Source organism: Zea mays, chromosome 8, assembly GCF_902167145.1.
Source record: "Zea mays cultivar B73 chromosome 8, Zm-B73-REFERENCE-NAM-5.0, whole genome shotgun sequence".
Lineage (NCBI taxonomy): Eukaryota > Viridiplantae > Streptophyta > Magnoliopsida > Poales > Poaceae > Zea > Zea mays.
Genome location: NC_050103.1, coordinates 14,161,970 through 14,233,466, shown reverse-complemented (window position 1 = coordinate 14,233,466; position 71,497 = coordinate 14,161,970). Strand labels below are relative to the sequence as shown.

General features: G+C 45.5%; 3 protein-coding genes and 1 pseudogene across 6 annotated transcripts; 3 read left to right on the top strand and 1 right to left on the bottom strand.

Moving 5' to 3' along the window:
• Positions 1 to 27,399: 27,399 nt before the first annotated feature.
• On the top strand, positions 27,400 to 30,188 carry LOC100191782 (uncharacterized). Of its 4 annotated transcripts, none has more exons than XM_008656037.3 (3): positions 27,400 to 27,900; positions 28,391 to 28,890; positions 29,197 to 30,188. In XM_008656037.3, exons 2-3 carry the CDS (start codon positions 28,451 to 28,453, stop codon positions 29,654 to 29,656), a joined length of 900 nt encoding a protein of 299 aa, XP_008654259.1. In that variant the 5' UTR covers positions 27,400 to 27,900; positions 28,391 to 28,450; the 3' UTR covers positions 29,657 to 30,188. The 4 variants fall into 4 exon arrangements, with proteins under 4 accessions (XP_008654259.1, XP_035817156.1, XP_008654260.1 ...); XM_035961263.1 differs by having other exon boundaries at positions 27,581 to 27,900; positions 28,172 to 28,890; XM_008656038.4 differs by having other exon boundaries at positions 27,591 to 27,900; positions 28,408 to 28,890.
• An 8,577-nt stretch (positions 30,189 to 38,765) lies between these two features.
• Positions 38,766 to 39,625, top strand: LOC103634816 (transcription factor DIVARICATA). The gene is made up of 2 exons (XM_008657406.3): positions 38,766 to 38,920; positions 39,052 to 39,625. Exons 1-2 carry the CDS (start codon positions 38,811 to 38,813, stop codon positions 39,344 to 39,346), a joined length of 405 nt encoding a protein of 134 aa, XP_008655628.1. The 5' UTR covers positions 38,766 to 38,810; the 3' UTR covers positions 39,347 to 39,625.
• A 1,749-nt stretch (positions 39,626 to 41,374) lies between these two features.
• LOC103636765 (ATP-dependent DNA helicase DDX11-like) lies at positions 41,375 to 43,100 on the top strand (annotated as a pseudogene).
• Positions 43,101 to 45,133: 2,033 nt separating this feature from the next.
• LOC100277683 (uncharacterized) lies at positions 45,134 to 51,077 on the bottom strand. Its single transcript, NM_001151186.2, has 11 exons — positions 50,689 to 51,077; positions 50,175 to 50,241; positions 50,013 to 50,083; positions 47,310 to 47,427; positions 47,149 to 47,222; positions 46,995 to 47,050; positions 46,802 to 46,885; positions 46,625 to 46,712; positions 46,455 to 46,532; positions 46,200 to 46,256; positions 45,134 to 45,936 (listed from the first exon to the last, which is right to left on the bottom strand). The coding sequence occupies exons 1-11, from the start codon at positions 50,802 to 50,804 to the stop codon at positions 45,432 to 45,434; spliced, it is 1,314 nt and encodes a 437-aa protein (NP_001144658.2). The 5' UTR covers positions 50,805 to 51,077; the 3' UTR covers positions 45,134 to 45,431.
• Positions 51,078 to 71,497: the final 20,420 nt, after the last annotated feature.

Sequence of the window (71,497 nt, the reverse complement as noted above, 5' to 3'; positions counted from 1 at the left end):
GCTGTTGCAGACGACCGTTGGCGCTGTAGTATCCGTTACTCCGCGGGCACACCGGATAGTCCGGTGAATTATAGCAGAGCGGCTCCCAGAATTCCCGAAGGTGAGTAGTTCGGAGTTGGGATCCCTTGTGCACCGGACAGTCCGGTGCGCCAGACCAGGGCACACTTCGGTTGTCTTTTGCTCTCTTTGTTTGAACCCTTTCTTGGTCTTTTTATTGGTTTATTGTGAACCTTTGGCACCTGTAAAACTTATAGACTAGAGCAAACTAGTTAGTTCAATTATTTGTGTTGGGCAATTCAACCACCAAAATCAATTAGGAAAAGGTGTAAGCCTATTTCCCTTTCAATCTCCTCCTTTTTGGTGATTGATGCCAACACAAACCAAAGCAAATATAAGGGTGTAGAATTGAACTAGTTTGCATAATGTAAGTGCAAAAGGTTGCTTCAAATGAAACCAATAATTATTTCTACTGGATATGCATGGAATGATTTTCTTCTTATTTAAAATTTTGGACCACGCTTGCACCACTTGTTTTGTTTTGCAAATGTTTTGGAAATTCTTTTCAAAAAATCTTTTACAAATAGTCAAAGGTATATGAATAAGATTTTGAGAAGCATTTTCAAGATTTGGAATTTTCTCCCCCTGTTTCAAATGCTTTTCCTTTGACTAAACAAAACTCCCCCTTAATGAAATCCTCCTCTTAGTGTTCAAGAGGGTTTTAGATATTAATTTTGAAGAGGGTATACCAAATTGAAATTATATCACAAATAAGATACCAATTTGAAACTCTCTTTTGAGGAACTTCTTTAAATACAAATTGAAAGACTAAATTTTTGAAATTGGTGGTGGTGCGGTCCTTTTGCTTTGGGCTAATACATTCTCCCCCTTTGGCATGAATTGCCAAAAACGGATACTTGTGAGTGAAATATAAGCCCTTTTAACTACTTTTCTCCCCTTATGGTAAATAATATATGAGTGAAGATTATACCAAATTGGAGAGTGTGTTGCCGGCGAAAGATGAATAATTCGATGGAGTCGAGTGGAAGCCTTGTCTTCGCCGAAAACTCCATTTCCCTTTCAATCTATGACTTAGCTTGAAATGCACTTGAAAACCACATTAGTCATAGCAAAGAAAGAGATACGATCAAAGGTATAGAAATGAGCTATGTGTGCAAAACATCAATCAAAATTCCTAGAATCAAGAATATTTAGCTCATGCCTAAGTTTGGTAAAAGTTTGCTCATCTAATGGCTTGGTAAAGATATCGACTAGTTGTTCTTTGGTGTTAACATATGCAATCTCGATATCCCCCTTTTGTTGGTGATCTCTTAAAAAATGATACCGAATGGCTATGTGTTTAGTGCGGCTATGCTCAACGGGATTATCCGCCATGCGGATTGCACTCTCATTATCACATAGAAGAGGAACTTTGGTTAATTTGTAACCATAGTCCCTGAGGGTTTGCCTCATCCAAAGCACTTGCGCGCAACAATGGCCTGCAGCAATATACTCGGCTTCGGCGGTAGAAAGAGCCACAGAGTTTTGCTTCTTTGAAGCCCAAGAGACCAGAGATCTTCCCAAGAACTGGCAAGTCCCTGATGTGCTCTTTCTATTAATTTTACACCCTGCCCAATCAGCATCGGAATAACCAATTAAATCAAATGTGGATCCCCTGGGGTGCCAAAGGCCAAACTTAGGAGTATAAACTAAATATCTCAAGATTCGTTTTACGGCCCTAAGGTGAACTTCCTTAGGATCGGCTTGGAATCTTGCACACAAGCATACGGAAAGCATAATATCCGGTAAAGATGCACATAAGTAGAGTAAAGAACCTATCATCGACCGGTATACCTTTTGATCTATGGATTTACCTCCCGTGTCGAGGTCGAGATGCCCATTGGTTCCCATGGGTGTCTTGATGGGCTTGGCATCCTTCATCCCAAACTTTGCAAGAATGTCTTGAATATACTTTGTTTGGCTAATGAAGGTGCCCTCTTGGAGTTGCTTCACTTGAAATCCTAAGAAATACTTCAACTGCCCCATCATAGACATCTCGAATTTTTGAGTCATGATCCTACTAAACTCTTCACATGTAGATTCGTTAGTAGACCCAAATATGATATCATCAACATAAATTTGGCATACAAACAAATCATTTGCAAGTGTTTTAGTAAAGAGAGTAGGATCGGCTTTTCCGACTTTGAAGCCATTAGCTATAAGAAAATCTCTTAGGCATTCATACCATGCTCTTGGGGCTTGCTTGAGCCCATAAAGCGCCTTAGAGAGTTTATATACATGGTTAGGGTACTCACTATCTTCAAAGCCGGGAAGTCGCTCAACATAGACCTCTTCCTTGATTGGTCCATTGAGGAAGGCACTGTTGGGGGCCTTCGGCTTCCGAAGGTCCTCAAAAACATGATTTGACAATGTTTTCCAAGTGAAATATGTGAACAGGTATCTTCAGAATCGGGTTATGAGTATACAAGAGTACAGTCGGGACGAAGCTTGAGTGAGACGGAAGGCGATTATGACGAAGGATAAGATGATCACGAAGCTATGCGCAGAAAAGCTTCGGCATGACAGCAGAAAAGGGGAACCGACTTAAAGATGAAAAGGCAAATTAGACCCCGAAGAACTACTATAGAGTTATTGATAAATGTAAAGGGCATTAATGTAATTCTACACGGGTTGCGTGCCTTGCCTATAAATAGATGAACAGTACTCGCTGACTTGGCATTCGCTTTTCGCATCACGCCTGTACCTTTACTTTCCGTCAATTCGAAGGTACATTTATAATTTGTTATTTTGAACATGATAATGCAAATAAAAAATAAGTTGATAATAATATTTAAATTATTCTTCGTATTTCGTATGTGAATTCTTCTTTATTATCTATCGAGCTAACGAAGGTTTTTTCCTTCATAACCTTCGTCCGGAACTCATTATATCCGAAGGGGCATAATGTCTTGAAGGACGAAGGACTTTAATATTTAACACTTTTTATGTTGCCTTGTTCTTAACTCTTAGCATTTGAGAACAAGTCACCAACATTGGCGCCCACCTCCGGTGAACTCACTTCCATTTTTTGAGTTTTGAACACCTTCGGCAAGCATCACCTTCGTCATGCTGCCGAAGAAAGCTCCAGCAACAGGGGCTGCCACTCTGCAGCCGCTGGACCCCAATCAGGATGTCCTTTCTCTTAGGGAGGCCCGAAGCCAGAAGAGGAAGGCCACCAGTCCAACGCCTCCGGAAGACGACTTGGATCAAGAAATCCAAAACTTGGAGATGCTCCATCAACAGGTCCAACGGAAGAAGGAAAAGATGGCTCGTCTAGCTGACCTGCAAAGGCAGATAGACGAGGCCTCTGAAGAAGTTCGTCATCTCGCTCAAGATGACCAAAAACCGAAGGCCTCCGCATAGAGAGCTTCATCAGGAGGGCTTCTACAACGAGGAAGACTGGTATGAAGATTTCCATCATGGAAATTTTGCTTTTCATGATACTTCTCCTCTGTCAACAGAACTACAGGCTACACCTTGGCCCGAGTCTTACAAGCCACCTCAGCTCCCCATGTACGATGATCATTCAGACCCGAAGCAATTCTTGATGAGTTATGAAGCAACCATATCTTCGTATGGTGGCAATACTGCAGTCATGGCAAAGTCTTTCGTCATGGCTGTCAAGAGTGTTGCGCAAACCTGGTACTCCTCTCTTCGGCCAGGAACAATCACTTCATGGCAAAAGCTGAAGGATATGCTGATAACCAGCTTCCAAGGGTTTCAAACGAAGTCGGTCACTGCTCAAGCTTTATTTCAGTGCACCCAGGACCACGAAGAATACCTTCAGGCGTATGTCCGAAGGTTCCTACGTCTGAGGGCACAGGCACCAACAGTGCCCAATGAAATTGTCATTGAGGCCATGATTAAGGGGCTTCGGTCGGGACCTTCAGCTCAATACTTTGCCAGGAAACCTCCTCAAACTTTGGAGAAGCTGCTCCAGAAGATGGACGAGTATATTAGAGCTGACAATGACTTCCGCCAAAGAAGGGAGGAAGCATACAGGTTCTCTAAAATGACCAGGGGCTTCGGAGGAAGATTCCATCCGAGGCACGTCAGGTCAATTCACAACTCTACTCAGAGTGATGATAGAGGGAGTCAACAGCAAAGGCCACAATACTCCTCGCAAGCTTCGGGGCAGCAACAAAGCTCTTTCCGGCCGCCAGCTCCAAGGGGCAGAGGCTAGGCCTGGGCATTCGGTTTTAACCGAGAAATCGGTTCGGTCTTTTCGGTTTTAAAAAAGTTCGGTTTTTGCAAATTCAAAACCGAATTAGTATACCAGCGTACAAGAACCGAGAGTTCGGTTTCCTGATATTTCGGTTCGGTTTTTTAATGATCGAACAGAACCGAAAATCACAATCAGGCACTGCTGCATACAACACAATCAGGCACAGAAACGTTGGAGAGGCCGAGTGCCCGAACAGCCGAGCAAGAGCGTTGAAGCGTTGGGAGCAGGAGCAGAGCAGCTGTCGTCATCGACTCGTCGTCGGGGGGTCGGGGCTCGGGGTCGGGGGCCACCGGGGCAGAACCGTAGAAGCTCCAGTCTCCAGCAACCAGCAGCCGAGCACGGGAGTTCGCGCCGCCTCACCGGCGCGAGTGCGCCGCGCCGCCGCCTGCCGCCGTGCCGTGAGCCCGCGCCACCGTCTGTTGTGCCGTGAGCCCGTGCCGCCGTCTGTTGCCTGGCTGGAATGCTGGTTGCTGCCGCTGGATAGATTTGTTCGGTGCCTTGGTGGTGAACTGGAGCCGTGGCCCGTGGGGTGGGTGACTAGATGCATGTTGATGCCTGATGGGCCGCAGAGCCAATATGGTCTATGGGGCTATGGGCTGAAATGCTGAATGGCTAAATCAGTTAATCAGATGTAGATGTTCGGTCTGATCGGGTAACCGAGGTAAGAAACCGAAGAACCGGACTAAATATCGGTTTATACCAACTGGGAACCGAATATACAACCGAGAACCGATATTTCGGTCTAATCGGTTTCGGTTTCGGTTTAATCGGGTTCGGTTTTCGGTCTCGGTTTTTTTTGCCCAGGCCTAGCAGAGGCGCCAGGGGCTTCGGAGGAAGATTTGGGGATCAACCAAGGAAAATTTATTGTCTATTCTGTGGTGAGGACAAGGGCCATACCACCAGGATGTGCCATGTTACCATCCAGAAGCAAAAGGAGATAGCAGAAGCTGCAGCACAACAGAGTCAGCCGAAGCAAGTCATGCATACTGCTTCGTACCATTCGCCTTACATTCCAGAATATATAGGCAACCACTCTGCAGCTTCTGTTGCTTCGGCAAGCCAACCCCAAGAATCTTGGCAACAGCCTCCACCTCCACCACCAACGCAACGCGGCCAGCAGCCAGAAGGGAGTCAGCACACTCACCTCCAACGGGACTTCAGAGAAGAGTCCAAAGCTCGCACAGTAAATAGCACTGTGCCAGAGTCGAAGCATATTTACTGACAAATATCCTACCCCGACAGCAGTTTTTCGCATTCAGTATTATTTTCTTTTTAATAAGGAACACTTATGGGAGGCTTAAGTGCTTTTTTGTCGTTTTTAATCTCTTGTAACAGTTTCGCTTTTTACCATAATGAAAATATATCTTCTCCATAGGCTTAAGTTGCCGAAGCATAAGAATTTATGGTGGCAAGGAGGACCTTCGAATTATCGAAAATTTTGTTCTAAGGAACGCAGCGTAATTTCGTCGAAGCAGCAAAAAGTCGTTCCTAAGGGAGCGCAGTGTAAGTTTTTTGCTCAAAAGTCGTTCCGAAGGGAATGCAGAGCTTACAGCGAAAAATAAACGCTGATTCCGCTGAAAGTAAAAGGCGAAGAAGCTCCTAAGGGAGGCTTACAGCGAAAAATAAACGCTGATTCTGCTGAAAGTAAAAGGCGAAGAAGCTCCTAAGGGAGGCTTACAGCGAAAAATAAACGCTGATTCCGCTGAAGTAAAAGGCGAAGAAGCTCCTAAGGGAGGCTTGCAGTGAAAAAATGTCGACCTTCGGCAAATATCATATTGCATAACATCACATCATTACATCATTTGCATAGCATAACATCATACAACATATTGCATCAACAACGCAAGAAGGGGGTTTCAGTATTGATATTCGAAGATTGTTTCGAAGAAATAGTGACAAGGCACAAAAAATGGCTACTAAAGGTTATACCTTCGTTAAATTCTGAAATGGAAAGATCTATTGGTTATTGATTTTACGAGGATTGGTTACTGATCTTATGAGAACACGGATATTGTTTACGAAGCATGAAAAGAAGGGAAGGTGTTTTTTCGCCGAAGGCTCACAAATAGTATGTATAAGAAGTTTCATGCATCATAAAAAATAAAACCATAAACAACTAATATATTACATTCAAAGTTACAAAATATTACACATGTTTCTCAACAAATGTCACATTCTAAATGTTTTTACAATAACATTTAATCTTCCCTTAGAACTATTTCCGCAGCTTCGTTTAGTAGCTGATCAACAACTTTATTCATGATGGCTTCGACCATTTTTCTAATTTCGCCGTCCCTCTTCGCGGGGGGGGGGGGGGTCCGCCGATGGCTCGGTAGGCTCTGAGGGAGGAGAAAGTATGGTTTTATTACAAAACATAAGCAAGTCTGAAATTAAGAATTACAACAAAGAGCCGAAAAGCACTAGTCAGTACCTAATTGCCCTTTGGGATCCGCACTTTTTTCAGTAGCCTCTGCTACTTTCCTAGCGTCATGAATGCCTTTCTCGCTTTTTCTAATAATTTCTTGGGCCATTTCCCGACCACCATTGTCCCAGATGTCGGTGAAAAATTTTCCATCGACCAGGCTTGCTTCGGCCGAGGGGTCTTTTATATCTTCGGAGGATAAGGCGGCTTCGGATTGTTCCAAGAATTTCACATGCTCACAGCCTTTCCTCTCCAAAATGGTAGCAATCCCCCTGGCACCCGAAAAGGCACATATGTCTCCGCGGCTATTCAAAATTTCTTCAAAGGCCTCAGCTTCGTGGCTGATCCATTCGATTGGGCCTTCGGGGTCACCCCTTGTGAAGTTCTCTTCACTTGAAAAAGCGCCAACGCTGGCGAAGCTGGTTTTTACTTTTTTAACACATTCTTTAGATTTTTCATAGCATCTTTTCTTAGATGCACGAAGCTCTTCAACGCTTTTTTCCAAATGGTTGGCCCATTGTTCACTGATTTCTCGTTTTGTTTCTTCAAGTGTGCGTTCCTCTTTAACTCTGGCTAGTTGTTTTCGGAGATCTTCAATTTCACGCCTCTGAGCCTCAGCTTGAACTTTAAAAGTAGCTTCGTCTTCTTTTATCCTATTTATCAATGAATGCAATATTTTATCTTTTTTGAGACATTCGTTCCTTAGTTCAATTACTTCGGAACGAAGGTTGCTCAAGGCCATAACACACCCTTCGTCTTCGGCATCTTTTTGGGCCCTGAAGGCATTGCTAAATATAAGACCCTGCAAAAAAGTTTGGTTTCAATAAGTTTAAACAAATGAAAATTTTTGATTCCAAGAAATAATAACAAAAAACCTTATTTTCGCACCTTTAAGCTATTGTACGCCAAGCTGTCGGCTAGATCGTCTTTTGATAACACCGAGAGCCCGTTTTCTAGTATTGGGAATCCAAAGCTCTTGCTCATCTCCCAGCAGACAGAAATCTCCTTGCTGTCAGGGAGATAATACAAAAAGTCTTCTTCTCCGCTGCCGTTGAATATCAACGCCCCCTTTGGATATTTCAGCTTTTTAGCGTAAAACTGGGCCTCTTGCTTTTCTTTTTCAGTCAAATTTTTCCCCGAAGCATGACGTAAAATATAATCGAAGGCTTCAGAAGATGCTTTGGGGGCGGCAGTACCAGTTTCTTCAGTCGAAATTTGTTCTGTTGTTTCTGTTTCTTTGGCTTCCAAGGATTTCACCTTGGTGGGCTCTGAAGGCCCAGCTTCAGTCTCAGATTGATGTTTTGAGACTTCGGCATCAAGTGCTTCAATATGCACTTCAGAAGATTCAACAATTTTCTTCGGAGTTGTGCTTGAAGACTTTATTGTCTCCAAAACATCCAGCACATTAACCATCCTTTTTCTTTTGGGGGTCACTGCTGGACCCTTTTGGCTTGTAGCTGCCTCAATTTTTGCTGAAGGACTTAGAACTTCCAATGTCTTTGGTTCTTCAGCCCTCGTTTCTTCTATTTTTTCCGTCGCCGGCACTTCGGCTGGCCCTTCAATATTCGGCAGGGAAGTTGGTTCTTTAGCTTCGGTGGCCGAAGAGGTCTCACCGGCAAACTCAGGCACTGTGGCCGGTTCAATATAACGTGGCCGGTGTGTGAGAACCTTTACCCTTTTCCTCTTCGACGTCGGCTCGCTAGGAGCGGCTGAAGCAACTTCCTTCGCAGAAGATGTATTCTTTCTTTTTTGACCCCGCGTTGGATAACGGTAGTCGGGGTAGACAAACCCAATTGCATCAAATACTCGGTTGAGTCTCTTTTTCTTTCGGCCTCCGAAGGCCGCTGATAATGCAGTTTCTTCGGCCTTCGAGTATAATCCAAGCAATTCATCACTTATGCCCTCAATGCTTTTTAGCCAGTCGTCATCTGGCTCGACGAATCTATCTCCATATTGGAATGTGTATTTTAGCCTAACTAATCCACCTTCGTCAGTTTCTCTAACGGTCTCCTTCGGCATTTCCCACTTTTCTACAAGTGGCCATACTCTGAAGGCAATGTGTTCTTGGACCAAATCCCTTGTCCCAATAAAAGAGCAAACCACGCCGAAGGCTCTCTGGCATTCTTCGGCTGCTTCATTCATTTCCACCTTCGGCCTCCGAAGGTCGAAGCGTTGCCAGATAGGGCGCATAATGATATCTTTAATATCTTTCCGTGTTTTCAGGTCATTCTTCACATAAAACCATTCCGTCATCCAGTCGCCGGGCCATCTCTTCTGAAAGGTTGGCACGGGACAGCTCGACCCAGATCGGGCGCCGAAGCTGTAGCAGCCAAAGTTGTTGTGATACTGCTCTTTACCCCAGGGTTTTGTCTCATACAATAGCTCATGTATGTTGCAGAAACTTTTTGCATTTGGTTCTAAACCTTGGCTCCTCACGGCCCAGACAAAGATGCCCATTCTTATGATTGCTTCGGGAGTAAGTTGATGAAGGTAGATTTCAAATATCTTCAATACTTCCACGACAAAACTGCTCAAGGGAAACCGCAGTCCAGCCTTTAAGAAGCTTCGGAAGATTACGACTTCATTCTCTTCGGGAGTAGGCACATTCTTCTCCCCGTCATCTGCCCTCACAGTAGACATGTCTCGAAAATATCTTCCCCTCATGTTATCAACATGACTCTGTTTAATGCTCGACTTTCCGAAGACTGTGTGACTTGGTCGCCACGGTCGATCTTCGGAGTCTTCACCCCCACTTTCTACATCATAGCTGTCACTGTCACCAGTGTCTTCAGATAAACCCTCCAAAATCTCCCTAGTGATCTTCTCTGTATTGGTCTTTGATATTGATTGAAGAAACCCGAGATGCATCTCCTCAGAAAGGCTCAGCTTCGATTCAGCAACAGCTTTCTTATCTTCAGACATCTACGCAAACGTTGAGAAAGTGCTCTCAAATCCGAAGCTTAAAAATTTAAAAAGCCAAGCAAGTGTTGTTGCGCACAGGCTAAAAGTCGAGTGAGCAAGAGCAGTTGGCAAGAAAGCGTGCCAAATAAACTCGTGGTAAGCTCTTATTTATACACCTAGTGCGTTGAAAACTGGAGGGTCCCGCTTGTCAATGACTGTTGCTGTTCTAGCAAAGGGAAGGTGTTTTTTCGGACCTTCGGCTTAAGGCCTTCGTCCATGTCGCAATATGAGTTTATCATTCTAGCAAATTAATATTGCGAGGGGCTACTGTTGGGGGCCTTCGGCTTCCGAAGGTCCTCAAAAACATGATTTGATAATGTTTTCCAAGTGAAATATGTGAACAGGTATCTTCAGAATCGGGTTATGAGTATACAAGAGTACAGTCAGGACGAAGCTTGAGTGAGACGGAAGGCGATTATGACGAAGGATAAGATGATCACGAAGCTATGCGCAGAAAAGCTTCGACATGACAGCAGAAAAGGGGAACCGACTTAAAGATGAAAAGGCAAATTAGACCCCGAAGAATTACTATAGAGTTATTAATAAATGTAAAGGGCATTAATGTAATTCTACACGGGCTGTGTCCCTTGCCTATAAATAGATGAACAGTACTCCCGTACTGTTCACGCTGACTTGGCATTCACTTTTCGCATCACGCCTGTACCTTTACTTTCCGTCAATTCGAAGGTACATTTATAATTTGTTATTTTGAACATGATAATGCAAATAAAAAATAAGTTGATAATAATATTTAAATTATTCTTCGTATTTCGTATGTGAATTCTTCTTTATTATCTATCGAGCTAACGAAGGTTTTTTCCTTCATAACCTTCGTCCGGAACTCATTATATCCGAAGGGGCATAATGTCTTGAAGGATGAAGGACTTTAATATTTAACACTTTTTATGTTGCCTTGTTCTTAACTCTTAGCATTTGAGAACAAGTCACCAACAGGCACTTTTCACGTCCATTTGATAAAGCTTAAAGTCATGGTAAGTAGCATAGGCAAGTAATATACGAATTGATTCAAGCCTAGCTACGGGTGCATAGGTTTCACCGAAATCCAAACCTTCGACTTGTGAATACCCCTTGGCCACAAGTTGGGCTTTGTTCCTTGTCACCACACCATGCTCATCTTGTTTGTTGCGGAAGACCCACTTGGTTCCTACAACATTTTGATTAGGACGTGGAACTAAATGCCATACCTCATTCCTCGTGAAGTTGTTGAGCTCCTCTTGCATTGCCATCACCCAATCTGAATCTTGAAGTGCTTCCTCTATCCTGTGTGGCTCAATGGAGGAAACAAAAGAGTAATGTTCACAAAAATGAGCAACACGAGATCGAGTCGTTACCCCCTTATGAATATCGCCGAGGATGGTGTTCACGGGGTGATCTCGTTGGATTGCTTGGTGGACTCTTGGGTGTGGCGGTCTTGGACCCTCATCATCTTCCTTGTCTTGATTATGGACATCTCCCCCTTGATCATTGTCCTCCTCTTGAGGTGGCTCCTCTTTGTCTTCATCGTCATCATCTTGAGCTTGATCCTCATCTTGGGTTGGTGAAGATGCTTGTATGGAAGAAGATGGTCGATCTTGTGCATGTGGAGGCTCTTCGGATTCCTTAGGACACACATCCCCAATGGACATGTTCCTTAGTGCGACGCATGGAGCCTCTTCATCATCTAGCTCATCAAGATCAACTTGCTCTACTTGAGAGCCATTAGTCTCATCAAACACAACGTCACAAGAAACTTCAACTTGTCCAGTGGACTTGTTAAAGACTCTATATGCCCTTGTGTTTGAATCATATCCTAGTAAAAAGCCTTCTACAGTCTTAGGAGCAAATTTAGATTTTCTACCTCTTTTAACAAGAATAAAGCATTTGCTACCAAAGACTCTAAAATATGAAATGTTGGGCTTTTTACCGGTTAGGAGTTCATAGGATGTCTTCTTGAGGATTCGGTGTAGATATAACCGGTTGATGGCGTAGCAGGCGGTGTTGACCGCCTCGGCCCAAAATCGATCAGAAGTCTTGTACTCATCAAGCATGGTTCTTGCCATGTCCAATAGAGTTCTATTCTTCCTCTCCACTACACCATTTTGTTGCGGGGTGTAGGGAGAAGAGAACTCATGCTTGATGCCCTCTTCCTCAAGGAAGCCTTCGATTTGAGAGTTCTTGAACTTCGTCCCGTTGTCGCTTCTTATTTTCTTGATCCTTAAGCCGAACTCATTTTGAGCCCATCTCAAGAATCCCTTTAAGGTTTCTTGGGTTTGAGATTTTTCCTGCAAAAAGAACACCCAGTGAAGCGAGAATAGTCATCCACTATTACAAGACAATACTTACTCCCGCCGATGCTTATGTAAGCAATCGGGCCGAATAGATCCATGTGGAGTAGCTCAAGCGGCCTGTCGGTCGTCATGATGTTCTTGTGTGGATGATGGGCACCAACTTGCTTTCTTGCTTGGCATGCGCTACAAATCATGTCTTTCTCAAAATGAACATTGGTTAGTCCTAAAATGTGCTCTCCCTTTAGAAGCTTGTGAAGATTCTTCATCCCAACATGGGCTAGTCGGCGGTGCCAGAGCCAACCCATGTTAGTCTTAGCAATTAAGCATGTGTCGAGTTCAGCTCTATCAAAATCTACTAAGTATAGCTGACCCTCTAACGCACCCTTAAATGCTATTGAATCATCACTTCTTCTTAAGACAGTGACACCTATATCAGTAAAGAGACAGTTGTAGCCCATTTTGCATAATTGAGATACAGAAAGCAAATTGTAATCTAATGAATCAACAAGAAAAACATTGGAAATGGAATGGTCAGGGGATATAGGTATTTTACCCAAACCTTTGACCAAACCTTGATTTCCATCCCCGAATGTGATAGCTCGTTGGGGATCCTTGTTTTTCTCGTAGGAGGAGAACATCTTCTTCTCCCCTGTCATATGGTTTGTACACCCGCTGTCGAGTATCCAACTTGAGCCCCCGGATGCATAAACCTACAAAACAATTTTAGTTCTTGACTTTAGGTACCCAAACGGTTTTGGGTCCTTTGGCATTAGAAACAAGAACTTTGGGAACCCAAACACAAGTTTTGGAGCTCTTGTGTTTGCCCCCAACATACTTGGCAACTACCTTGCCGGATTTGTTAGTTAAAACATATGATGCATCAAAAGTTTTGAATGAAATGTCATGATCATTTGATACATTAGGAGTTCTCTTCTTAGGCAACTTAGCACAGGTTGGTTGCCTAGAGCTAGATGTCTCACCCTTATACATAAAAGCATGATTTGGGCCAGAGTGAGACTTCCTAGAGTGAATTCTCCTAATTTTGCTCTCGGGATAACCGGCAGGGTACAAAATGTAATCCTCGTTATCCTGAGGCATGGGAGCCCTGCCCTTAACAAAGTTGGACAATTTCTTAGGAGGGGCATTAAGTTTGACATTGTCTCCCCTTTGGAAGCCAATGCCATCCTTGATGCCAGGGCGTCTCCCATTATAAAGCATGCTACGAGCAAATTTAAATTTTTCATTCTCTAAGTTATGCTCGGCAATTTTAGCATCTAATTTTGCTATGTGATCATTTTGTTGTTTAATTAAAGACATGTGATCATGAATAGCATTAATATCAACATCTCTACATCTAGTACAAATAGAAGTGTGCTCAATAGTAGATGTAGAGGGTTTGCAAGATTTTAATTCTACAACCTTAGCATGTAGCATATCATTCTTAGTTCTAAGGTCGGAAATAGTAGCATTGCAAACATCAAAATCTTTAGCCTTAGCAAGCAATTTTGCATTTTCATTTCTAAGGCTAGCAAGAGAAATGTTCAATTCATCAATCCTAGCAAGTAAATCATCATTATTATTTCTAGAATTGGTAATTGAAACATTACAAACATGAGAATCAACCTTAGCTAATAAATTAGCATTTTCATTTCTAAGGTTGTCTATTGTCTCATGGCAAGTGCTTAGCTCACTAGATAATTTTTCACATTTCTCAATTTCTAGAGCATAAGCATTTTTAACCTTAACATGTTTCTTATTTTCCTTAATTAGGAAGTCCTCTTGGGAATCCAAAAGGTCATCCTTTTCATGGATAGCACTAATTAATTCATTTAATTTTTCTTTTTGTTCCATGTTAAGGTTGGCAAAAAGGGTACGCAAATTATCTTCCTCATCACTAGCATTATCATCACTAGAGGACTCATATCTAGTGGAGGATTTAGATTTAACCTTCTTCTTTTTGCCGTCCTTTGCCATGAGGCACTTGTGGCCGACGTTGGGGAAGAGGAGTCCTTTGGTGACGGCGATGTTGGCGGCGTCCTCGTCGTTGGAGGAGTCGCTAGAGCTTTCGTCGGAGTCCCACTCCCGACAAACATGGGCATCGCCGCCCTTCTTCTTGTAGTACCTCTTCTTCTCCTTTCTTCTCCCTTTCTTGCCGTCGCCCCTGTCACTATCACTTGATAATGGACATTTAGCTATAAAGTGACCGGGCTTACCACATTTGTAGCAAACCTTCTTGGAGCGAGGCTTGTAGTCTTTCCCCCTCCTTTGTTTGAGGATTTGGCGGAAGCTTTTGATGACGAGCGCCATTTCCTCATTGTCGAGCTTGGAGGCGTCGATTGGTTGTCTACTTGGTGTAGACTCCTCCTTCTTTTCCTCCGTCGCCTTGAATGTGACGGGTTGAGCTTCGGATGTGGAGGTATCATCAAGCTCGTTGATCTTCCTCGAGCCTTCGATCATGCACTCAAAACTTACAAAATTCCCGATTACTTCCTCGGGGGTCATTAGTGTATATCTTGGGTTGCCACGGATTAATTGAACTTGAGTAGGGTTAAGGAAAATAAGAGATCTTAGAATAACCTTAACCACCTCGTGGTCATCCCACTTTTTGCTCCCGAGGTTGCGCACTTGATTCACCAAGGTCTTGAGCCGGTTGTACATGTTTTGTGGCTCCTCCCCTTTGCGAAGCCGGAATCGACTGAGCTCCCCCTCGATCGTCTCCCGCTTGGTGATCTTTGTGAGCTCATCTCCTTCGTGTGCGGTTTTGAGCACATCCCAAACCTCATTGGCGCTCTTCAACCCTTGCACTTTGTTATACTCCTCTCTACTTAGAGAGGCGAGGAGTATTGTTGTTGCTTGAGAGTTGAAGTGCTCGATTTGGGCCACCTCATCATCATCATAGTCTTCATCCCCTACGGATGGTACCTGTGCACCAAACTCAACAACATCCTATATACTTTTGTGGAGTGAGGTTAGATGAAATCGCATTAAATCACTCCACCTAGCATAATCTTCACCATCAAAAGTTGGTGGTTTGCCTAATGGGACGGAAAGTAAAGGTGTATGTTTAGAAATGCGAGGGTAACGTAGGGGGATCTTACTATACTTCTTACGCTCTTGGCGTTTAGAAGTGACGGACGCCGCGTTGGAGCCGGAGGTGGATGTCGATGAAGAATCGGTCTCGTAGTAGACCACTTTCCTCATCCTCTTTTTCTTGTCCCCACTCCGTTGCGGCTTGTGGGAGGAAGATTTCTCCTTCTTCTCTTTGTGTGAAGAAGATTTCTTCTCCTTCCCTTTGGAGGAGTCCTTCTTCTTCTCCTTCCCTTTGGAGGAGTCTTTCTTCTCCTTCCTCTTGGTGCGGGACTCTTCCGATGAAGTGCTCCCGTGGCTTGTAGTGGGCTTTTCGCCGGTCTCCATCTCCTTCTTGGTGTGATCTCCCGACATCAGTTCGAGCGGTTAGGCTCTTAATGAAGCACCGGGCTCCGATACCAATTGATAGTCGCCTAGAGGGGGGGTGAATAGGGCGAAACTGAAATTTACAAATATAAACACAACTACAAGCCGGGTTAGCGTTAGAAATAAAAACGAGTCCGCGAGAGAGGGTGGAAAACAAATCGTAAGCAAATGAAGAGTGTGACACGCGGATTTGTTTTACCGAGGTTCGGTTCTCGCAAACCTACTCCCCGTTGAGGAGGCCACAAAGGCCGGGTCTCTTTCAACCCTTCCCTCTCTCAAACGATCCCTCGGACCGAGTGAGCTTCTCTTCTCAAATCACTTTGGGAATCAAACTTCCCGCAAGGACCACCACACAATTGGTGTCTCTTGCCTCAATTACAAGTGAGTGTTTGATCACAAGAAAGAATGCCAAAGAAAAGAAGCGATCCAAGTGCAAGAGCTTAAATGAACACCACAAATCACTCTCTCTAGTCACTAAGGCTTTGTGTGGAGTTGGGAGAGGATTTGATCTCTTTTGGTGTGCTTTGCAATGAATGCTAGCTCTTGTATAGTGGTTGGAAGCTGGAAAACTTGGATGCAATGAATGGTGGGGTGGTTGGGGTATTTATAGCCCCAACCACCAAACATGGTCGTTGGTGGAGGATGTCTGTCGTATGGTGCACCGGACAGTCCGGTGCACACCGGACATGTCCGGTGCACCAGCCACGTCACCAAAGCCGTTGGATTCCGACCGTTGGAGCTTCTGTCTTCTGGGCCCGCCTGGATGTCCGGTGCACACCAGACATGTACTGTTCAATGTCCGGTGCGCCAGTATGGGCGTGCCTGACTTCTGCGCGCTTCTGGCGCACATTGAATGCGCCTGCAGGTGACCGTTGGCGCGAAGTAGTCGTTGCTCTGCTGGTTCACCGGACAGTCCGGTGTACACCGGACATGTCCGGTGAATTATAGCGGAGCAGCCGCTGCGTTTTCCCGAGGCTGGCGAGTTCCGGAGGCCGCTCTTCCTTGGAGCACCGGACACTGTCCGGTGTACACCGGACAGTCCGGTGAATTATAGCGGAGTGCCTCTGGAAATTCCCGAAGGTGGCAAGTTTGAGTTGGAGTCCTCTGGTGCACCGGACACTGTCTGGTGGTGCACCGGACACTGTCCGGTGTACACCGGACAGTCCGGTGCCCCAGACCAGAGGTGCCTTCGGTTGTCCCTTTGCTCCTTTGTTGAATCCAATATTTGATCTTTTTATTGGCTAAGTGTGAACCTTTTACACCTGTATAACTTATACACTAGAGCAAACTAGTTAGTCCAATTATTTGTGTTGGGTAATTCAACCACCAAAATTATTTAGGAACTAGGTGTAAGCCTAATTCCCTTTCAGCGTTCCTCGCCGGCACCACCTGCCGCGACCTGGTGAGCAAGCTGGTCGCAAGACCCCCACCAGGGCGAGCGAGCTGATGGACATCGCCACCAAGTTCGCCTCTGGCCAGGAGGCGGCTGAGGCCATCTTCCTGAAGGACAAGCAGCCCCAGGGCCGCCCACTGAAAGATGTCCCCGAGGCGTCAACTCAGCGCGTCAACTCGATCTACCCGTCTGCTTTGGGACGCCCTCCAACTTCCGAAGGGAGACCCTCACGTTCGAGGTGGTCGGGTTTCGAGGAACCTACCACGCAGTGCTGGGGAGACCATGCTACGCCAAGTTCATGGTCGTCCCCAACTACACCTACCTCAAGCTCAAGATGTCGGGCCCCAACGGGGTCATCACCGTCGGCCCCACGTACCGACACGCGTACGAATGCGACGTGGAGTGCGTGGAGTACGCCGAGGCCCTCGCCGAATCCGAGGCCCTCATCGTCGACATGGAGAGCCTCTCCAAGGAGGCGCCAGACGTGAAGCGCCACGCTGGCAACTTCGAGCCAGCGGAGACGGTTAAATCCGTCCCTCTCGACCCCAGCAACGACGCCTCCAAGCAGATCCGGATCGGCTCTGAGCTCGATCCCAAATAGGAAGCAGTGCTCGTCGACTTTCTTCGCGCAAACGCCGACGTCTTCGCGTGGAGTCCCTCGGACATGCCTGGCATACCGAGGGATGTCGCCGAGCACTCGCTGGATATCCGAGCTGGAGCCCGACCCGTGAAGCAGCCTCTGCATCGATTCAACAAAGAAAAGCGCAGATTCATAGGCGAGGAGATCCACAAGCTAATGGCGGCAGGGTTCATCAAAGAGGTATTCCATCCCGAATAGCTTGCCAACCCTGTGCTTGTGAGAAAGAAAGGAGGGAAATGGCGGATGTGTGTAGACTACACTGGTCTAAACAAAGCATGTCCGAAAGTTCCCTACCCTCTGCCTCGCATCGATCAAATCATGGATTTCACTGCTGGGTGTGAAACCCTATCTTTCCTTGATGCCTACTCAGGGTATCACCAAATCAGGATGAAGGATTCCGACCAGCTCGCGACTTCTTTCATCACACCCTTCGGCATGTACTGCTATGTTACCATGCCGTTCGGTTTGAGGAATGCAGGTGCGACATACCAAAGGTGCATGAACCACGTGTTCGGCGAACACATTGGTCGAACGGTCGAGGCCTACGTCGATGACATCGTAGTCAAGACGAGGAAAGCCTCTGACCTCCTTTCTAACCTTGAAACGACATTCCGGTGTCTCAAGGCGAAAGGCGTAAAGCTCAATCCCGAGAAGTGTGTCTTCGGGGTCCCCCGAGGCATGCTCTTGGGGTTCATCGTCTCTGAGCAGGGCATCGAGGCCAACCTAGAGAAGATCGCGGCCATCACCAGCATGGGGCCCATCAAGGACTTGAAAGGCGTACAGAGGGTCACGGGATGCCTTGCGACTCTGAGCCGTTTCATCTCGCGCCTCGGCGAAAGAGGCCTGCCTCTGTACTGCCTCTTAAGAAAGGCCGAGTGCTTCACTTGGACCCCTGAGGCCGAGGAAGCCCTCGGGAACCTGAAAGCGCTCCTCACGAACGCGCCCATCTTGGTGCCCCCGCTGCAGGAGAAGCCCTCTCGATCTACGTCGCCGCTACCACTCAGGTGGTTAGCGCCACGATCGTGGTTGAGAGACGAGAAGAGGGGCATGCATTGCCCGTCCAGAGGCCAGTCTACTTCATCAGTGAGGTACTGTCCGAGACCAAGATCCGCTACCCACAAATTCAGAAGCTGCTGTACGCGGTGATCCTGACGCGACGGAAGTTGCGACACTACTTCGCGTCTCATCCGGTGACTGTGGTGTCATCCTTCCCCCTGGGGGAGATCATCCAGTGCCAAGAGGCCTCGGGTAGGATTGCAAAGTGGGCGGTGGAAATCATGGGCGAGACAATCTCGTTCGCCCCTCGGAAGGCCATCAAGTCCCAAGTCTTGGCAGACTTTGTGGCTGAATGGATCGATACCCAACTCCCAACAGTTCCGATCCAACCGGAACTCTAGACCATGTTTTTCGACGGGTCGCTGATGAAGACAGGGGCAGGCGCGGGCCTGCTCTTCATCTTGCCCCTCGGGAAGCACCTACGCTACGTGCTACGCCTCCACTTCCCGGCGTCCAACAATGTGGCCGAGTACGAGGCTCTGGTCAACGGGTTGTGCATCGCCATCGAGCTGGGGGTCCGACGCCTCGACGCTCGCGGTGACTCGCAGCTCGTCATCGACCAAGTCATGAAGAACTCCCACTGCCGCGACCCGAAGATGGAAGGCTACTGCGATGAGGTTCGGTGCCTGGAAGACAAGTTCTACGGGCTCGAGCTCAACCACATCGCCCGACGTTACAACGAGACTGCGGACGAGCAAGCTAAGATAGCTTCGGGGCGAACAACGGTTCCCCCGGACGTCTTCTCCCGAGACCTGCATCAACCCTCTGTCAAGACCGACGACGCGCCCGAGCCCGAGGCACCCTCGGCCCGGCCCGAGGCACCCTCGGCCCGGCCCGAGGCACCCTCGGCTCGGCCCGAGGCATCCTCGGCTCAGCCCGAGGCACCCTCGGCCCCCGAGGGTGAGGCACTGCGCGTCGAGGAGGAGCGGAGCGGGGTCACGCCTAATCAAAACTGGCAGACCCCGTACCTGCAATATCTCCACCGAGGAGAGCTACCCCTCGACCGAGCCGAAGCTTGGCGGTTGGCGCGGCGCGCCAAGTCGTTCGTCTTGCTGGGGGACGGGAAGGAGCTCTACCACCGCAGCCCCTCAGGCATCCTCCAGCGGTGCATATCCATCGTTGAAGGCCAGGAGCTCTTGCAAGAAATACACTCGGGGGCTTGCGGTCATCACGCAGCGCCTCGAGCCCCTGTTGGAAACGCTTTCCGACAAGGTTTCTACTGGCCGACAGCGGTGGCCGACGCCACTAGAATTGTCCGCACCTGCGAAGGGTGTCAGTTCTATGCGAGGCAGACACACTTGCCCGCTCAGGCTCTACAGACCATACCCCGTGCGAGCAACTGCACCGCCACTCGTGCCACTACCGCGCCTCCTCGACTGCAGAACCAGTACCGCGACTCGAGGCAACCCTGCGTATGACCCAACAGTGCCAGCCAGCCGCATCGGTCACGGGTCAGTCAGCTGCGGGAGAAGGCGCGATGGTCAATACGGCCAAAAATGGGCCGGCGGCAATGGCGGTGGCAGGCGGGCGGAAGCAGCGGTCACGTCGTCAGCCAAGCTCACGTCCCATCCAGGGACAGCAAGGGAACCCTCTCTCGCGGCGTGAAGACGGCGCGCCCGTGTTCCGTTCCTCGAACGGCTCGCACGCGCGCAACGGCTGCCCCGTGAACCACTCGTCCCGTCGCATTAACTCTGCGGCAGGACAGGCGGCACCTTTGGCAGGAGAAGCGGGCGACGCTTCGCCTTCACCATAATGACCGCGTCAAAAAAGGTGTGCCACGTCATTCGATTTCGTATCATTTTCCTTTTCCTCTTTCTCTCTCTTACAACAGGGACCAGGAAAGGGGGATACCCCGAAAGGGATCCTTCTCCGCGAAGGAAACAGGCCCCGAGCCCCCCTACTGATCAGAGGTTCGAAGGCTATCCCCTCGGAGGGATTCAACAGCCGCCTCAGAGCGCTCGGGCTCCACGCCCACTACTGGTCAGAGGTTCAAAGGTCGGCCCCTCGGAAGGGTTCAACGGCTGCCTCAGGCCACTCGGGCTCCGCGCCCACTACTGATCAGGGGTTCGTAGGCTGGCCCTCGAAGGGTTCACAGCCGCCTCAGACGAAGAGCGAGGGAAGACCCTGGGTATGTTTGATACATAACCAAGGCTCAGGCTATGCTCCCGAGGTACCCTAGGACATTTCTGAGACCAGTGGGAACGATCTTGTAACAGAATCCCATCAGAGGGAGGCATCGAGCCCTCGGACCCCGTCAAAAGGGGACCGGGTCCGGCAGATCACCCGCAGGTACTTTTGGATCGCGCCTCCGGGCCTCTAGCCGACCCCTAACAAATGGGGCACGGGCGTCCACTCGGATTACCCGTCAGCAGCTCACTGGAGACACCATGTTCGGCGCCCTCCAAGGGCAACATGGCGCTTCTTCCCCCCTCCTCCTTGCGGAAAGGCAACACAGGGGCGTATGTAAAAAAGTCGAGTCTGTCCTTGACCGTCCTCTCGCTCTGTGCAGGGGCTCGGGGGCTGCTCTCGCAAACCCGGCTCCGGCCAAACCATTGACAGCGTCAACATACCAGCCCGAGAACTTGGGACCCGACCGTGCACCCGGGCTACGGCCAGCTCGCATGAGGGAACAACCAGACCGGCCGAAGCATCGCAAAACGCATTAAGACCTCGAAGGAGTCAATCCACTCCTCTGAGGCCTCGGGGGCTACACCCGGCGGGTGCGCTCGCGCGCACCCACTAGAACAAAACGCAACCGAGAAAGGCCGGTCCCCTTGCAAAAAAGTGCGACAAAAAGCCTCCAAGCGAGTATTAACACTCCCTTCGAGGCTCGGGGGCTACTGTCAGGGACCATAATTAGGGGTACCCCCAAGACTCCTAATCTCAGCTGGTAACCCCCATCAGCACGAAGCTGCAAAGGCCTGATGGGGTGCGATTAAGCCAAGGTTCGGTCCACTCAAGGGACACGATCTCGCCTCGCCCGAGCCCAGCCTCGGGCAAGGGCAGCCGACCCTGGAGGATTCACGTCTCGCCCGAGGGCCCCCTCAAGCAACGGACACACCTTCGGCTCGCCCCAGGCCCAGTCTTCGCCAAGAAGCAACCTTGGCCCGATCGCCACGCCGACCGACCATATCACAGGAACATTTAATCCAAAGGTGGCCTGACACCTTTATCCTGACGCGCGCCCTTCAGTCAACAGAGCCGAAGTGACCGCAGTCACTTCGCCGCTCCACTGACCGGCTTGATAAAAGGACAGCGCCGCCTGCTCCGCTCCGACTGCTGCGCCACTCAATAGAGTGAGGCTGACAGCAGCCAAGTCCGGCCTCGAGCGCCATAGGAAGCTCCGCCTCGCCCGACCTAGGGCTCGGACTCGAGCTCAGCCTCGGAAGACGACGGACTCCGCCTCGCCCGACCCAGGGCTCGGACTCGGGCTCAGCCCCGGAAGACGACAGACTCCGCCTTGCCCGACCCAGGGCTCGGACTCGGGCTCAGCCCCGGAAGACGACGAACTCCGCCTCGCCCGACCCAGGGCTCGGACTCGGGCTCAGCCCCGGAAGATGACGAACTCCGCCTCGCCCGACCCAGGGCTCGGACTCGGGCTCAGCCCCGGAAGACGACGAACTCTGCCTCGCCCGACCCGGGGCTCGGACTCGACCTCGGAAGACAGACTCAACCTCGACCTCGGAGGAGCCTCCGCCTCGCCCTACCCAGGGCTCGGACCGACCACGTCATAGGAGGGGCCATCATTACCCTACCCCTAGCTAACTCTGGCTATGGGGAACAAGATCGGCGTCCCATCTGGCTCGCCCCCGGTAAACAAGTAATGATGGCGCCCCGCATGCTCCATGACAACGGCGGCTCTCAACCCCCTTACGGAAGCAAGGAGACGTCAGCAAGGACTCGACAACCCCGACAGCTGTCCTTCCGCCAGGCACCAGCGCTCCTCCGACGGCCACGACACCACACGAACAGGGTGCCAAAACCTCTCCGGCTGCCACGACGGCATGTACTTAGGGCACTAGCTCTTCTCCGCTAGACACGTTAGCACACTGCTACACCTCCCATTGTACACCTGAATCCTCTTCTTACGCCTATAAAAGGAAGGTCCAGGGCCCTCTTACAGAGGGTTGGCCGCGCGGAGAAGGACGGGACGGCGCTCGCGTAAGCCTCTCGCTCCCTCCCGCGTGGACGCTTGTAACCCCCTACTGCAAGCGCACCCGACCTGGGCGCGGGACAAACACGAAGGCCGCGGGTTTCCCCTTTTACGCCTGTCTCCCTCCGGCTTCTTCCCCCCTTCGCGCTCCGTCTCGTGTCGACCCATATGGGCTGGGGCACGCGACGACAATTTACTCGTCGGTCCAGGGACCCCCGGGTTCGAAACGTCGACAAGAACGTTCCACCTTCACCCATACCCGTTAACCCGTGGGTATAAAATACCCAATATAAACTTAGCCCAAGCATGAACTTAGACTTTAGTCATCCATCTTTTTTACTATTTAACAACCTTTTAGGCCATAATGTCATAGAAGGCTTAACGACAATTTAACGACCATGTAATGGAATATGTAATGTGCTATGTAGTACTATCCTAGTGTTACTACTTTATCCAATTATCTTTGGTGTGTTGAATGGATGGTTAAATGATGCTATAAATTTTGTAATGGTATTTATATGGATATACTTGACATTTGTATAATATAATATTTTGATAGTTACCTGTAATTGTAAAGAAGATAACTCATATTTTTATTTCCCTTTTTGGCACACTGCACACGAGGAACCCTGGCCCTGGACCCGGACTCCGGACACGGCCCACGGGTGCAGCGTGCTCCTGGGCCTTGGCCATGGCAACACGTTGGCCCACGCACGAGCAGACACGCCTCGCCAGTCGCCGCCACCCTCTCTCGTACTGTATAGATCGTAGTCTTGTCCGTGGTCCGTCACAGATGCTCAGGCTCAGCCGCTGAGCTGCCTGCCAGGGCCCAGGCCTACATGCGTCACGTGTCCAGGTTCTCTCCTCAGTCCTGTCCCGTGACCGTCGTGTCTAATTTGATCAGTAAATCTAAAATCCAAGTACGAGTATGCATGAAGATTTTGATCAATGACAATGAGTGTATCCGTATCTAACACACGGTTTTGCCAAAGCAACCGCATGTTTGTATTTAATCCGCATGACTCGCATTGGACATAAAATTTAGTTTATTCTTTATTTTATACAAAAACAATTAAAATACAATATTAATTATTTTGAATAAGTAACTTGACCAATGGTTTATAAAATGCCAGACATGAGAAGGTTTAAAATTCGTAGAAATAACGTAACTATTGTGGTACATAATTGCTTACAACTTAATTATTGTATAAAAGTGTACACTGAATAAAAACTTAGGGGAGTCGGAACCCTCCCAAACCCCGACGGGTTCGAGTGTGGGTTCAAAATTGCACCCGTGGATACGATCGTGAGCGGACTTAGGTAGACTTCACGAATACGATCGTGGGAGGGTTTTTGCTCCACCTAGTCCAAACCTGGCTCGTTGACATCCCTATCAAACGACATGTGATTGGCGCGTGACCTCGGAAGCCGTGACCGTGATCTAACGCCTCCATGGATTCAACCTTCCTGGCTAGGAATCGTCCAACCATGACCCATCGGCTACCCAATGACCTCACATGAGACTAGGCCTAGCCGTAGGCGCCGCGCGTTGGAGTGGCCCACTAACCGCTGTCCTAACATCGTAACCTTTTTTATACTAAAAAATAAATGGAATTTCAATCTATCCATTAACTTGATAGTTGTCGCCTATTACCAAAACACCAAGGACATATATGTAAGCTTTTTTACAAATTAGTCCTTGTCACTCGTCGGACGGGCGTCAGGGGACCTACCGCTCATTGGCCGAACCATATGTCCCTGTCACTCATGGTATCCCTAGCTACCACAATACTTGTGAACCGATCCTCCTCAACGCACCTAGCGACTGGAAGAGCCACTAACCATGACGTCGACGAACTCTGGTGTGCCCACGCTGCCTGCCTCCTCCACTGCAGGACGACGATGGCGGTGACCATACACCTCCTCGACGCATGGACGCCCATCGTCTAGGACGTCGCCTAGCTCGCCAACCTTGCCCTTGATCAAGGGCAAGAAGGTATGTCTGTCCCCTTCTGATTATGTGTTTTAGAGTTCCAATATAGATCAAGATTACTCTTAAACTCTACTTTGTGTTCATCTGAGCACACACACAGTTAGATCGATTAGTTACTAGCCCACTTAAATGTATCACTCTCCTCTCTATGACCAATGAATTCGCACGGAAGATGTCGATTTAGGAACGACCCCTAAATGGGTAGACCAAAATGTGATGATCAAGAAACCTTTGGTTTGTTCACAACAACAATAACAACATAAAAAGACTCTCTCCAACAGTCTATCCATAGTTTACTCAAAATCAATGTTTTTGCAATGTTCTGCACTGTAAATTGTACTGTTTGTAAAGTGGAGTTTGAATATAGGTATAAAGACGAGTAAGCTGCTGAAGAGCACATAACTGGACTACTTCGGCAATGAAAACGCGAAGAAGCAACAGACGGCACGTAATTGAGAAACCAATGTGCTGAAAGATTAAAGAAACAAGACTTTGCCGCACTCTTGGAGCAGCAAGGGAGATGCAGAGTGCATAGATGATAAACAAACATTGGGCCGATTGACCCAGAAGTAGCGGCAGACATGTGCAGTTGTGCGAAATAAGCATGAGACGAAACCCAGCTAGCCAATCCAGCCAACGCAGAGCGGCTCATGGTGCATGGGAAGGGCCAATATATCCCCTTTCGTCGATAGTGCCTCCAGCTCCAAACTCCAAAGCTAGCTCCTTCAGACAAAACGCCCCTATCGCTTCTCTGACCCGGCCCCTTAAACAAATCATCTCATGTGTGCTCTGCTCAGGATCAGGAGTCAGGACACTTCAGACCTCAAGTCATTGCAACATAACTACCTACATGTACTTTAGTTTTTTTTTTAAAAAAATGATGATAGTATATGCTAGTACAGATGACTCGGGTTAGTCCAGCGCCCATATACATGTACATACCTAATGAAAACTACTAGTAAAATTAGCTAGCTAACTATTAGTGCATTCAAACATGGTCTAAGCAACTCACACTGATGCTGTTCATGCGAAGCACCTTCAGTTCAAGAAAGAAAAAAAAAAAGAGAACATTTAAAATGCTGCGAGGCATGATTATAAACCGGCAATACTACAGAGCATTCAGTCTCTGTCGGACATCCGACAAAACTGGAGCGACGCATATATATAGCACGGGGGACGATACTATACTATACGCCACGCATTTTTCAACCGGCATTTAAACTCGTGTCGTCCCTTCTGGCCAATGCTGCGTGAATGCATGCATGATTGGTCAGAGCTGTCTCAGGTGATCAGTAGTATTAGTTAAATAAACTGTGGTTAGTAGCTTCCTGACAGCCTTGCTTGAATTCCAAGCGACGCTGTTCTGTTTAGTTTAGCAGTTACATACTTATATAAAATATAAAGATGTGTGCAGGTTCCCTACTCCTTTTGTCGTCTAGGGTGCTGACCTGCATGCACATGCCTGATTGAGGGTTGGTTTGTTCATCAGGCGCACAGAAAGCTCCCTCGGCTTCCGTTGTACTTTGGCAGCCTTTCTCATGGCTCCCTGCTCCTGCTCCTCCTCCTGATGTGGCTGGCGGCCTCATCTGGTTTGGCAGCCAAGCAAACAACCATGCGCCACAGATTAACAATTCAACTCAAGGAAACATAAAGTATAGTAGTAGTATGTGCTAGGTTCTCTTCTGACGCAAACTGAGCTGCAAGTATGAACAACATATCACAGTCACACAGGGGAATTGTACCTAGGCAACAGAAGCAAAGATCTTTTTTTTTCCGGCCCAATTCTTGGAGAACCCAACGGAAATAGCTTTGCCAGAACGGTAGAGCTAGCACAGCCAGCCAGCCAGCCTTTTCTTCGCTTCACATTGCCATGCCATTGCCAGCCATCTGTTTCTTTCAGGAAAGATGCCACTTGAAGAGATTCTCCTCGTTCTCCGGTCAAGTCTACCAGCACACGTTAGAAGGGTGCCGTGATTTTCAGGACCTTTGTCACCTGTGAAAATCACTCCGTGAAAGCAAGGCGGCAAACATCGGCGTCGAAACACGCCCACTGGTAGTACATACAAAGTTTTTAAAGCAGCGCTTAATGCTTCTTTTTCTTCTGACAAGCAAGGAGTTTCTGGTATTTAGGATCTGAAAACATCGAGCTTTGCACTTCAACGAAAAGTAATTGTCAAACTATATGCATGGTCCGGCCGCTTATAGAAATTTTATATATCATCACATCAGTATTTCGTAGATCGTTTATTATTATTGCAACAGTTATTTTTTACAGCAATTCATAATATGGTTCAAGAGAAGGGAGGAATTCAAGCAGGTACTTCTTCATTTCAAGACATGAAGTAAAAACGAACCAAGCAGATGTCTAGCTCGTTGGCGACACTTACTGCAGCTTTGTTCTGTTTCCCTTTGCTTGCAATAAAACAATGACCGCCCAATCCCTTCCCAGCAAATCATGCGCGGGCGGTACCAAACGGCTGATGGCAACAGGTGGACGAAACGAAAACCCCGGACTGAAAGCCATGGCTGCTCGTCAACGGCGACCAATCACCCCCATCCATCACCCTCCGCACAAAAGAAAAAAATATTAGTGCCACCACAACTCGACCACTTCTTCCAAGCACCCCCAACCCCCAACTAATCAAAACTTCACAAACATTAAAAAAAAGTACCATTATCCTTGTTTTTTAGTTGGGCACACGGCTACACTCGGAGTCTCAGATTATAAAATGGCTCTAAGGAGTCACTGACACATCTAACTATTTGATTTTCGAAGCAGCAGCTAATGGCACATTTTTCATCTACCATTTCACTGTAGAGAGACGCTAACCACCAATGTGCAGTGATATTCGGGCAGTAAAAAGCGGGGGAGGGAAGCCAAGAGCAACTCCAAGTGTGCGTGCGTGCGTGTGTGTGATGCGCGCACGCACATAAATACATGCGGCCTATAGCAACACGGGTATCCTAGTGGGAGTAGCGGTGGTATATAAATACTGCAAAAGTCGGCCACAAGCTCCAAGCCACGGCCCAATCGCCGGCCGACACTCACAAGAACCTGCCTCCCTCTGGATCGCTATCTCTTTTCTAGTGCCCAGGGAAAGCTAGCTAGCTCACAGTCACAGCTGAGCTGAGGGAAGAAAGCAAGGAGAGGGAGCCAGGGAGGAAGGGGAAAAACACGCGGAGAGGGTGAGCAAGAAAGAACCGAGGCGGATCGCCTTCTGTTCCTCCTGCCGGCTCCGCGAGAGGAGGCACTGCTCAGGTGAAATTTCGCTTTGTTTTGGTTGGGTGGGGTCTCGAGTTCCCTGTGGCGTTTGGTGGTGTGATTTGGAGCGGGATTGGAAGGGAAGGTGGTTAGGCTCTCTGCTAGTTTAGGTGAGGCGGTTTGGTTGTGGCGGTCAAATTGTTTTCAGGGATGAGCGATTTTGGGGTCACATGGTTCACGATTCCGGCTGTGTTCCGTGTTCAGGTTCAGTTCAGAGGTGTTCTTGAGTCCAGTCTAATTCTTTCGTAAAAGTCGATCCCTTTTTCAGGCAGGTGCTGCAACTGATTCCAGTTTTCACGCACAAAGATTCCACCTTTCTCCAATCCTATGTTCATCGTATTTGATCTGCAGCGACGATAGGAGTTCCTGTTCAGAGCAAGAGACAGAGAAATCGTTTAATAATAATCGTTACAGTGCTCTCGGAATCTTTATCGTGTTCGGACTGAGATGCCCAGAAAGGCAAAAAGAAATCTAACCTTTCTTTCAGTCCCGTGATTCCTACAGGGGGGAAGAAAGAGGTGGAACAACGCCCCGGGGCAGAGCAGAGATGATGCGGGAGACGTACATGGACGTGCTGCCGCCGGTGGACCACATAGCCGCACGGAGCAACTGGTTCCCGGCGGCGGCGCGTCTGTGGACGGCGGCGGAGAACAAGCAGTTCGAGCGGGCGCTCGCCGGGCTCGACCTCTGCCGCCCGGACTGGGAGGAGGTGGCGCGGGCCATCCCCGGCCGGACGGTGCGCGAGGTCGTCAGCCACTTCAAGCACCTCGAGGTCGACGTCCAGCAGATCGAGAGCGGGCAGGTTCCCTTGCCGGCCTACGGCGGCGGGGCCAGCTCGTTCACCCTGCAGTGGGACGGCTACGGCCCCGGTCCGGGGGACTTCAGGCACGGGTACCGCTTCGCCGGAGGCTGCGGGAGGCGGCACCACGGCCGCACGCCGGAGCAGGAGCGGAAGAAGGGCGTGCCATGGACGGAGGAGGAGCACAGGTGAGTGAGTATATACGCCATACGATACGACTTCCGCGTTCCGTTCTGTTCTGAGAAAGCGATTGCTCTGCGTCATGCGGATGACTGGCGAGAGCTTCCATCTCGGCGGATAGTTGAATCTCACCATCATTCCATCCATAGGGCTTACATCACCTGAGTAGATTTGCAACTTGCAGTTAATCAACTATCAACATTTAATTGCATTTAATCCGGGGGAATTTTCGATTTTCTTTATTGAGTAGAGATCTGGCTCTCTTAAACAGTCAGTTACTGAACAGGATCATCATGTTTCTGTTCTTCGGCCAGGTTGTTCCTCCTAGGCCTGAAGAAATACGGCAAGGGGGACTGGAGGAACATATCGCGCAACTTTGTCCAGACCAGAACGCCTACTCAGGTGGCCAGCCACGCGCAGAAGTACTTCATCAGGCTCAACTCCGGCGGCAAGGACAAGAGGAGGTCCAGCATCCACGACATCACCACGGTCAACCTGACGGACGACCAGCCGCCCTCGCCGTCCCAGTCCTCCCTGATCACCAGCCAGTCGAACGCACCAGCTCCATCTCCAGCTCCGGCTCCAGCCGCGGGGATATGCCAGGTCCCATTGGCGGCCGACGTCAAGCGACACGGTGCCGGAACTCTGCCCTTCAGCTCACCGAACCGGACCTCTGCGGTACCGGCCTACAGGATGGAGTTTCATGACCAACAAGGCCTGCAGTGTGGCCCTCTGCATGATCAGTTGCTCGCCAGCCAGAGCGTCCTGTTCTAGGCGCGGTGGCAGCCCACCCTGCGCCATGGATCGACCAGGTGCCTATTGTATAATACTTGTGGTATCGCTGTAGCTTCAGCGCCTGTATTGAAGGGATTAGCCTTTCGGGAGCATAACAGAAAGGAGATCTTCATTTCATGGTGGTCCATAATTTGTTGGAGAATGTAACAAAAAGAACGCCGAGAATTCGATGCCATGGTATTTTCAGACTGTTGCTCGAGTGGTACGGCTGGAAATGTATCATGCATCCTATGAAGTGGACTTGCATTCAATCATGGATGATCCTATGAAGTGTCAGTTAACCTTGGTTGTGACCATCTGATTCTGCTGCTGTCTCTGAAGATGGTGCCTTATATTGAGGCCTTCAGAGTTCAAACCATTATGTAGTGTCCAGACATATTTATCCGTAGTAATCAGTTTGCCTATTGGTGCCTGCCTGCCTCAATCTATGTTTGGAGTTTGGACAAGTTTAATTTTCTCGGATGAACGAATTTCTGTGAAGAGAAGATAAACGAAGCTGAGTTTGCAATGAGTCACTCAGCATTGCTGCTACTTGTCAATATCTCTCATATAGTCAACTTCTGCTTTGGTTCATCATTTTCTTATAGAAAATAACAGCTTTCTTAAACCCGCTCCACTGTTAAGTGCTCATATGTGGCGTTTTTCTGTCGATGATGCTAGCTCCACCGAATGCCTGTATGTGATTGGCAATGAGTCAGAGTTCCACTACCTTGGCATCTGCATCTCATGCTTTTTCTATGCATCCATTTGCATCAGCTTTTTGAAACTACTTTTCTGGCCCTGTTGTTCCCCTTGCTCGTCAGAAAGGCATCCGCGGATATGAGGCAGATCCTTGTGCAAACAAACAGTGCTCTCTGTAGCCAAAGCCAAATGCAGCCGTCTTCTCTGTGGGTGCTTGTGCTTTTCTGGCTCCTCATCACTCTGCAAGTTGCAGCAATTGCATAACGCAAGGCACTCACTGGTGAATTGGTGCTGGAGGCACTGCTCCAGAGAAGCTTCTGGAGTTCTGGTGTGGGGGTGGCTATTTGCTGCCTCGCTGAATTGTTGAGTTTGCCGTTCAGGGCTGCAGCGAATATCTGAAGCCTGAACTTCTTTCAGGCTAGTTGCCACTCCCGGTCACCTTCTTTGATGTCTCACTCACTCCACCTGATTCAGTTCACTGAACAACCATCCAGTTTATAGTTAACAACATGAACCGCCAAAACAATGTTTTTAAGATTATTTCATTGACGGAATAAAACTTTTTGAATGCAATTCGCGGACTGTATGTCATTTTGACATGCGTATTTTGGCGATGCAATTTAAAACGGCTCTCTAAATTGGCTCCCTCATTATCTAAACTTAGCTAGCCACTCTAGCTAGCCAAACTAACTTGTATGTTGAAGAGTGTATTTAAATAAGATACTAAATATAAAGTTTTATTTTTATGGAGAGGTAATAAAGAGTTAAATAGAGAGTCAAAAATAAAGAGATGCTCTTACGGAACGGAACCAAGGAGGACTCGGAGACGCCCTGTGGAAACTTGTGGTGGACTTGAACTCCACCTCTTTTTCATTTCTTTCACCCACTTGTTTAGATTTAGATAAGGACCATAAAATTTGACTTTGTAGTGATAAATCATCCTATATATGTGCTCAAATAGTTTGGTTTGAAGCTTGTACATATGCATAAATATAATTTTTTTGGGAGCATTACCATACTAAGTGATGCTAAGGTATACAAGATTGAGTAATATCTTTGATACATATAAACCATATGTTAATCCATTATGAAAGAATCGTGATGTCTAATGGAGTAAATTGGGACTCTCTAAAGTTTCTTATGATAATTAAATTCTAATTATAAGGCCAACTTTACCCCAAGTGTCTAAAGTGTATACAAGAATTTTGCACCCTAAGTCTAACCCTATGCTAACAAAGAAATTCTAAGAACATAAATTCTTAACGAAAAGTAATGTAAGGGTTTAGAAAACTTCTTATTTTTTCCCCCGAAGACTCAAATACTCAGCATTCCCCACTAATCCTCGTTAGAGCACTCACGCAAGGGTTTTTTAGAATAACACTTTCTGAATGTGATTTGTCGATTGTATGTCATTTTGTCATGCATATTTTGGCGATGCAATTTGTCATTTTTCGACGGCTTGTATGTTGCGAAACAGAACCAGGGAGGAGGACACAGTGGGGGTGGGAGACGCCGTGTGGAAGATAACTTGTGGTGTTAATTCAATTGCATGGGACTTGAACTCCATCACTTTTTTATTTCTTTCACCCACTTATTTAGATTTAGACAAGGACCATTAAATTTGACTTTGTAGTGATAAATCCTCATATATATGTGCTCAAATGGTTTGGTTTAAAGCTTGTACATATGCATAAATATAAAATTTGTGGAAGCATTATCACTACTAAGTGATGCTAAGGTATACAGGCTTGAAATATATTTTTTGATACTTATATACCATATGTTAATCCATTCTAAAAGTATCACGATGTTCAGTGGGGTGAGTTGAACTTCTCTAAAATTTCTTGCGATATTTAGATCTATTGTTAAGCCCAACTTCACTTGAGTGTTAGTGTATAACAAGAATTTTACACCCTAATTCAAATCCTATGCTAACATAGAAATTCTAAGAACATAAATTCTCGATGAAAATTAATACAAGGATTTAGAAGACTCAAGCTTTTCTGAGGTCTCAGGTAGTCAGTAGTCCCTACTAATCCTTGTTGGAGCACTCGTGTAAGAGTGCCACTCTTTCTTGGTATGCACAAGGACCAAGTGCTCTGTAAGAGCTAGTTCTTCGTCGCTCTAGTATGGTGAACCACTCACAAATGTGATCACCTCCTGAGCCATGTCACCTAACCTCTTTAAGTGATCACAACACTTTGATCGCCACCAAATCGTTTAAGTGATAGCGTAATAAAAACAAACTCTCACATAATCTCAATAAGACCAATGTGAATAATAGGTGCACACTAATCATCCTTGTTTACTTTAATGAGATCGCTAATCTCGTGAAATCCAACTCTATCCTTATCACACTCTATATAGATTGTTTTGACTATTAATTAAATAGGACAAGGAAAAGTGTGTCAGCTGGTTGGTAGGATATTTATAACCTCCAACCGGTCAACTAGCTGTTACAAGTGACTTAGGCTACTAACTTGAGTCATTGGTTGGAAGCTATGCTCACATGGGTAATAGTGGAAGCTAGCTCAGGCTACTCGCAACGGTTGCCCCTAAAACTTCCCTAAAGCTTTAGAGGTACCCTAAAGCCACACCGGTCATCCTTAAAAAAACATCCTAATTTTAGGGTCAGACTCTTCTACCTCTAAATCTAGGGTGTTCTCTATCCTTGACTCTAATTTTTTATACTTTAAACTATGAATTAAATACATAATTAATATGTACGTATCATTTTAGACTTTGACAAATACATAGATTTAAAAATCTAATTCTAAATATATTAGGAATATGGTGTATTATGTGTAGGGGATGAATTTAGAGAGAATCGTTGCAGGAGCTGAGATTTAAGAGGATGGAATATTTTAAAGGGCGATGAAAAAGTGAGATTTAGAGGAATAATATATAGGGGAGTCTCAAGCATATATAATATTAGGTGTCGTTTGGTTCCCGAAATGTAATGTAAATGGCAATGGTAATGATTCACATTCAATTACAGAACAGTATCAGTTTCTAGTGTGGTATCTGATCATAATTCGACTCAAACAAACATGATTTAATGGTATCGCGTTTAGCGTTTACGTTATAAATATGTGAATCAAACAGCGAGAGCCAGCTCTCTGCACATCTGTCGTTAAAACCTAATGTTTGGAGCCAAATTAAGCCTTGCGGACGGTCCGGCCCTGAGGCCGGACGGTCCGTGGTCCGGACAGTCCGCGCCTGGGGGCCGGACGGTCCGCGCGTGCGCAGAGCAGATTAGGGTTCCGAGTTTTGTGCTACGGTTGTTAGTTAAAATCACGGGAAAAGCTCGGAAATTAGTTTGTAAAGGGTCCAGCCCCCCTCCTCTATAAATAGAGAGGTATACGACCGATTTGTAATCATCAATCGAATCAATACAACTTCTATTTCGCATTTATTTCCTGTACAATTAGGAGTAGTTCTAGTCTAGTTCTAGTTTAGCCTCTCGATCCCCAAATCTTCCACCTCTCCTCGACTCTACGTCGATTAGAGGAGTCTAGGTCGGTCTACCCGAGCCTAGACACCACCTAGGATCTCTCCTCCCCGACGGGGTCCCTCCTGAGAGCGAGATCCAGGCGCCGCCGCCGATCTCCCGCCGCCCCTGCGCACGCGCGGACCGTCCGGCCCTAGGGCGCAGACCATCCGGCCGTCAGGCAGGGAACCTTAGCTCCTACGCCAGGTCGCGGACCGTCCGGCCCTGTGCCGCGGACCGTCCGCGCCTGACCAGAGAGCACCACCGCCTCGCGCCAGGTCGCGGACCGTCCGACCCTGTGCCGCGGACCGTCCGCGCCTGACCAGAGAGCACCGCCGCTGGTTCTTTTGAAGTGATTGGCGCCTCCAAAAAGGTGTCAACATACTTTTTGGTGACTCCGCTGGGGAAAACAAATATAGACGCATCAAATCGGTCCTCAATGGCTGGTTCAAGAGATAGCTCTGATATTTCCCCAAGCAACATCATAGAGCCGACTTGGGAGACCTTGCCGGCTGACGAACAGCTCCAATTCGAGGAGCACAAGGAGCAGATGATCCAGGAGGCAAAAGCAAAGTTCTTGGCCAACTTCAAAGTGGACAGGAACAACAAGGTCGTCCGACAACGGGCGACAGATCTGGCTTCACTCCGACCTACTACGATTATCCCCAATGTAAGTAACACCAACGAACTCTAATCTCTTAGAGCTTACATAGACGAACAACGAGAACAGTTACAACGTATCGTAGGGGATATACAAAATGATCATAAAAGGCTAGTGCGTGTGCTTGATAAGTCTACTATGGCAAATCTTCCTTCGCACGAGGTTGAATTGAGGGAATACACACATAATTCATCGGCTACAAGTTGTCACGACCAGTCACAACCCCTTTATGGGATGCCGATGGACATGTACCCTAGGCAACGACAGCCTCCCACGCACATCGGCGATAAATTTGCCGATCTACACATGTCCAGACCATCCGCACGTGAGCGCGGATCGTCCGGGCCAGCGGCGGCTGATCCCATTTTTAGAAGCAAATTACCGAGACCTGCACCCAAGCCGACACATGCCGTGCAAGCCCTAGATAACCCATTCGGACCATCTGTGTATGGTGCCAGACAGTCCGAATACAATGTTGGACGGTCCGGCCACATGGCCGGACAGTCCGCGCACGGAGCCGGATGTTCCGCGTATTTAACCGGACGGTCCGGCACAGAGTTTTTTAAGGAGGATGGATATCCAACTCCGTATCCGTCCCAGCTAGACTCCCCATCTCACCATACGACACACCAGCACCATAATATAATCTATCAAACCCGTGAGAGTGAGTACTTTCCGGCCCCTAGAAAGCCAGAAAGGAACGGCCAGTCCTATGAGCCTCATAGGACATGCATTAACGCGCCGCAAAACTCAAACCAATGGGGAGGAAAACAATATACCAACATCCAAACAAACTCACCCATATTGGGTCAAAGAGTCGATGGTCTCCCACCGACTGCCATCGATATAGTAAGGGAGGAAATAGCTGGGCGTTCCGAGATAAACTCGGAGTTAGTATAGTCCCCGGGGGGCAGTCATATCGGAGACCTTATGGTAGCCAGTTTGACCGGCTCCCATACCCACAGGGGACCAGAATACCCGAATTCGTAAAGTTTTCGGGTGACTAAGAAAAGAGCACGCGTGAGCACATAGACCAGTTCTTAGCACAGTTAGGAGAATTGGCCGACACCGAAGCATTTCGTGTACGTTTATTTTCATTATCTTTAACAGGGACTGCATTCACATGGTATGCCACGCTCCCTCCTAATTCCATTTTGTCGTGGGGAGATTTAGAACAAAAATTTCATGAACATTTCTTCTCTGGCGATTATGAGCTAGATTTAGTAGACTTAGTGGCCCTACGACAAGAAAAGGATGAATCGGTTAGTGATTACATCCGGAGATTCCGGGATACGAGAAACCGATGCTTCCAAATTCATTTAACAGATAAACAACTAGCGGGAATAGCCTTTGATGTATTGCGCTATTATTTAAAAGAGAAATTAGAAGGCATCTAGTTCTTTACGCTAGCACAATTACATCAGAAAGCTTCGGCTTGTGAAAGCCGAAGCAAAGAACTAGTCAAAACGGTTCATCATAATGTCCATATAGTAGAACACAATCAAAGTAGTTCGGACGGTGAACCAAAGGAAATTTACACTACCGAAATAGTTTGGCCTGAGCAGGCCAAATCTTCAGCTTGCTCCTCCTTGCAGCTAGTTCAAAAGAAACAGCAGGAGGAGATTAAGTTTACATTTAATGTTGGCAAATGTGATAAGATATTCGATGAATTACTAAAAAATGGTAACATTAAAATTGATTATATCGTTCCACCTGCCGACGAACTAAAGCATCGCGCATACTGCAAGTGGCACAACTCATTTTCCCATGCCATTAATGATTGTAATGTGTTCCGACGACAAATCCAATTGGCCATTAACGAAGGACGATTGAAATTTCAGGAGGACACGGAGCCCTTTCCAATGAATATGATCGACTTCAAGGGCAAAAGGGTCCTAATTCGGCCCGGTACAGCCGATAAGGGCAAAGACAAAGAAGTCATCATCGGCAACTCACGGGAGGCCGATGGAAACAATAAAATTTCTTGCAGGAAAGTGGTGGCCGAGAAGACTCTTGATGGAGGAGAGACACTGAAAGTAACCATCACAAACTCCGGTACTGGGGGGCAAGAGCAAACAAGGGGATATGCGCGAGAACCCATACTACGCATCGCGGACGGTCCGGTGTCCAGGCGCGGACGGTCCGTAACATCACCGAACGGTCCGGAGCGTTCCAGCGAACGGTCCGGCAACGTCGAAGAGCCACGGCGACCACGTACCTTCAAACCACGACGACCAGAAATAGGTACGTGCAAAACTAACACGTTCAAGGCAACTAGTCGGTTGGTAAAATCTAGCCCGACCTTTGATCAATTATTGTCTAAATATGTGAAAAAGAAGGCTGGCGCCAGCGACCGACCACCAAAAGGACCTCGCTTACCCACCCAGGTGTGACGGCAGGTTAGGCCGATTGGACCACCACACCAATCGGAAAGGACGGGAGGTCATAATGTTCAATTAAGACCTAACGTACCTGTATGGACACCTCCACCACCATATCCACCTATGTTATATCCATACACATACATACCTCCACCATATGTCCCAAATCAAATGTGGGGCATGCCACCATACCCATTTGGGATGCCACAGTACCCCGCTTGGGGGGCACCCCAAACATCTGTATTCAATAGGTTGACACTTCCAGTACAAGACCGATTGAGAGCCCCTCAATCTGGTCCACGAGCACAGGCCCAGCAAGATTGCCAAACAACTCGGCCCCAAAGGCTGACTAATCCGGCAGGGGGGCATACAGCTACAACCTCCAACAGTACGAAAAAGGGAGACGTCATTAAAATAGGAACGACGGATGTCGTCGTACAACAAAATAACGAAGGACCGATGATTTTTGGTGAATCAGCCAACACAAACAAAAAAGAAAGTACGACTGTCAATAAAATAGTCGATCCAAAATACTCCATGCCCCGATGGTGCCCATCGGGATTGACACGATCGCAAAAGCGAAAATTACAGCGCCTTAGAGCAAAGGAGAATCAGGAGAAGGAGGCGGAAAAAATATTCAATGACACACATCCGCAGTATCCGCCACCACAAAAGAGATGGAGACCAAAGACCATTGAGGAAAATCAAACGACCATAAAGACAGAAAATAAAACAACAACTGTGCAGCTCTTTGCAGGTATAGCAGACAGTCCGGCTATAAAGACCGGACCAACCGTATAGGGCGCGGACCGTCCGACCCCTGAGGCCGACTCATCCACAATACACCATGACACCTGCAACGACGTACCAACACCCACGGAGGAAGACGACCTGCAAGGAGAAGACCTGGTCGACTATAAAGCTACGCCAGAACACTTAGAAAATTAGGAAAGCAAGGTGACGAATTGGTCAGGACCAGTATGACGCTCGGCGGTATTGGGACTAATAGTTCGATTAAAACTAAAGGGGTCAAGTCCGTTGAGTCAACCATCGGGACTAAGGCCACTGCGTATCATCCTAGTAAGTGTCAAGATGCCTAAGAAAACTGATGTGATTACATCGAGTTAGCTGCTTTTGGTTCGCTCAGCTCCACCAAAAGGCAGGAGGGCATATGTTTGGAGCCAAATTGAGCCTTGCGGACGGTCCGGCCCTGAGGTCGGACGATCCGCGGTCCGGACAGTCCGCGCCTGGGGGCCAGACGGTCCGCGCGTGCGCAGAGCAGATTAGGGTTCCGAGTTTTGTGCTACGGTTGTTAGCTAAAATCACGGGAAAAGCTCGGAAATTAGTTTGTAAAGGGTCCAGCCCCCCTCCTCTATAAATAGAGAGGTATACGGCCGATTTGTAATCATCAATCGAATCAATACAACTTCTATTTCGCATTTATTTTCTGTACAATTAGGAGTAGTTCTAGTTTAGCCTCTCGATCCCCAAATCTTCCACCTTTCCTCGACTCTACGTCGATTAGAGGAGTCTAGGTCGGTCTAACCGAGCCTAGACACCACCTAGGAGCTCTCCTCCCCGACGGGGTCCCTCCCGGGAGCGAGATCCAGGCACCGCCGGCGATCTTCCGCCACCCCTGCGCACGCGCGGACTGTCCGGCCGTCAGGTAGGGAACCTTAGCTCCTGCGCCAGGTCGCGGACCGTTCGCGCCTGACCAGAGAGCACCACCGTCTCGCGCCAGGTCGCGGACCGTCCGGCCCTGTACCGTGGACCGTCCGCGCCTGACCAGAGAGCACCGCCGCTGGTTCTTTTGAAGTGATTGGGGCCTCCAAAAATGTGTCAACACCTAATATATATACCGAAGGGAGACGAGCACGGACGCCTAAACACTGTCGCCGTCCTTCTGTCGACGTACAGCAGATGGAGAACTGCGAGGTACTCTTCCCGGGAGGCAGCAGCGGGGCCAACGCGTTCACCAGGCCAGAGCAGGAGAGGAAGCGCGGGCAGCCATGGACGGAGGAGGAGCACAAGTGAGTACACATATGACTTCCAGTCAATAGTGTTTGCATTATTATCTGTTGAACACAGCCATATATATTTTGAAGCAAGAATAGATGCCAAAAAAAAGAGCAGCCACGATCTTGTTCTGTTCTTTGTTCAGGTTGTTTCTCTTGGGCCTGAAGAAATATGGCCGGGGGGATTGGAGGAACATATCGCGCAATTTTGTTCAGACCAGGACGCCTACTCAGGTGGTCAGCCATGCGCAGAAGTACTTCATGAGGCACAACTCCGGCGGCAAGGACAAGAGAAGATCCAGCATCCACGACATCACCACAGTTAAGCTGAGCGACGACCAGGACCAGCCTCCGTCCTCGCCATCCCAGTCCTCTCTGATCACTGACCAGTTCAACGAATTAGCTCTGACACCCGGCGCTGCGGATTCGCCCTCCAATTAACCTTTGCGGCTTTGCCGGACTACTGGGATATGTATATGCCAATCTTTGGAATGGGGTTTGCAAGATCAACGCCTGCAGTGTGGCCCGTTCAATTGGATGGAAGCTAGAACATATTTTTTTTGGGTGCAGTTCAGTGTGCAGCACCATGAATCTATCAGATGGCTATCTACTTGTTTAGTACACTGGGAGTGTTTCCATGTTTGTTGTATCATCTTGTGTAATAAACCTGGAATTTAATAAAAGCCTTCCTTTATGGAAGAAAAGGAAGATCTTTCTGCAGCCGTAGCGCTTCAGTACCTCAATCGAAGTACTGATGTTTGGTTCGTAGCTAACTGTGTCACATTTTGTCTAAGGTTAGTCGTTCGAATTGAAGAACTAACCTTAGACACAAAAGTTAGGCAAAATGTGACAAGTTAGACAGCGAACCAAACATGTGCTCCTGCTTAATTTTTGGAGCACAATATAGAAAGGGGATCATCATACTATGGTGGTCCATACTCGTTGTTTTTTTTCGGGACGTTTACTTGAGTGGCAGCGCTGGACACAGATAATGGATCCTATGAATTAGAATTGCGTTCAGTCACGAACCAGCTTTTGCTTGAAATGGATAGGGCTCTGTCCTCTTGAGACCGGGAACAATTCTAGCTCATCAATGTTAATACAAATAAACATACCAATCCAGGGAGTAACCTGACGAGGCCTAAGCAAAAACCACTACCGAAATTCGGCTCCTTTGCCGAGTGTTCTGATCTTTGCCGAGTGCTATGACCATATAGTAGACCTGTTCAAGCGTAGGGTCAGGTTTGAGTCGAGTCAAGATCGGGTCGTGGGCCATTTATCATGGCCCGTACTCGACCCGTGCCTAGTGTCGGGTCGGCCCGTGCCTCCCTGTTTGACGTGTCAGGTCTGGTTTTTTTCAGGTTGGGTCAGGTTTTTTGGTTTTGGGTCGGTTTTTTTCGGGTTGGGTCGGATTTTGGGTAAAAAATCACGACCCATACCCGGCCCGTAAATTATTACGTGTAAAAAAATTATGGTCCATACTCGCCCGTTGCATTGGTCGGGTCGAACCGAGTTTTTCTCGGGCGGGTCGGGTTGGTCGGGTGGCCCATGATCAGGTCTAGACAATAGTTCTCGGCAAAGAAGGTACGCCTTAGAACCGGTAAAACTTATTTTCCGAGCGTTGTGGTCTAGGCACTCGGCAAATAAGTTTCCTTGCCGAGTGCCTCCCGAAGCTCTCGGTAAAGTGGACCACTGGAGCATTCTTTGCCGAGTGTCTGGCTGTCACCGTCATTTGACACGTGACGACTTTTCTTTGTCAAGTACCAAACAACACTAAAAAATAGTCGGCAAATAAGTCGTTGCCAATGTAGGAGCAGCGCGTGCCCTCACCACGTGGCCCAAGGCGTGGATCGACTTCACAGTGCTCGCCTTAGAGCATCTCCAATAGTTATGTAAATTTAGCACCCTAAATTATAGATTTAAGAAGTTGCTAAAACACTTAAAAAAGTAGAAAAATGTATGCGCTCCAACAGTTCCCTATTTATTGGTTCTTAATTTTTAAAGTTGTCTACGTCAACAAAAAAATAAGCGAGCTTGCTTTTAAATTTTAATTGAGTTTGCGGTAGAAATCAATATCAACAACCTTCCCTGATCTCGAAGTTATCGATGGAAGGCCGTACGATCGCAGCGATGACGTGAAGACATCACAGGATGTGCTCTGACGACGCCTCGGCATAAGATGTTGTCTAGCAGTGGCGGCATCAAGACATCTAGGCGCTGGAGATGGATTTGTGGTCAACAAGACAGTGGGACAACGCAAAATAGTGGCAAAAGTATGATTTTCGCGATGGATTTAATACCAACATTGATTTAGAGAGTCCCAACAAGGTTGGTAAATGTAGGGATGAAATTGTGCTTTGTAGGGACATTGTATATTTAGGGAACTGATTTACATAACTGTTGGAGAAGAGTTTTTCTCGAAAACTTGTTAAATTTATATTTAGGGACTTGTTTACATAACTACTGGAGATGCTCTTAGATGAGGGTAACTACTATCTCTTCTCGTTTCTCACACCAACACGATTGCTGCTACTTGTGCAAAATGTTAGCATCGACTATGCAAATTGCGCTTGTGCTGTTGCCAAATTCAGTTTGGCCTCCAGCTCCATGATGAAAGAAGCACTATAGCATGCTTTCACGCATTGGTTGACTTTCTACGCTCCCTTTTGAACAACAATGATGATGGAAGAATCGTAGTTGCAAAGAAAATTTCTAGGTGCACAACCTGATGAAGCATATCTTAAATTTGTGATGCTTTGTGTAGAAAAAAATCTGAGGTATGTATTGTAGCTCCTCATAAATTTTGTTCCTTGTATCTATAGGTTACGCATGATGTTTATGCTATTATCCTGGCTGGTAGAACCCTCAGCCTATTGAATAAACTAGCTAGGCTACGCTTGTGTCCAAGCTTGCCAACTAATATAAAATTCTTCACTTGCAACCATATTGTTCCTCCTGAGAGTATTGTTTCAATATCAGTTACACATGGACCCTTATGCATGACATTTGATTTCAGCTACAAATCAAGCCTTCAAGGAGCTCTCCTTCCATGTTTGCACTTTCTACCTCATATCTAACGTCCGGACTCATTCGTGCTACTCAAGCATAGATTGTAAAATTACGAAATATGTAGTGCTACTCAAACATTGATTATGAAATCATGAACTTTTTGTATTTACTTGCTACCATCTTATTTCTAATAAATATCGATTCAAATATTTATTTGACATTATTTACAACATGTACCATCCCTTATTCATCTTGCCTATTGAAAACCTAGGGCGATATAAACTTGCTGCAAAATCTATATACAAGTCCCTTATATATTCCTGTGTTTCTTTTTGTTTCATTACCTTGTGATCTTATTATGTTAGACATTCCTTGAATGCATGTAAATAAGTACTTAAGAAACATGTTTTCAGAGAGCTAAGGAATAGTGCTGATGTGGAGGCTGTCCTCAACAAATACAAGGAGGCAATTGAATCCTGTAGTGAATGTTCCCAAGACATAGGTGTCAATGGGGCACTACTATTAGCTGTTGGTGGTGGGAAGATTTCTAAAGACATAAATTCCAACGATGGGATGGATCATTGTGTAATAATGGTTGGCTTGCGTTATCCAAGTCCATCTGATGTTGAGCTGCTAGAGACGATAAAGCATATCGAAAGTATTTCTAGCTCATTTTTTATTGGAGATGACAAGGCCTCAATCAGAAAATATGATGATGAATGTGAACTTCAGCCTGGTTATGATATATTATGACAACTTATGCATGAAAGTTGTGAATCAATCTATTGGTAAGCTGCTTCTCCCTAAGCATTTTTTTTCATGCATATAGCATTGTTTAATTTCTTCCTTATACGATAAAATGAAATAATTGCAGCCAGAGCAATCAGGCACATAAATGACTATGCTGCAATGTTATTGGTTGACTCGCATTATGCACAGACTTGATCAACCAAGAGTTTTTCTTGCCGGGATATGATAAGCTTCCTCAATGCATAAAAACACGACTCTCTTGTGCTCAAAACTATTGAGAAGTTCATAGATCGTTGCACCAGTTCTTCAAATTCAATAAAAAGGTGTTGAATTCCTTTTTACATAAGAAGCTACATTTAGTAAATTACTTCATGTTTGAAAATAGATGACAATGGTTTACTGTTTTTTTCCTGTGTAATACTGGTTCAAGTTTTAATTCTCTACTTCTTGAACCAATTATGTTTGGCACAATCATTTTTTTCTAGAATACACATGAGAGTTGCGTATCTTTGTATGCTGATTGAAGCATGGGAGAGTCTGTTGATGAACTCTGTTACCTGCCAGTCTATGAGGAAACATACAAGGTTTGCAAACAAGCCTTCTTTCTGTTTACCATTGTTTCAACCAAACTAAATGCACAATTCTCATCTTGTTCCAATTGACTCATACTATAATAACTTTTTTTCACACCTGCGTGTCGCGCGTGCACTTCCACTAGTAGGTTATAAACTATCGAGATCCTAGAGAGTGTATTAATATCACTTGATGGCTACCACCGATACTAATGCCCTTTCATTAATACTGGTTGGAGGGCTTGATCGGTACTAATTTCTCAAGCATAGATTAGTACCGGTTGATAGCTCTAATGATACTAACGAGTCTACTTCAGTAGTACTAATTAGTAATTTAAATAGATTATATTACTGTTTGTTGGCAAAACGGGCACTAAAGGTTTTTTTCTAAAGTTAAAATAAAAAATGCATGTTATAAATCTATAGTATAATGGTAAGGAGGGAATATGTGGAACCCCATATCTTAGTTTTGAATCCTAGTACTGTGTGCATGTTTCACTATTAAAGTACTTGTTTTAGTCCGTGGGCTAACCTTGCGTTGTTTGTGTAATTGTGTGCAGTTCAGCAGTCCCATGCGGCATTTTCTAACCTTGCATTGTTTATGTGCAATTTAGCAATTCCATGCGGCATTTTCTATTTATTTACGGTGCTTTGCTCCACCACATGCTGGTACGAGATTGGTGCAATGAGTCAGGGTTCCATTGCCTTGCCACCTCACGCCTTCGTATTGTTTGTGCGCAAACTATTTACCGTGCTTTTGATCCACCAACTGCTGGTATGAGCTTGATGCAATGAGTCAGGGTTCCACTACATTGCCGCCTCACGCTTTCTTTGCATACTTAGTCTGGTTCTATTTATAACGACCTTCATGTGGCGTCATATCAGCTATCGACCCTATTATCGATCATCGCCAAGCCTTATCTATCACATTGCTCTATGTCAGCATACCACTGCCTCAGTGTAGTAGAGGGAATAGGCCTATATTGTTTTAGCTAGAAAATCAATACCACATATGACAGTTACCTAACCGGTAACTGTCATATGGGCATAGAGAAGATCTGGGACTATGGATGGAGTTACCTAACCGGTAACTTAGCCCTCGCATGGGCATTTTTCTTGTATGGGACTCCAATTAAGATTAGAGAGAAGCTTGCACACTTTTTGATACCATGATAAAAATGCTGGTATGTCAACGAGAGTTTGTATCTCCATCGCATTTAAGGTTCTGTATTTACATTACGTTATCTTGGTTGTATGTTTTACCTTTCTAGTTTAGTTATAGTCTAGTGGATAAGTTTGAAACCTAGACGGTAGGACGTTTTTGCAATAGAGATAACAATACTTAGTTAAAACATAGTTGCACATAAGATATTCGTATCATATAGGTTTTTAACTAAGATAAAAATATGTCATGATTTAGAGAGAAATTATATTGCATAATTTATTCGCCTACCCCTCTTAGACAGTGTTCCTTCAAGAATACCATTTGTGAGGACTATACCACTTGGAGAGATGTTGATTGCCCATGCTCTGCTTGCTTTTGTGTGTATTGCTTGCTTTTCATCCATTCTTTTGATAACTTCAACTAGATACCACTAATGTTTCTTAGATCACCACAACTTTTAGCCTTCCAAACCACATGCTTAGTTATCCCACTTAGGATAGATTTGGTGATCATATCACAAGGGATTCTCTAATCTTATCTCTTATTTCAAACTTCATTATGTATCTCATCACATCCTCTATTTCAAACTTCACTATATAAACAGTGCAATGTGTAGTCTACAGTTCAAAACCGTATTTTACATGACTACATACACGATCTGCTAGACACAGCCTTATAAATATATCTTTCCTATTTACACTATATAAATATATTTTTCCTATTTACAATTATGCCAAAGCTCCTGCCGCTTCGGTTAAATAAAATGGCATGATCATAATTTACAGGTTACAATGTCCAGCAAGATATAGCACAATTCCAATTTTGTTTTGCTACACAAGACACATGTAATCGATGGAATTGCCACACCAATCACAGTCCAATACCAGTTTCCATACAAAAACGGGGAACTATCTCACCTATCGACACAGCACTATACATCATACAATTTCAATTTACAAGGAGTGCATATGCATCTGCCCATCCGTCCATCAATTGTCTGGATCATGTCTGCAAGCAACAGCATCCTCACTCAGCATTGCATGATGCTGCGGACCTCAGGCGCCGGCAGGAACATCTGTGCCAGCCACTGCAGCGGCTTCACCAGCTCCGCATGCTTCTTTCGCCAGTACCAGATAGCAGCATTGTAGAACTCGTTGCGGATCGTCTTGGACGCTGCCCGCCAGTCGCACTTCTCCATCTCGGATCTGGCCGTCCGCCCCATGTTTTCTCTAAACTCCCTGTTCGTCAGCAGCTGCTGGACCTTGCCGAGGCAGTCGTCCAGGTCACCAGGGGTGAACAGGAAGCTCGTCCTGCCCTCCTGGTCCTCCGGGATTATGTCGGGGATCCCGCCTGCACGGGCCGCGACGACGGGCACCCCCGACGACATGGACTCTAGGACCACTTGGCCGAGCGTTTCTGACTCCGATGGCATGATGAAAACATCGCCGCTGGCGTACGCCTGCGAGAGCTCTTCACCCTGCATCATTCCTGTGAACACTGCTGGCATTCCTTCAAACATCTTCTCTAGTTCACCCCTGCCATGTAGTTTAGTTTAGAGAAAAATGTAAAAGACCTTGCTCTAAAAGCTCAACAATGTCGATGCACAGAACAGCGGCAAGTTCAATGAATTGTCTAAATCAATACGTCTCAACTGAAAATTTTCTAAATCAATACTTCCTAATTCTCATCAGCTTGAAAGGATGAGGTTCAGATTTCTTATCAGCACCCGTGCTGACTAATGAACTGAGCAATAGCGTAAGAGTTAAGGAATAAAAGCAAGGTGCTGCGTTGGCCATACCTATATGGTCCATCTCCAATAAATGCAATTCTTACTCCAGGCAACCTTTCCATTACCCTGGTAAAAAAATAAAGCAAAATTTAGTTCCAAGTAGCCAATGATGTAAGGCGTGAATGAAGAATGAATAAATATGGCATTTAGATCATTTAATTTAGTTGCATTACTCTCTGCTTTTAATAAAGACGCATCATGTTTGTCAACTAAGAATCAAAGATCAAATCAATCACAAAAGGAGCAAGTATCACAATAGCTTACATCTTCAAAAAATCCAAACTTTTCTCACGCCCAAAACGTCCGACATGAATTACCAGTGGTTTTTCAGGCTCACCGTCACTGAAAGAATACATCAAGCAACATAAGCTTATACAGTCTATCTCAACTTGCTGCATGCAGAACATTCAGGAAGAAAGGAGACAGAGTATTGCCTTAGCCTGACTCGCATCTCATGACTGCGGAATCTAGGATGGAAGCTTGCAGAATCAACACCTTTGTTCCAAAGGCGTATTCTATTAGCTGAACAAGGAGGGAAATCACATCTTTAGCATCATGGCATGAATAAAAACATATGTGCATCTGGTACATTGTGTAAAAAAATGTCCAACCTGATATGACCTGGGCAGTTTCAAAATCTTTGCTGATAGCAGCAGATGGTACTAAAGTTAAATCAGCAGCTCTATGAAGGAATCCTGTGTTTCGGGAATAACACGACCAAGAATCAGCGTGTTTCATAGACAGGCATGCAAGTTACTGTTTAGGAAAGAAGAGATGAGGTGGAACTAAAATGCAAATGCTCACTTATGACTTGCCACATTGGCTCCACAAGCCAGCTAAATGTATATCTAGGTATGTATCTGCAAGAAAAAGAAATATGATTCAATGGCAATGAAAAATCTGAACTTCTGTCTGTTTGCAGTAAAACTTGGTGCAATAAAGTTCATAGTCAACTTACACTGGAACATGGGTGTGATAGGACATGACTAGGGGCACACCGAGTAGCTTGGCAATAGCTAGAGCTCCAAAAACCTGAAAGAGTAATGAACTTTAGTCATATGCGATAATAGATAATCAGAGAGATTCGATAATTAATTATTTGACTGTTAAAAGAGTTACCATAATTCCAGGAGAAGACGCATGAATAATGTCAGGTTTGAACTTCGCAACCTCCGAAATGATCCTAGGACTGAGTGCCAGCGAAAGAGGTACTTTTCCATACATGGGGCATGGGAAGCTGTAAAGGATGAGAAAACAGTCATAAGCCTAAGATTCCACAAGTAAAGGCACCACATATCATGTACCCGATAGGGAAAATACAATGCTTTCAGTCCAACCAGCATGGCAACATGATTGCGTGTCATTGTTCAATAGCTTAACAACTTCAAGAAAGATTTTTAAAATATTTCTCATGTAGCAAATAGGTGAGATTTTTGACATGTTGATAGCCAACACTTTCTTTAGGAAAAGAAAATCATATTTAGTTACCTATAGTAGTGGCCAACACTCTAGTCAGATTGAATTTGTCCTCACAAAGTCACAGGAAGAGAGCATAAACGAACATGTCTAGATTGCAAGGTGATACTTAGAAAGTGTGTTGTCTCTCAACATAAGCTTATGGTGACGGTCTTTCGTTTTTAGGTGTGTGTGTGTCTGTAAGGGATAAATAACCCAAGATTGCGACAATAAAGTGGTGGAATTTGAAAGTGGAGACAACATAAGTCTTCAAAGAGAAGACCGTCAAAGAGGACACTTGGAAGGAAGATGATGACACAAACAATAGGGAGAAGATGATAACTTGCATTGGAAGGTGGCCTCAGAGGTGAATGCAACAACCTAAGGGAGTGGAGGCAAAGCTAAAAATAACTTGCATTGGTACCGATCTATAAGAATAAGTAAGATATTCAAAGCTATACTATCGGGTAATTAAGTTGATGAACCATACTATAAAGCTATGGAAGAGAGTTATCGAGCATCGTTTGAGAGGAATAACGAGAACCTTTATGAACCAATTTGATTTTATGTCTGGAAGGTCAACCATGTAAGTCATTTTTTTAATAAGACAAGTGATGGAGCAATATAGTGAGCAAAGACTTACACATGGTTTTCTTTTACTTGGAGAAGGCTTATGATAAAGTATCAAAGAATGTTATGTGGTGGACTTTGGACAAACATTAAGCTCCAACGAAGTAAGTTGAACTCATTAAAGGATATGTACAACAATGTTGTAACTAGTTCGAACAAGTGATGAAGACATGGATGACTTCTCGATTAGAATAGGATTACATCAAGGATCAGCTTTGAGCTCCTACCTTTTTTTTCCTTGGTGATGGATAAAGTCACAAGGGACATACAAGGGGATATCCCTTAGTGCATGCTTTTTATGGATGATGTTGTGCTAGTTGATGAAAGTCGAGCATGAAAAGTAGAGTTGTGGTGGGAGACTCTAGAGTTCAAAGGTGTGACTTCATCACTACTACACATGAATATATAAGATGTGACTTCATCACTACTACACATGAGAAAGAAGACGTTATTTTGAAAGATCAAGTAGTGCCCAGAAAGGATATATTTCAGTATTTAGGATCAATGTTATAGAGAGATAAGGATATTGATGAAGATGTTAGCCATAGAATTAAAGCAGGGTGTATAAAGTGGCGTCAAGCATCTGCATTCTATATGACAAGAGGGTATACAAAAGGTAAAGGGAAAATTTTATAAGACGACAATTAAACCTGCTATGTTGTATGGTGCAGAATGTTAGCTTACAAAAAGACGATGTTCAGTAGATAATTGTTGGAAAAAATGTGTATGTGTGTTAGATTTGTGAACATAAAATAAGGGATCAAGTTTGGAATGATAACATACGTTGATAAGATAGGGTATCATTAATTGAATACAAATTTGTTTAACACCCATTAAGATTGTTTGAACATGTCTAATAGAGACCTCCAGAGACACCAGTGCATAGTGGGTTCTAAGGCGCGATAGCAATAGAAAAAGAGGCAGAAGGTCAAAGTTAATATAGAAAGAGACAATAGAAGGAGACTTAAAAGGATGAAATATATCAATGATTTAGCATTGATTAGGAGTGCATGGAAAACAACTATTCATGTGTCTTAACCATGACTACTGGTTTCGGTTGAATTTTAACTCTAGTCTATCTCAACTTAAAAAAACTCGACCTGCGGGGGTAAGACCGCCCCAACGACATTATATTAAGAATACATTCTCACGCAGATCGAGAAAACCCATGTCCCACCCATACACAATGGCACCGTAGCCCATACCGTGACCGGACCTTAGACCTGTGATTTGGTGTGAGACGAGGAAATTTTTTAAACCACAACACGAAAATTCGTTCTCACAGGGAATCGAACCCAGGACTTGAGAAGTGCTACTCAGACCACCTAATCAACTCAGCTATCGCACTCTACCCCAACTCATACGGAACTAAAATGTTTTGTTGTTGTTGTTTTGGCAAATAGACGAGCTATTGTACTTGTGCTCACTTATTAATTCAGTTATACTAATTAAATGAATAAGTCTGAAACCAGACGATTCGATGCAGTAGCATAAGGAACAGTTCCAAGGCATATTATTCTTTTAGGTAAGGTATAGTTATGATCTGGATTAAAGTCTCTCCTTCGTACGGAGTAGAAGCGCAGCAAATGTTTCTTAGTGGCAGCTTTTATACAGAGTAGGCATTCTCAATTCATTGTTTGAACAGCAACAAGAAAACTCAGGCCTTCATAAAATATTGCCTGAACTGCTACTGATATTTTAAGACAGAAGTTGGCACAAGCATCCTGGAAGACTTACCTCCATGAACCTATAACCTTGGCGCCATGGAACTCTTGGGGAACTCCCTCATGATTGGTCACAACAATGACCTGAAGAATACAACTAAACCAAATTAATCGACACCAACTAATCTGCTGCCCCTCTAATATCGACCTTACCAAATGACAGTAAAACACGCACCTCGTCCCCCATTTCTCGCAAATGTTTGATGAAGTTCTGGAACCGGTTCTTATACCCAGAGATGTATCTGCAGACACCAAGACGCAGAGTTAGTTGCAATAGTGAGAGCATTCTCATGAAAAAAACAGTCTAGGATATGCTTCTTTTCTGGCAGACCTTACAAGTTATATAACTGACCATTATGATTCATTCGTCTTTCTTCGTGAATTCTACTAAGCTCAGCTAGTTTCGTTCTTAATCGTGGCATTAAATTAGCTGAAATCTTAATCCACTTCTATCCACTCTTCACAAATCCCAATTCCCAAGAAAGATCCAAACTTTTTCGGCAAACAATAGAGAGCTTGGAAGGACATCGACTCAGGGCTCAGTCAGAGTGAAAACCTTCGCCGTTCCCGGGGTCTGGGGATAACCTCATGGATCCAGCCAAGAGTGCGCACAAGAACCAACCCTGACAAAACCCGCACCAAGAAAAAAAAATGGAAACAACATAGCAGGGTCCGACGAGGAGGCTTACGCGAACGGAGACGGCTCGACGAAGAGCGCGACGCGGCGCGGCCGCATGGCCTCGTCCAGGACCGGCGGCGGCGCCTCCTCCAGGTCATCCTTGACCTCCTTCCCGCCAATCGCCATTGCCCCTGCGGCCACCGGAGGAGACAGAGCAGAGCGGCAATCCTTGGGCTTGCGCAAGCGTGCACGGCGCTTGTGTTCTACCTGCGTGGCTGCGTGTGATGATTTGTACGAGCAAGGAAGAGGGCGAGGTCGCCGTTGCGTATATAAGCGGGAGAAGGACTGAAGACGATGAAGAAGGCGGGCCTGGGTTGGAACTGCGGGGATATTCCATCGTCGGAGGGGAATATTGGAGGGAACCAGCTGGGGTGAGAACTTTGTAGGCATATGCTCTCCGCTGCAAGATCTCATCTCCTCGCCTTGATGAGCGAATGGTTTCCGGCGGCCAAATTGCGGTTTTTTTGCAAATAATTGGGGAGTAGTGGGGACCAGCGATCTTGAACTCTTCCCATACAATATTCGGTGATGTGTAAGTGTGCAGTTTGAGCATGGTTTTGTTCTGACCACCTTGCTAAATACAGGAGTGCCTTTTTCTCGGCAAATTCTTGAAAACCTACGTCCCTTTGGATCGCTGGATTAAACTTTGGCTTTATAATTATTACTCTCTCCGATCTAAAATAGTAGTCGTTTTAGCTCTAGCTTTTTATGTCTATACTCGTATGAATATATATATATATATATATATATATAAAAGAAATACATTAATTATTGTATGAATCTGATAAATAGGTAAAATAATTTTTAATTTAGGATGGGGGCTAAAATTTAGTCTAGTTTAACTAAATGGGTTGAACCAGATAAACCTATTACGTGGTTTTGAGAGAGCGGAAGTGTTTCTGTTTTTTATTTGGTTCATATAATAGACATCATGGTAATAAACTATATGTTATCTATTGTTTTTAGTTTGCCTCTGATGTTAGGAGGGGCAAAACTTAGTACTCCCTCCGTTCTTTTTTATTTGTCTCGGTTTAGTTAAAAAATGAACTAGCGGGTGACAAATATTCGAGAACGGATGTAATATAAGCTATTAAGCTAACATGGGCATAACCCCTGTGTTATATATGATTCCGCACAAATCTTGTTTCTCATTATCTTATTGCACTTGAAAATAATCTTGATTTTTTCATAACCTAGTGACATTTGATGCATGGTCCTTTCCATCTTAGATCAAGCTCCACCACTAGATGTTAATGGGGGTCTTAGTGTTAGCCACGCAGCCTCCAAGCACATAAATAGTCGTCATTGATGTGGCCCTTGACACCTGCTCCATGCACCTCCATGGATGGCAACCCACCTCTAGTCACCAAGCTACCTCCACCTGTCGTTGTCAATCACACATGTTCGCCCTCCTCTGGCCAACCATGCCATCCTTGGGCATACTCACCACATCTGCCCATCCTCAATCACCTTGACCCGCAAGAGCTCCATATATTTCTCGATCAGCTCCACCACATCTGCCCCAATGGGTTTCCTCCACCTAAAGGAGCTATCTGCAGTGATCCTTGCAGGAGCTTGCACTAGATCCATTAAGGGTTCACACTAGAGCTCCATGCCATCTCTGGCAACCACCTCTACGAGCTCCAATTTAGGCAAGCCTACGAGAAGAAGAGGAAAGCACACTAACACTTGGTTGTGAAGGATGTCTGAGTTCCTCTAATTGTAGGTGAATGTACCAAATCTAAAGGAAATATATAACCATTTAGGGATGACTCCGTCCATCTTGCCACTCAATCAAGCACCACTAAAATATGATTGCCCTAACATGTCCTCCATCCTCCCTTAAACCTACTGCTACCTAAGAGGTGGAGTAATTTTGGGTCTAGCCTAACTAGTTGTTAATCGCTCTTATTATTCCATGTTTCCAAACAACATGACACTAAACTTTAGTCGTCTAAACTTGACCATGTAAACTTTAATTGGACTAAGAACCGATTTGGATGGACTAGAACTAATCATTAGAATTGGCTAAAAATTATAGCTACCTAAACATGGATAACTAATAATGTTCCCAGTGGTGTTTGAATCCTAGCTAATAGTTAGACGCAATGGTTGGATCTAGAATAGTATGTCCTTGTGTTTTTCTCCTCACATAGGCTTCTTCCCCTCACTACTGATTTATTGTCATCCAGTTGGTTTTTTAGATGTCTCCTCTTTCCATGGCGCCCCACATCTCTTTTCCTCATATGTATCTTCATTCTCTCTCTCCCAAACTCAATTTAGATAATCGTGCCACGCTCAGTCGTGTCATGATGCATGTGGATGATCTATGGTAGAGGGGCACAATAGGCTTGATAAACACCACCCTTTAGATCATGGCAACCCTTCCCTTATCGAAGTGAGGTTAGAGGAGGAGATCAGCCATGGTGGAGGTAGACCATGGTGAGGGTAGGGTACATGTAGGGGAAGTGGGCATCTTAGAGGCATGTGACCATGACGGAAGCTAGATTAGACCTGTCACAATGTTTACGGTAATTTCATCATGGCTTGACATAGTCAATAAAATAATATTTTTGGAAGGAAAAAATAAACCAAATTAGTATAGAAATTTATACAAAAAACATGGTTCCACGTGAAAACACCCTTATTTGAAGGGCCATCAATGGAGTGAATAGGTGGCTATGGGCCCACATTGGGGAGTCAGCTGATCCCCTCCCCTATGGGTCCATTGTCCCTCATAAGCCTGCATTGTCCTCCCAACATACTCAGAAGCAACATCTGTAAGAAATGGACCCTGGTTCATTTTATTAATGGTTTTAATGTTTGATGATCAACATAACCATTTGAACTAATATCTTTCCTAATGTTTATGTTTATAGTTCAAAGGATGTAGCGTGGACTTGAATGAAGGCAACAAGGTGATCAATGAGACCAACACCTCAAAGCAAGACATTAGAAGACTCATTGAAGACCTATCAAGTTCATGCAAGAGCCCAAGACATATGACAAAATAAGCTCAAGCAAAGAAATACGAAGACACGAAGAAATTAGATTGCACTAGTCATCATTGTGGCATGCTTTCGCCCTGTAACTGGGTGCGGTCGCCCGTCCCCCACCGTGGCCCTCCTTGCCTTTCTACCATGGGATTCTAGTTTATCCGTGAAAGGCTTGGGCCCGGTGGTGATTCTTGAGGAGGTGGGTTGAACTGAGACGGGGTGGACGTCGTGGCACGTATCATGACACTAGCAGAAGTCCCCCAGGCTTTCCGCATGGAGGAAGTGGTCCCCCATTGTGATGGCTGTGAGGCACTCCTGGTTGGGGTTGCAACTCGCCTCACTGGGTGAGGAGGTGAGTTTGTCCTCTGATCCTAACAGGAGTATGTCCAAGAACGAATCCTAGACAGGGTCCAACACCCCCATGACCTCGGTACGAGTCGATCCACACTCCTTCTGAGGGGTGGCCAAGCTAGAGGTCGCCAAGACCTTTGTAACACTAGGTAGGTCACTCATAGAAAGAGTTGGGGCTTCCGGCCCCCAGTTGGCTCTCCTTTATTGACAACGAAATCCAGACTCCCAAAACGGATGGTCGTTCCGAGAGTCCAAACTAAACTATTATCGTTGCTAGCCATCCAAAGCTTGGAAAACTTCATCGGGAACGCGCATGCCCGTACCTGGCGCGCCAACTATCGATGTTTTGAACCTCACTCCGATAAGTAAATTTCTTGTGTGTGTTCCAGGCTCCAGATGGTGTGTACGGTGGGTGCAAGATTTATACTGGTTCGGGCAGAACATCCCTACTTCTAGTCATCGACGGCTTACGCTACCAGCACCATTGATGATCAAAGCTCGTAGTATGGGTTACAAGCGGGGGAGAGAGGGATGAGAGGCTCCCAAGTCTCTTATTCATGGTGGAGGTGGTTACAAAGTGGAGTCCAAGCTAAGTATTGGTTTGACGGCAGGGCTCTGGCCTCTACCTCCTCCTCCTGTTCGTCGGTCCTTATGGGCGTATTCTCGTTTGAGGTCAATCCTTGCGTTCATCGTGTCTTCTGGGATCCAAAGTATGCTTGTGTGTCTGAGGGAGCGGAATCCTCAGACCGGGGTCTGGCCTCCTCCTTGTATAGGCCAAGGAGGGGGTCGGCCAGCGGCTGCTTTCTCAAGTAGGAGCCATCGGGCGACGGTAAAACGAGCGTTCTACCATGGGATAAAGCCACACATGCTCGCGGTCACGTGGATGTCTTGTATTCTTTATGGAGGGAGGTGCATGTGGCGTGGGGTCCGAGCGCCATCACTTGGGTTATGTTGACCCCTGGTCTTCATAGCCTAGGGCTCGGCACGGTTCGTCGTATTATGCCCTGCTAGAGGTCTGTGCACCCAGACCTAGTCCCGGTAGGTCATGAGTGCGTCGTAGGTCGGGGTGCGTGGGCCATAAATGCGTTGCAATATGGGCTTGTAGGCTATGAGTAGGAGACGGACCGACGCCTCCACTGTGGCTCAACGCCAGGCACAGTTAATGCAACCAATCACTTATGACAGGTCGGTCTTGGGCCAAACGAGGGATCCACTCGAGTGGTTTACCTTCAGTACGCTTGCCCCCTGTTAGACTTGTAAGGGAAATGGGCTTAAACATTTCCTATAATCGATTTTGGTGTTTGACAACCATCACAAACCACGTGAACTGACTAGTTTGCCTAGTTGTCATTTATCTCAGGTGCATAAAGTTCAACATAAACCAACAAAGAAAATGAGTTGGGGAACTCTACAAAGTTAAAACAAGTATAGGTGCAGCCAGTGGCGCACTGAACACTGTCCAGTGCCCAGGCCGAGGCACCTCATGAACTGACCACTCTTGGGTTTTCTCAGCGTGCGTCGCTACAATTCATCGGACTGTCCGGTGTGCCAGGACTGTCCGGTGAGCCAATAGAGCAATGTTCAACTTCTCCAACGGTCGACTACGTTGATGAGTGAACAGTGCACAGAGCAGAAGTCAGAAGTTAGAAATGCAAAGTTAGAACGCATCAGACTGTCCGGTGTGCCACCAGACTGTCCGGTGCCACAAGAGGACAAAGGACTTCAATGGTCAACCACTCCAAACCCCAACAGTCGGCTGACGTGGCATGCACCGGATAGTGAACAATGTTATGTCCGGTGTGCCCATCAACAATAGCGGTTGGAATAGTGGTTGGGGCTATAAATACCCCCAACCACCACCATTCAAGCTATCTGAAAGTCGCCTAGAGGGGGGTGGATAGGCGAAATCTGAAAATTATAAACTTAAGCACACACTACAAGCCGAGGTTAGTGTTATAATGAATATTAAGTCCGGGAGAGAGGGAAAACAAATCAATCAAGAAGTAAAGCGGATGAACACGGTGATTTGTTTTACCGAGGTTCGGTTCTAAAGAACCTAGTCCTTGTTGAGGTGGTTACAAAGACCGAGTCTCTTTCAACCCTTTCCCTCTCTTAAACGGTCACTTAGACCGAGTGAGGCTTCTTCCTTAATCTCACGGGTCACTTAGACCCCGCAAGGACCACCACACAATTGGTGTCTCTTGCCTCGCTTACAAAGCACTTGATAGTAAGAAGTGAGAAAGAAAAGAAAGCCAAGCCAAGCAAACAAGAGCAACAAGAAACACAAGTGATCCTCTCACAAGTCCTAATGCACTAGAATTGAATTGGGGACTTTGATGGGATCGGTGGCTTTGATTTTTGTCTTGGAGTGTTGCACATTGCTCTTGTATTGAATGGAGAGTGATGAATGCTTAGATGGATGGAGTGGAGGTGGTTAGGGGTTATTTATAGCCCTCAACCACCAAAACAACCGTTGGGGTGGCTGCTGTCGATGGGCCCACCGGACACTGTTCGGTGCGCCAGCCACGTCACCCAACTGTTAGGGTTCGAGCGGTTTCGACCGTTGGAGCTTTGTCTTCTAGTGGCACCGGACAGTCCGGTGCGCCTCTGACGGCTGCTCTGACTTCTTCGCACACTGTAGCGTTCGCAGGTGTCCGTTGCAGTCGACCGTTGCGCTGGTAGCCGTTGCTCCGCTTGGTGCACCGGACAGTCCGGTGGTACACCAGACAGTCCGGTGCGCCAAACCAGGGCACACCGGACAGTCCGGTGCGCCAAACCAGGGCACACTTCGGTTCTTTTGGCGCTGAAGAAACCCGAAGGTGAAGAGTTTGGAGTTGTACAGTCCTGGTGCACCGGACACTGTCCGGTGGCACACCGGACAGTCCGGTGCGCCAAACCAGGGCACACCGGACAGTCCGGTGCGCCAAACTAGGGCACACTTCGGTTCTTTTGCTCCTTTGCTTTTGAACCCTAACTTCGATCTTTTATTGATTTGTGTTGAACCTTTATGCACCTATGGAATATATAATCTAGAGCAAACTAGTTAATCCAATTATTTGTGTTGGGCATTCAACCACCAAAATTATTTATAGGAAAAGGTTAAACCCTATTTCCCTTTCAATATCCCCCTTTTTGGTGATTGATGCCAACACAAACCAAAGCAAATATATAAGTGTAGAATTGAACTAGTTTGCATAAGGTAAGTGCATAGGTTACTTGGAATTAAACCAATTTATAGTTTCACTAGTTGTGCATGGATTATGTTGGGGACTTGCTCTCAAATGCTATGAATTAAGAACAAGGCAACACAAAATGTTAAATACTAATGTCCTTCGTCCGCTGAAACATTATTTCCCCAAGGATTTAATGAACTTCGGACGAAGGTTATAATGACATAATTACGAAGGTTATATCTTCGTAATTGAACTCTCAAAGATAATATAAAATAACACGAGACATTAAGCATTAAAGACAAGTAAATTAGAAGTAAACAACATTATTTACATATCATATAAACTTAAGATATTCAAATATAATGTTTAGGTACATTTATACCTCTGCCTTGGCAAAGAATAATTTCCGAGTGATGTGATTGCGATTACAGGAATGCGTGAACAGTAAAGGAATACTGTTCACTATTTATAGGCACAGGACACAGCCTGTGAGCAATTACAATCATACCCCTCATAAAAGTTTACAACAACGACTCAAACTCTTATGGACTAAAAGGTCATTCTATCTTTAAGTCGATTTGTAATTCCAAAGCTTCATGAACGGCACCCTTCGGCATCACGTACAGACAGCTTCAGCCGAAGCTGTTTCTTCCTGCAGGACCTTCGGCGACGAAGCATGGTCCCAACAGTAGCCCCTTCGCGGTGCTAGATCGTTTTTCGTAACGAGCTTGATCCGTGAAAAAAGTCTCTTAGGCTTCAGGAAGCCGAAGGTCCGAAAACACCTTCTCTGAGCTCGTTGTCGAGAAACGATATAGTTTCCGAGCACGTAGCGGTCCCACCATGCAGGTTCACTATTTTGGTCTTTGCGGTCCACCGCGCAACGGGTGCGAGCAGCTGTTCACCTGGTGTAAAAATTCTGACGATTCGCCTTCTTACCTGCAGCACTATATAAACAGACGGGTAGGTGTGAAGTTACCACAGCATTCATTGCTATTGCACTGTTTTGCTGCCAAAAATTTTAACCATATCCGAAGCTTGACTCTCGCATTCAGACGAAGCTCCAGTTTGGTGCCTACTTCATCAGAAGAAAAGCTTCGGGAGAAAAGGTTATTTAATTCCCAAGAAATCTTTCAAGAAATTCAAAATTAAATGGCCAGAGTGCGCTCTACTGCTAGAGTTGAGCGTGAGGGAGACGAAGCCGAAGGTGTGGAGACTGTTCCTATCTCCGAAGCAATGCAGCGATCCGGATTGGTGACCTCGGAAAGAATCCCCACTGCTGAAACAGAACAAGCTGCTGCCGAAGCGGAACAAGGAGATATTGAAGAAGCTGATTCTGACGGTGATTACCATATCGCAGTACCGAGCAAGCCTAGCCATTTGGACTTCGGAAAGTCGACTATCTCCAAGGCTGATTTTTCCAAAATGGTGAAGTCGGGCTATTTCAGTGAAGATGAGAAGAAGTTGATTCGCTTCGGGGGAGAGGAAACTACCCCGAAGCCAGAAAAGGATGAAATAGTTATTTTCAAGAGTTTTCTAAAAGCTGGGTTGAGATTTCCTTTAAATAGAATGATTTCTGATGTACTGCAAAAGTTTGGGATCTATTTTCACCAACTGACTCCTAACGCCATTGTTAGGCTTAGCGTTTATATCTGGGCTCTTCGAAGCCAGGCGGTGCAGCCGTTCACCGACAGCTTCTGTCGAGTACATGAGCTGCATTACCAGACTAAGGCCAGAAAGGATGGGTTGCATGAAAATTTTGGTTGTTATAATTTTGCCTATCGGAAAACCACAAAATTTCCTGTGATTAGCTACTGAAGCAAATGGCCGGCAGGCTGGAAGTCAGAATGGTTTTATGTCAAAGTTGACGAAGACAAAGAGAAGCTGGTACAGAGCCCTCTTGAACTGATCTTCGGAGAAACCAGACCCCGATGCAATATGACAGCAGAAGGTCCAACTTGGACCACACTGGCTGAATTCAAAATTATTGCAGAACACATTGGCACTAGAGATTTAGTGCAAGAATTTCTGGCCTTCAGAGTATTTCCAACTATGAAGGATTGGACTATGCCGAAGCTTAAAGGAGAAAAGAAAGAGGGGGAGCTTGTCCGACTACCTTATTATTATAAGTTTAAGAAATATTTTAAACCACCCTGCCAAGAATGGCTCGATACAATCGAAGTAATGAGTAATGAAATTCTTGGAAATTACTCCAAAAAAGAGGACCAGCTGATGACAGCAGCCTTCGGCACTCGGCCGAAGCGAAGGCTGAACAGGGTGCTTGATGCTATAGGATTTGAATATGCTGATTATGGTCGACTGGGCGGAGATGCTGGAGGCCCGAAGCGAAAAAGAATTGCCAGCGCTGCTGACGAAGAGGCCGCCAAGGTAGCCAAAAAGAAAAGGGAAGATTCTGAAAAACTTAGCCCTGAAGAGTTGAACCCTGAGCCGAAGGTGGCCACTGCAAAAAAGAGGAAAACTGCATCTCCAGAACCGAAAACGTTGGTTCGAGAAGAAGGTACTCCTGCAACGCCTTCTGCTATTGAAGTAGAAGAGATTATGAAGGTAATGACTGAACCCTTGCCTGTCAAGCTAAGTCCGCTGGCGCTGGAACTGACGAAGTTTTTTCAGAAGGACAAGGCAGCTTCGGCAGAAGAAGGTCCTGCACTGCCAAAAAAACGAAGGATTATTCAAATAGCAGATGTAATTCATGGGACACCGTCACCGACACCGGCATCAAGAATTGCTATTGACCAGACTACCGAAACCGCCGAAGCTGAAGGCGCCGCAGCCGAAGCCACCAGAGCGGAAACCTTCGAAGCTGAAACTGGCGCAGCCGAAGCTACCGGGGCTGAAACCGGGGCCACAGAAGATCCGAACCTGGAAGACACACTTGAAGTTATTGATAACATACTCCTAAAAATGACTAAGGAAGACTCTGTTGTGGCCGCGGCGAGCACAGCTACTGAAAAGGGGAAAAAGCAAGCTGAAGACATTTTGGAGGAAGAAGATTTTGAATTTCAAGATTTACTTGGGCAAGAACTGACAGACGCTGAAAAAGCAGAGCTTAAAAAATGTGCCATAGCCTGCGGATATAAACCAGGGGCTACACTGTTCGGTGGGGTTAACGAAGGAAAGCTGAGGTGCCTTCGAAACCGCAGCGAAGCTAAAATTGTTAGAACTCTCTGCAAAAACATTGGCTTGCCGAAGCTAGAAACAGACCTTTGTCGCTACCAACGACACCATATCGCCGGAAGCTTGCTTTATGCTAACTTCAAGGTAACAAATATTTTTGTTATTTTATTATTATTATTATCTTTTAGGTCGTTTTCTAACGAAGATCGTTTCAACAGAGCATATTATTAAGTAAGGTTCTAAAAATGCAACAAGATCTCGAAGAAGAGAAGAACAAAGTCGTCATCCAAGATTTGGCTGAAAAAGTTGAAAATTACGAAGCTAATCTGAAAAAGAAAGACTTCACCATCCAGGACCTTGAAATCATGGTTAAAGAGCACGAGAGTGCATTAGAAAAGAAAGATTTTGTTATTCAGACTATGGAGGGTTCTTTGGCTGAAGTCCAAACTGAGAATAACAGCTTAAAGAATGAATTGCTCCAACAGTCAGAAAATTTTGAGCAAGAAAAGAAATATCTTGAAGCAAGCCTGAAAACTGAGGTGGATAAAAATTCAAATTTGCAGAAATCCTTTAAAGAACTTCAAGAGAAATGCCTAAGCTTCGGCAGCCGATGCGTGAAACGGCTGAAGGATGTCTTTCATTCTATCGGAGCTAGCTCTGAAAAGTTTACACCTTCAGCTGACAACCTGCCCAGTACATTAGAATATGTTGAAGGCGAAGTTGATGCTCTTGACGAAGTTATTGGTGGACACGCCGACTTCTGCGCCCTGGTAGCTTCTCGGGGCACAGCTACTGCTTTTCTGAAGGCTGGCTGCACGCATGGAAATATTGTGAATAGACCAAACTTCAGCTTGTCAGCATCAGATCTGATAGACATCTCAAGCCTGGCCCGAAGCATTGGGAATAGATTCATGACTCAAATCTGGGTAAATGGCGGGCGAAAAATGGCGGGTGACGAAGCTCGAAGTCATCTTAAACCGGTAAGAAGCTTATATTTGTTACTTTCACCTTCCCCTTGAAATTTGTACTTTTCTTATTCTGCTCTTTGATATTCGTAGGATGACGAAGCTGAAGAATGACGAAGCCAAAGTTTTGACGAAGCCTAGCCTGAAGCTTGACAGTTGCTGTAATATAATTTCCTGCAAAAATTCTGAAGAAACTTTTGTAGTATAGTTATGGAACAACTCATGTAAATTTGTACATACCTTGTAATATATTTTGTTTCTGCTATACATGCACAATCTACTTTGTTGTGGACGAAACTTCTCTTTTGAGCTAGAGGCGAAAAACACCTTCCCTTCTTTTCGTTCATAACGAAGCATAAAAAATTCCTTCGAGTTTTTCCTCATTGCCGAAGCATCTGTGTTTTTTGTGCGGTATAATGATGATTCTATATATGTCTAAATGCATGTTTATGAATGCAAATGACATGATGAAATGTATTGTGCAAATGAACATCAAAACACATATTCAAAAAACCATAATCATAGCCCTTCAGCGTTGACTTTTCGCTGTAAGCCTCCCTTAGGAGCTTCTTCGCCTTTTACTTTCAGCGGAATCAGCGCTTATTTTTCGCTGTAAGCCTCCCTTAGGAGCTTCTTTGCCTTTTACTTTCAGCGGAATCAGCGCTTATTTTTCGCTGTAAGCTCTGCATTCCCTTAGGAACGACTTTTGAGCTTCTTCCTGTTTTCCTTTCTTTTTTTTAGCATTTACATTTACATTTTTGGGGGATATTACTCTCATAGAATTGAAATAAAGAAAATTACATGTTATGGCCCCATTAAAAACCTTTCTCCCCCTTTGGAAAGGAAAAGGGTGCCACAAAAAAGAATAGAAAAAATTACATCAAGCTAAACGTAATATCGTCGAAGCTCATCTGCATTCAATGATCTTGGAATGTCGTTGTCGTCCATATCCTTCAATCTGTAGGAACCGGGTCTTGACGAAGATACTACCAAAAAGGGGCCTTCCCACTTCAGCTGTAATTTGCCTACTGTCTCAGGATTGGCTACTCTTCGAAGCACCAAATGTCCTGGTTCAATGTTTTTCAGCTTAACTTTTCTGTCACGCCATTTTATTGTTTCGGCTTGATACTTATTAATGTTTTCCACGGCTTGAAGTCTGAACCCATCAATAGCATCTTTTTCTACAGAGCAATCAACTTCGTCTTCGCCTTCTGCCAAAGCTACTGTCCTTATTGATCCTGCTTTGGCCTCTTCCGGGGTTATTGCTTCGTCACCGAACAATAGTTTAAAGGGCGTAAAGCCTGTTGACCTTGTCATGGTTGTGTTATGGCTCCACACCACTTTGATTAACTCGTCTGGCCACTTTCCCCTTGGTTGATTGAAGATTGACTTCATTATTCCTGTCATTATGATCCCATTAGCTCTTTCGACAAGTCCATTTGACTCTGGGTGTCGGACTGATGCAAAATGGATCTTCGTGCCAATTTGATCACAAAATTCTCTGAAGGCTTCAGAATCAAACTGTGTCCCATTGTCCACAGTAATAGCCTTCGGCACTCCGAAGCGACAAACAATGTTTTGCCAGAAAAACTTTTGAATAGTAAATGAAGTTATTGTGGCTAAGGGCTTTGCCTCAATCCACTTGGAAAAATATTCCACTGCCACTACTACATATCTTAGGTTCCCCTGTGCTGGTGGTAATGGGCCTAGTAAATCGAGGCCCCACCTTTGCAACGGCCAAGTGGGTTGTGTTAATTGGGTTAAAGTCGAAGGTTGTTTTTGATCTTTTGCACATTTTTGACAACCTTCGCACTTTTGGACCAAATCCGCTGCATCCGAAGCTGCCTTTGGCCAATAAAATCCTTGGCGAAAAACTTTCCCAAGCAAGGGCCTAGATCCAATGTGAGATCCACACAGGCCTGCATGTATTTCCTTCATTAATTCTATACCTTCGGATCTGGATAAACACTTGAGCAATGGGGAACAGACCCCACGCTTGTATAACTCCCCTTCTATTATGACATATGGTCGAGCTCTTGCTTCTATTCTCCTGTTATAAGCTTCATCGTCTGAAAGAAAATTACCCTGAAGGAAAGAGATGATCTCAGTTCTCCAATCTTCGCTATAAACAGGGGATATATTAAGGATTGCTCTTTCAAGAAGCTCGACCGAAGGTGCTTTTATTGTTTCGAAAAATACTTCCGAAGGTACAGGCAGCCCCTGGGCTGCTGACTTGGCCAATAGATCAGCATATTCATTTTCTTCACGAGGAATATTTTTGACAGAGAAACCTTCGAAGGAAGCCTCAATCCTTCGGACTGTATCTAGATATTTTTCAAGCTTCGGGTCTCTTGCTTTATAGCTCTTGTCAACATGACCAGAAATAACTTGGGAATCAGTTTTAAGAATGGCCCTTCTGATTCCCATTGCCTTTAACTTCCGAAGACCTAAGAGCAGAGCTTCGTACTCAGCAATATTATTTGTGCAACTGAAATTGAGTCTTGCCACATAACAGGTTTTGACTTTAGAAGGTGAAACCAACACAGCAGCTGCTCCTGCTCCGAAGGTTCCCCAAGACCCATCGCAAAACACTGTCCATGTTTTGACATCTTTATTCGTTTCTTCCTCCTGAGCCCCTGGCGTCCAGTCAGCAATGAAGTCTGCCAATGATTGAGACTGAATCGAAGATCTATGAACATAATCAATACAAAATTCATTGAGCTCTGCAGCCCATTTTCCAATCCTTCCAGTAGCTTCTCGATTTCTCATAATATCCTTCAAAGGTTGTGAAGAAGAAACAATTATGTTATAAGCTTGAAAATAATGCCGAAGCTTCCTGGAGGCCATCAAAACAGCATACAGTACTTTCTCCAATTCTGTATAATTTTTCTTTGATAAGCTAAGAACTTCGGATACAAAATATATTGGAGCCTGTTTCTTGACTTGGCCTTCAAGCTTCTCCTGGACAAGTGCTGCACTTACCGCTGAGTGCGAAGCTGCCACATATAATAATAAAGGAGCCCCTGGCGTTGGTGGACTTAATGTTGTTAGATCTATCAAATATTGCTTCAGCTCTTCGAAGGCTTTCTGCTGGATTGGTCCCCATTGAAAGACTTCGGCTGACTTCAGCACTTCGAAGAATGGTAAGTTTCTCTCTGCTGATCTGGATATGAATCTGTTGAGAGATGTCAGCCTTCCTATCAATCTTTGAGCCCCTTTTTTGTACTTGGTGGTTCCATTCGAAGTATAGCTTCGATTTTGCTTGGATTAGCCTCAATTCCCTTTGTTGAAACTAGGCAACCAAGAAATTTCCCCTTCTTTACTCCGAAGACACATTTTTCTGGATTCAGCTTTAAACCAGCCTGTCTAAAATTAGCGAAGGTCTCTTGTAAATCAGCAATGTGATTATCTTGCTTCGTGCTTTTTACAATGATATCATCAACATAAGTTAGCACATTCCTGCCTATCTGAGAATGGAGGACCTTCGCTGTCATTCTGCTGAAACTTCCTCTGGCATTCTTAAGCCCCTCAGGCATCCGGAGGTAACAATATGTTCCACTGGGGGTTATGAAGCTGGTTTTTGGTTCATCCTCCTTCTTCATCCAGATTTGATGATAGCCTGAATAGCAATCTAGCAGACTCATAAGCTCTGATGAAGCTGCTGCATCGACTAAGGAATCTATCCTTGGCAATGGAAACTCGTCCTTCGGACAGGCCTTGTTGAGATCAGTAAAATCGATACACATTCTCCATTTACCATTGGCCTTCTTTACCATAACAGTGTTAGCCAGCCATTCTGGATATTTTACCTCTCTGATAACTCCAGCACTGAGAAGTCTTTTCACTTTGTTGCGAGCCCCTTCGGCCTTGTCGTCAGACATCTTCCGAAGCCTTTGCTTTCTTGGTCTGAAGGATGGATCAACATTGAGCGAGTGCTCAATGACATCCCTGTTTACTCCACAAAGATCATTAGCTGACCAAGCAAAAACATCTTTGTTGTTGAACGAAAACCTTATCAAGGTCTTCTCCTGCTCTTCGAACAATTGAGATCCCAGTAGCACCTTCTGTTCTACTATATCCTCACATAAGAGCATGGGCTTCGGCTGATCAGCCGAAGCAGCTTTTTCCCTTCTGAACTTGTATTGCTCACAAGCTTCAGCTCCATCTATGTTATGGATTGCTTTCGAGTCTGTCCAATTTCCTTCGGCCCTTCTGGCAGCTTCCTGACTTCCATGAATAGCAATGGGCCCTTGGTCCGAAGGTATCTTCATGCAAAGATAAGCTGGGTGAAGAATTGCTTCGAAGGCATTGAGAGTACCACGACCAATGATTGCATTGTAAGGGTATTCCATATCAACAATATCAAATACAACTTGTTCAGTCCTTGTGTTGTTAATGAATTCGAAGGTTATTGGCATTGTGATTTTTCCAAGTGCTACGATCTGCCTTCCACCGAAGCCACAAAGGGGATGTGTGGCATCATGAATTTTGTCTTCGGGCTCTTGCATCTGCCTAAAGGCCTTAGCAAATATGATATCAGCTGCGCTGCCTGTATCAACCAAAACATTATGGACCAGAAATCCTTTGATCACACAAGAGATAACCATAGCATCATTGTGTGGGTAATCCTTGAGTTGGAGATCCTATTGAGAGAAGGTGATTGGAATGTGAGACCATCTTGACTTGATGAAGGGTCCTTGCACCCCGACATGCTGTACCCTTCTCTGTGCTTCCTTCTTCTGCCTTTTATTGGCTGGTTCTGAGCTTGAACCGCCTGTTATCGGGAGTACCAGCTTCGGAGCCGAAGCAGCTCTAGCTTGATCGTTGAACGAAGCCATCAGCTCAAAAAAGTGGAAGTGAGTTCACCGGAGGTGGGCGCCAATGTTGGGGACTTGCTCTCAAATGCTATGAATTAAGAACAAGGCAACACAAAATGTTAAATACTAATGTACTTTGTCCGCTGAAACATTATTTCCCCAAGGATTTAATGAACTTCGGACGAAGGTTATAATGACATAATTACGAAGGTTATATCTTCGTAATTGAACTCTCAAAGATAATATAAAATAACACGAGACATTAAGCATTAAAGACAAGTAAATTAGAAGTAAACAACATTATTTACATATCATATAAACTTAAGATATTCAAATATAATGTTTAGGTACATTTATACCTCTGCCTTGGCAAAGAATAATTTCTGAGTGATGTGATTGCGATTACAGGAATGCGTGAACAGTAAAGGAATACTGTTCACTATTTATAGGCACAGGACACAGCCTGTGAGCAATTACAATCATACCCCTCATAAAAGTTTACAACAACGACTCAAACTCTTATGGACTAAAAGGTCATTCTATCTTTAAGTCGGTTTGTAATTCCGAAGCTTCATGAACGGCACCCTTCGGCATCACGTACAGACAGCTTCAGCCGAAGCTGTTTCTTCCTGCAGGACCTTCGGCGACGAAGCATGGTCCCAACAGATTACTTTCTTTTATTTAACATTTTGGACCACGCTTGCACCACTTGTTTTATTTTTGCAGATTCTTTTTGAAAAGTCTTTTCAAAATTCTTTTGCAAATAGTCAAAGGTATATGAATAAGATTGCAAGAAGCATTTTTAAGATTTGAAATTTTCTCCCCCTGTTTCAAATGCTTTTCCTTTGACTAAACAAAACTCCACTTGAGTAAAATTCTTCTCTTAGTTTTCAAGAGGGTTTTAATAGATACCAATTGGAACTTATACTTTAGATACTAGTTTTGAAATTCCATCTTTAAATATACCATTTGAAAATAAACATACAATTAAAAATATATCAATTAAAAATTTCCGAAAGGTGGTGGTGCGATCCTTTTGCTTTAGGCTTAATATTTCTCCCCCTTTGGCATTAATCGCCAAAAACGGAGACTTTTGAGAGCCCTGATTACTTTTTTCCCCATTGGTACAAGTAATATGAGTGAAAGATTATACCAATTTGAGAGTGATGTGGAGTGATGGTGAAGGGTAAATGATACCGATAGAGTGGAGTGAAAGCCTTGTCTTCGCCGAAGACTCCATTTCCCTTTCAATCTACGACTTAGCATAGAAATACACTTGAAAACACATTAGTCGTAGACATAAAAGAGATATGATCAAAGGTATATAAATGAGCTATGTGTGCAATGTTTCAGTCAAAATTTCGAGAATCAAGAATGTTTAGCTCATTACTAAGTTTGGTAAAGGTTTTCTCATCTAATGGCTTGGTGAATATATCGGCTAATTGTTTTTTGGTGCTAACATAAGCTATCTTGATATCCCTCCTTTGTTGGTGATCCCTCAAAAAGTGATACCGAATGTCTATGTGCTTAGTGTGGCTGTGTTCAACAGGATTATCCGCCATGCGGATTGCACTCTCATTATCACATAGGAGAGGGACTTTGCTCAATTTGTAGCCATAGTCCCTGAGGGTTTGCTTCATCCAAAGTAATTGTGCACAACAATGGCCTGCAACAATATACTCGGCTTCGACGGTAGAAAGAGCTACTGAGTTTTGTTTCTTTGAAGCCCAAGACACCAGGGATCTTTCCAAAAACTGACAAGTCCCCGATGTGCTCTTCCTATCAATTTTACACCCTACCCAATCAACATCTGAATATCCTATTAAATCAAAGGTGGATCCCTTGGGGTACCAAAGTCCAAACTTATGAGTGTAAACTAAATATCTCATGATTCTTTTCACAACCCTAAGGTGAACTTCCTTAGGATCGGCTTGGAACCTTGCACACATGCATATGGAAAGCATAATGTCCGGTCGAGATGCACATAAATAGAGTAAAGATCCTATCATCAACCAGTATACCTTTTGATCTACGGATTTACCTCCCATGTCGAGGTCGAGATGCCCATTTGTTCCCATGGGTGTCTTGATGGGCTTGGCATCCTTCATTCCAAACTTGGTAAGTATGTCTTGAATATACTTTGTTTGGATAATGAAGGTGCCGTCTTGGAGTTGCTTCACTTAAAATCCTAGGAAATACTTCAACTCCCCCATCATTGACATCTCGAATTTTTGAATCATGATCCTACTGAACTCTTTACAAGTTGATTTGTTAGTAGACCCAGATATGATATCATCAACATAAATTTGGCATACAAACAAATCTTTTGCAATAGTTTTACTAAAGAGAGTAGGATAGGCTTTTCCGACTTTGAAGCCATTAGTGATAAGGAAATCTCGCAGGCATTCATACCATGCTCTTGGGGCTTGCTTGAGCCTATAAAGCGCCTTTGAGAGTTTATAAACATGGTTAGGGTACTCACTATCTTCAAAGTCGGGAGGTTGCTCAACATAGACCTCTTCCTTTATTGGTCCATTGAGGAAGGCACTTTTCACGTCCATTTGATAAAGCTTAAAGCCATGGTAAGTAGCATAGGCAAGTAATATACGAATTGACTCAAGCCTAGCTACGGGTGCATAAGTTTCACCGAAATCCAAACCTTCGACTTATTAATATCCCTTGGCCACAAGTCAGGCTTTGTTTCTTGTCACCACACCATGCTCATCTTGCTTGTTGCGGAATACCCATTTGGTACCTACAACATTTTGGTTAGGACGTGGAACTAAATGACATACCTCATTCCTCGTGAAGTTGTTGAGCTCCTCTTGCATTGCCAGCACCCAATCCGAATCTCTTAGTGCATCCTCCACCCTGTATGGTTCAATAGAGGACACAAAAGAGTAATGTTCACAAAAATGAGCGACTCAAGATCGAGTGGTTACCCCCTTATGAATGTCACCGAGAATTGAGTTCACGGGGTGATCTCTTTGAATCGCTTGGTGGACTCTTGGGTGTGGCGGTCTTTGACCCTGTATCTCCTGCTCATCTTCCTTGTCTTCATATCCCCCTTGATCATTGTCCTCCTCTTGAGGTGGCTCATCCTCTTGATCTTCATCATCTTGAGCCTGATCCTCATCTTGAGTTGGTGGAGATGCTTGCATGGAAGATGATGGTTGATCTTGTGCTTGTGCGGGCTCTTCAGATTCCTTAGGACACACATCCCCAATGGACATGTTCCTTAGTGCGACTTACAGAGCCTCTTCATCATCTAGTTCATCAAGATCAACTTGCTCCACTTGGGAGCCATTAGTCTCATCAAACACAATGTCACAAGAAACTTCAACTAATCCCGTGGATTTGTTGAAGACTTTATATGCCCTTATGTTTGAGTCATAACCAAGTAAAAAGCCTTCTACAGCCTTAGGAGCAAATTTAGATTTTCTACCTATTTAATAAGAATGAAACATTTGCTACCAAAGACTCTAAAATATGAAACATTGGGCTTTTTACCGGTGAGGAGTTCATATGATGTCTTCTTGAAGATTCAGTGAAGGTAGAGCCGGTTGATGGAGTAGCAGGCGGTGTTAATCGCCTCAGCCCAAAACCGATCCGGAGTCTTGTACTCATCAAGCATGGTCCTCGCCATGTCCAATAGAGTTCTATTCTTCCTCTCTACTACACCATTTTGTTGAGGTGTGTAGGGAGAAGAGAACTCATGCTTGATGCCCTCATCCTCAAGAAAACCTTCTATTTGTGAGTTCTTAAACTCCGCCCCATTGTCGCTTCTTATCTTTTTTGATTCTTAACCCAAACTCATTTTGAGCCCGTCTCAAGAATCCCTTTAACGTCTCTTGGGTTTGAGATTTTTCTGCAAAAAGAACACCCAAGTGAAGCGAGAATAATCATCCACAATTACTAGGGAGTACTTACTCCCGGCGATGCTTACATAAGCTATCAGGCCGAATAGATCCATGTGGAGTAACTCCAGTGGTCTATCTGTTGTCATTATGTTCTTGTGTGGATGGTGAGCCCCAACTTGCTTTCCTGCTTGACATGCTCTACAAACCCTGTCTTTCTCAAAGTGAACATTTGTTAGTCCCAAAATGTGTTCTCCCTTTAGAAGCTTGTAAAGATTCTTCATCCCAACATGGGCTAGTCGGTGATGCCAGAGCCAACCCATATTAGTCTTAGCAATTAAGCAAGTATCGAGTTCAACTTTGTTAAAATCAACTAAGTATAGTTGACCCTCTAATACTGTCACACCCGGTTTTCAGAAGGTAAACCGAATGTGAACCATGTACGTGCTAGGATCAGAACTCACGTACATAGCGATTACATAAATGACTCATCATAGCACAATGCTTCGAATAACAATAAAGAGTAAGTAATAATATGAAAGACTAGAGTCATTTACATAATATAATCAAAGTACACAGAATAGGAACGTAGCCAACGTAAATAAACCCACCACAGGCAGCTGACTAGGGAGGTCGCTAGCCTAATCCTCGAACTCGCCGAAGTCCTGGAACTCCTGGAGATCCGCCTCGACGCCTTATTTACCTGAGCATAAATTGCACCAAAGGCAACCTGGTGTTTTGTGAAAGCAAGGGTGAGTACACATCAACGTACTCAGCAAATGTCCCGTTTGGCTAAAGTGGACTAGCTTTATGTGGGGTTAAGGTCAAAGCAATTGCTTTTAGTTGGTCAGGTATTTATTATTATTAGTGGAAGCCAAGTTTTATAATATAACCAACCCGTGAACCATTTCCTCATCGAGGAAACATCATGATCATCATCGAACCAAAAACATTAATAGAACCATTGAATCTCGAACCAGTTGTATCTCTAATCAAAGAGGATCCCAAGGCCGCTCATAACCGTGAGCACGGCTGATATATCAGTTTCTAACCCTCTGCAGAGGTCGCACACTTTACCCACAAGCCGTGATTCCCATTCTGCCCGGAGATCATGACTCTCCATTGATCACTACCAAGGTGACCTAGCAGGGTCTCACTACGTAGTCTTTACAAATATTTCCCAAAGGTCATAGCCGCCCATTAGGTTTCTCCAGTTTGATAAACATAGTACATCTCCCCAAAGGAAGGGTGACTAACAAAACCAAATAAAAAACCTTTGCAACCAGCCTCGGCAGAGCAAGTACTGTGCCCGGACCCCATTGACGGCCCTACGGTGAAGCCAACTACTCCTCTGGTTCCTCTAATTAATCAGCTAAGGGCGTCCCATTCCACCCTCATGGCTGCACTATTTTCCCGGGTTGTCAGTCCCCGAACAGGTCCTTACGGAGAGGTACTCGGGGAAAAAGACCCGAGCCCCCTAGAGTATCACAATATCCTCATTGAGATAACATCATCGTATCATAATATT

Excerpts from the sequence above, each read along its gene's own strand:
- LOC100191782 (XM_008656037.3), top strand. The coding sequence starts at position 28,451 with ATGATGCGGGAGACGTACATGGACGTGCTGCCGCCGGTGGACCACATA. Across the intron at positions 28,891-29,196 it reads TGGACGGAGGAGGAGCACAG|GTTGTTCCTCCTAGGCCTGA; the intron begins GTGAGTGAGTAT and ends TTCTTCGGCCAG.
- LOC103634816 (XM_008657406.3), top strand. The coding sequence starts at position 38,811 with ATGGAGAACTGCGAGGTACTCTTCCCGGGAGGCAGCAGCGGGGCCAAC. Across the intron at positions 38,921-39,051 it reads TGGACGGAGGAGGAGCACAA|GTTGTTTCTCTTGGGCCTGA; the intron begins GTGAGTACACAT and ends TTCTTTGTTCAG.
- LOC100277683 (NM_001151186.2), bottom strand. The coding sequence starts at position 50,804 with ATGGCGATTGGCGGGAAGGAGGTCAAGGATGACCTGGAGGAGGCGCCG. Across the intron at positions 50,084-50,174 it reads TGCGAGAAATGGGGGACGAG|GTCATTGTTGTGACCAATCA; the intron begins GTGCGTGTTTTA and ends TGTATTCTTCAG. Across the intron at positions 45,937-46,199 it reads ATTGGAGATGGACCATATAG|GGGTGAACTAGAGAAGATGT; the intron begins GTATGGCCAACG and ends ACTACATGGCAG.